The 72,089-nt window shown below is 33.9% G+C and overlaps 4 protein-coding genes and 1 non-coding gene across 7 annotated transcripts; 2 read left to right on the forward strand and 3 right to left on the reverse strand.

The window, feature by feature from the left end:
* Window positions 1–21,451: 21,451 nt before the first annotated feature.
* LOC141686994 (small ribosomal subunit protein eS24z-like) lies at window positions 21,452–26,728 on the forward strand. The gene is made up of 5 exons (XM_074492123.1): window positions 21,452–21,613; window positions 22,117–22,158; window positions 22,255–22,425; window positions 26,302–26,388; window positions 26,467–26,728. The coding sequence occupies exons 1-5, from the start codon at window positions 21,542–21,544 to the stop codon at window positions 26,506–26,508; spliced, it is 414 nt and encodes a 137-aa protein (XP_074348224.1). The 5' UTR covers window positions 21,452–21,541; the 3' UTR covers window positions 26,509–26,728.
* Window positions 26,729–28,287: 1,559 nt separating this feature from the next.
* On the forward strand, window positions 28,288–30,698 carry LOC141683308 (transcription factor ILR3-like). The gene is made up of 5 exons (XM_074488005.1): window positions 28,288–28,549; window positions 29,270–29,326; window positions 29,784–29,861; window positions 29,938–30,100; window positions 30,276–30,698. The coding sequence occupies exons 1-5, from the start codon at window positions 28,422–28,424 to the stop codon at window positions 30,555–30,557; spliced, it is 708 nt and encodes a 235-aa protein (XP_074344106.1). The 5' UTR covers window positions 28,288–28,421; the 3' UTR covers window positions 30,558–30,698.
* Window positions 30,699–31,068: 370 nt separating this feature from the next.
* LOC141683307 (putative galacturonosyltransferase 12) lies at window positions 31,069–34,593 on the reverse strand. Of its 3 annotated transcripts, none has more exons than XM_074488003.1 (7): window positions 34,260–34,593; window positions 33,779–33,834; window positions 33,506–33,664; window positions 32,823–33,413; window positions 32,439–32,741; window positions 32,098–32,327; window positions 31,069–31,435 (listed from the first exon to the last, which is right to left on the reverse strand). In XM_074488003.1, the coding sequence occupies exons 1-7, from the start codon at window positions 34,468–34,470 to the stop codon at window positions 31,405–31,407; spliced, it is 1,581 nt and encodes a 526-aa protein (XP_074344104.1). In that variant the 5' UTR covers window positions 34,471–34,593; the 3' UTR covers window positions 31,069–31,404. The 3 variants fall into 3 exon arrangements, with proteins under 3 accessions (XP_074344104.1, XP_074344105.1, XP_074344103.1); XM_074488004.1 differs by having other exon boundaries at window positions 31,069–31,467; XM_074488002.1 differs by lacking the exon at window positions 31,069–31,435 and having other exon boundaries at window positions 31,800–32,327.
* A 1,963-nt stretch (window positions 34,594–36,556) lies between these two features.
* Window positions 36,557–42,572, reverse strand: LOC141682543 (autophagy-related protein 18f). The gene is made up of 8 exons (XM_074487229.1): window positions 41,794–42,572; window positions 39,539–39,997; window positions 39,038–39,466; window positions 38,686–38,922; window positions 37,778–38,602; window positions 37,510–37,676; window positions 36,921–37,254; window positions 36,557–36,779 (listed from the first exon to the last, which is right to left on the reverse strand). The coding sequence occupies exons 1-8, from the start codon at window positions 41,974–41,976 to the stop codon at window positions 36,774–36,776; spliced, it is 2,640 nt and encodes an 879-aa protein (XP_074343330.1). The 5' UTR covers window positions 41,977–42,572; the 3' UTR covers window positions 36,557–36,773.
* A 6,116-nt stretch (window positions 42,573–48,688) lies between these two features.
* Window positions 48,689–48,795, reverse strand: LOC141687838 (small nucleolar RNA R71). Its single transcript, XR_012561318.1, has one exon. It is a non-coding gene; the product is annotated as a small nucleolar RNA R71 (small nucleolar RNA).
* Between the last annotated feature and the right edge of the window lie 23,294 nt (window positions 48,796–72,089).

Consider the following 72,089-nt stretch of genomic DNA (forward strand, 5'->3'; position numbering starts at 1 on the left):
CCAGACGTTGGGGACTGCTTTCAGAGCCACAGGAGTTGACATTCAGTGGCCAGTTATCGGTGAGGATGTTGTGTACCCGCCTCCTGATACTCCACCCACGGAGGGTGATGATTCTGATTCCGAGTAGGCATGCCCTTATTCCTTACTATTACCTTCACTGAGGACAGTGAAAATTTTAAGTTTGGGGGTGGTAGTTATGGAATATATTTGTGTATGTGTTCATATAGTTTGCATATTCATGCTAGTTTAGTTCATATAGTTGCATATTTGTCATGTAGTTTTTCTATTGTATTTTTATTTTATTTTGCATGTTAGTATGTTGCATATAGTTACATGTGTATTATATCATAATCCGTTAATTTTGCTTTTTCGATTGATTTGTGATATTGATGTGAGTGTAGTGATGTCGTATCGATTGATGTTAAGTCCTATTGATTTGATTTGCATGCTAGAAACAATAAATTTCACCAAGTCTTATAGGTTTCTTGTGTGCTAGATCATGGTCATGGTTTGTTTGTTTGTCGAGGGTTAATCACTTGTTTATGTCTAGAATGTATGATATTCTCTTAATGGTAAAATAACATGGATATTTAAAATTGGAGAAAAACAATGGATTTCATTGCTAGTTTTTGTGGCTAGGTGTCAAATGGCTATTAGTCGGCTCATGTTATATGAGTAGTCTAGGGTTGAGCGAGATGGAGCGAAACGCACTCGTTCAGAAATCATGTGAAAAAAGAGAAAAAAGAAAAAAAATATGTTAATGCATAATTGATCACGAGTGGGCTCTTTAATACTGTTATTAAGTTCTTAGGAGACTTTGTGCCTAGTGGCCTAAGGCTTTTATAGTCTGGGATCCACTAACCTAACGCTCGCTACATGGGTATTATTGTATAAGTCTTTTGTGGACCTCGCTCATTGCACGATGAAATAAGCATATTTGTGTTGTTATGTGTTATCAATAAAAGCATGAATCCGTGTATAACTTCGATAATAAAATTGAAGTATTGTCAGTCATTTTAAGTTTATCGTCTATTTTATCTATAACCTTGTGATTGTCTTGATGAGTAGTGAGTCATGGTTATTGATCTAGTCACGGGAGTATATCTGTTAAGCAATTGTGCACACACACGTTTCTGGTTTATGAGTTGAGTTGTGGGGTTTAATTGATCTTTGTGCGAATAATTGCATTTGTTGAGATGTTACTCGTTGGTTGGTTTAGTTATTCTGAGGGGATCATTGCATTCATGTAGTTTGCATTCATGCATTTTTATTTCTTGTTCTTTGAGTATGTTTATGCATGATGACAAACATCGATTCAAGTTTGGGGGTGTGTTAAGTGGCATTTATATCCACTTAGAACGCTTTATAAAGGCTCGAATTGATAAATGAGTCTTTTCACGATGAGCAGTTGTTTGGGATGTAAGAGGAAGAACCGTGGTTCGCAGACATTGTGAACTACCTTGTGAGTAATATTATGCCTTCATACTTGTCTTCTGCTCAAAGGAAGAAGTTTCTTCATGAAGTGAAGTGGTACATGTGGGATGAGCCATTTTTTTAGGCAAGGAGCTGACCAAATCATCAGGAGATGTATTCCGTACAGCGAGGCGGAGGGTATCTTGCGAGACTGTCATTCGACTGTTTATGGAGGCCACTATGGTGGAGAGAAGACAACAACTCGTATCCTTCAAGCGGGATTCTTTTGGCATACATTGTTTAAGGATGCGCATCAGTTTGTTTTGAAGTGTGATCATTGCCAGCGTGTTGGTAATATGTTTAAGAGGGATGAGATGCCTCTTAATGTGCTACTCGAGGTCGAGGTCTTTGTTATTTGGGGAATTGACTTCATGGGGCCATTTGTCTCATCTTGTAATAATCAATATATCCTGTTGACAGTTGATTATATCTCGAAATGGGTTGAAGTTAAAGTTTTGTCGATGAATGATGCGAATGTAGTGCTTAATTTTCTTCATAAGCAGATATTCATGAGATTTGGGACTCCAAGAGTCATAATCAGTGACGAGGGGTTGCATTTCTGTAATCGCAAGTTCACTGTTATGATGTAGCAATATAATGTGAATCATCGCATTGCTACAACCTACCATCCTCATACTAATGGTCAAGATAAGGTGTCTAACAAAGAAATCAAGCATATTCTAGAGAAAGTTGTTTGTCCATCAAGGAAGGATTGGTCTTTGAAGCTGGATGAAGCTGTTTGGGCATATCGAATGGCATACAAGACTCCGTTAGGCATGTCTCCATTTTAATTAGTTTATGGGAAAGGATGTCATTTTCCTGTGGAGTTAGAGCATAAAATGTATTGGGCTTCGAAGAAATTGAACCTTGATTTGGATGCAGCCGGTAAGAAAATGATGTTTCAATTGAATGAACTCGATGAGTTTCGACTTCAAGCATATGAGAACAACAAAATGTATAAGAAGAAAGTCAAGAGGTGGCACGATAGGGGTCTCGTGCTCAAATCAATTGTGTCGGGGGCAACAAGTTCTCTTGTTCAACTCTCGTCTCCGTCTTTTTCCTGGAAAGTTGAAGTCGAGGTGGTCAAGGCTGTTTATTATCAAAACTGTGTTTCCATATGGAGCGGTGAAATTTTTTGAGAATGATCCAGGCCAAGCGTTCAAGGTGAATGGACAACGGTTGAAGCATTACTATGGGAATACGGCAAACTGTGAGGTGGTTAGTGCAATTTTATTGTCCACATGATCTCGGGATTCTACGTCAAGCTAGTGACGTAAACCAAGCACTTCTTGGGAGGCAACTCAAGCTTGTTGTACATTAGTAGGAGTTAGAAGGAAGAAAAAGCAAGAAGAAAACACAAAAAAGTAGAAAAGCAGGAAAAAACAGGGAGTTTTGGCAGAAGCATGACGCGCCTGCGCTTAGATGCGGGGAGGCCGCGCTGAAACTACAGTAGCTGCGGGCGCCCGCGCTGGGAAGCGGGGCGGCCACGCTGGAATTCCAGAAACACGGCGCGCCGCCTGGCGGGGCGGCCGCGCTGTACCCCTGTAGAAAAAAAAACAGAAAAATCAAAATCAAAATAAAATACAAACTCTAGTCGAATTTCCCTCCCTCACTTCCCTTAATTCCTTCTCCAAATCAATTCCAATCACCCCATTGTTGGATTTTAAATGCAGCGCGGCAAGGCAAAACACTTTTACACATATAAAATCCAAATAAAAGCATATAAATCGTGGTAAAAACGTAGGGGATCGAATCTAACCTTTAAAATAATTCGGAGACAACGATCAGAGATCCTTAGCAGTTGCTCCTCAAGTGTGAAGCACTCCACCGGTATCCACCAAGAAAACGATGTTAAGGAGGAGGAAAGAGGTGGAGAGAATTGGGTTTTCCAAACTTTTTTGGGTTTTTGGGGTTCTCGGGTTCGAATAAAAATAGGGTTTATAAAAGTGTATTTATAGGCAAAATTTTCAGCTGAAATTTTCCCATAAATAATATTATTATTATCCCATTTATTATTCTCGTTAATAATTAAAACACCTTTTAATTATTAATCCTTTTTCTAAATACTTTAGAAATAATTCTCTCTCTTGATTTAATTTCCAAAAATTAAATCCTTAATTAATAATATTAAGAACTTTTCTTAATTAATTTATAATCAATTAAATCTCATTTAATCAATTATTAAATTTGCCAATTAATTATTTATTTCACAAATAAATAATTATTAGCCATTATTAATTAATTCCTCCGCCATTAAATCATTCTCTTTTTATGGTGTGACCCTGTAGGTTCAATATTAAGTCGGTAGTAGAAATAAAGAATAATAAAACTATTTTATCATTATTTATATAAATTCTCTAATTTATTAAATATGATTAATTAATTAATCACATTTATTCTACATCGTGAGGGATACTTCTCAGCATATCGCGACTATCCTGATAATATGAATTCACTCCTTCTACCCTACAATGTCCCGATTAAATACAAGGCATGGATCTCGTGTCAAGCCTATCTAATTCAATCACTTGCTTACCATTTACTATGCGTAGTTCTATGCAAATTAGAAACTCCTTTCTAATTTCATTTACTCTGGCCAGAGATTCCTACACTAGCATAAGTGGATCAGCCTTGAACATTCGCTTCCTTCACTGGAAGGGGTAGATCCTTTATTGAACATATACTATCTTCGTGTACAAATTTCTATACCCAGTAGAGCCCTAATAATTGTCCCTGGAGACTAAGAACTAAACCAAAGCATAGTTCAGTGTACACAAGATGACTATGATGACCTCAAGTCTAAGGATACTTGTACAACTATCACTATGTGAACAACTGCTGACACGTGAGTGAACTCCATCAGTTGTTCAACTGGGCGAGTCATGTTCAATGAACTTATTCCATAATAAGCACCTACATACTAGCTATAGTGTCACCACACAAATGTCTTTCAAGCAAGCATAGTATGTACCAATCTTTGCGGATTATTAATTACCAGTTAGTAATCCTATGACCAGGAACTATTTAAGTTTAGAGTTATCATCTTTTTAGGTCTCACTATTATGATCTCATCATAATCCATAAAAAGCTTTACTCTAAACTATGGTATATCTTATTTAAATACTTAAATAGATAGAGCCCGTAATAAAAACAAAACAAGTCTTTTATTAATATCAATGAAATCAAAACAGATTACATAAAAAGTTATTCTTAAATCCTAATACATGATTAGACTTAGGACATATTCCTTTCAATCTCCCACTTGTACTAAAGCCAATCACTCTGGTATCTAATACCCATCTAGTCTTTATGACGATCAAAGTGACTTTCAGAAAGTAGCTTTGTGAGTGGGTCTGCTATGTTGTTATGTGTGTCAACTCTATTTCAATACAATACAAGAAATGTTACCGCGCTCCCACAAACCATTTTGTAGACGCATGGTTCATCTACGTTATTGATAAAATCAAACTCTTTGATTGTTTCATCAAAACGGATATTCCATCTACGAGAAGCTTGCTTTAAACCATATATGGTTCGCAGTAGCTTACACACTAGGTTTTTATTTCCCTCGGAAAGAAAACCATCTGGCTATATGCCAGATCTCATAGTCGTAGTAAGCAGCAATCGCAAGCAAAATCCGAACTGATTTTAACAGGGCTACAGGTAAAAGGTTTCATCAAAGTCAATCCATTGCCTTTGTTTGAATCCTTTTTCCACAAGCCTGGCCTTATAGGTCTCCACCTGGCCATCTGATATAATCTATCGTTTGTATACCGTATACATAGATTCCATTCTGGATTTCATGGCACTATGCCATTTCTCTGAGTCAACACTACTCATAGCCTCATTATAGGTCACAGGGTCGTCATCATCAATGATCGATAACTCATTGTCATTCTCAATGACAAGGCCATAATACCTCTCAGGTTGGCGAGACACTATCCCTGATCTATGAATGGGTTGTTCCATAAAAGGTTGTTCAGTCAGAACAGGTGTTTCCACTTGAACCGTAGTAGTTTGTGCTTCTTGAACTTCATCAAGTTCAATTTTGCTCCCACTGTTTCCTTCAAGGATAAACTCCTTTTCCAAGAAGGTAGCATGTCTGGAGACAAACACCCGATGATCGGTGTAAAAGTAATACCCTGAAGTCTCTTTAGGATATCCCACAAAACTACATTTTATGGATCGAGATTCCAGCTTATCTGGGTCAACTTTCTTGACATAAGCTGGACATCCCCAAATCTTAACGTGTTTAAGACTCGGTTTCCTTTCTTTCCATATCTCATACGGAGTTTGAGGAACAGATTTGGGAAGGCACCTTATTCAGTAAATATGCTGAGGTTTCCAATGCATAACCCCATAGAAATACTGGAAGATTTGCATAGCTCATCATGGACCGAACTATGTCTAACAAAGTTCGATTTCTCCTTTCAGATACCAATCTGGAGGAGTCCACTGAGAGACTATACCATTTACTTTGAGATAATCTAGAAACACTCCATTAAAGTATTCACCACCTCGATCTGATCGAAGAGTTATAATACTATGTTTGGTTGTTTCTCCACTTCATACTTATACTCTTTGAACTTTTTAAAGGCTTCAGACTTGTGTTTCATCAAACATATATCCGAATCTAGATCTATCATCTATGAAAGTAATGAAGTTTGAAAATCCACCCATGGCTTGCTTAGACATTGGTCCACATACATCTGTGTGTACCATTCCTAGCAAATTTGCAGTCCTCTCTCCATGTCTACTAAATGGAGACCGCAGTGCCACTATGAAGTGAGATTTTCATCATCCCTTTTCTTTTATTAGTTTGTTCAATCTGAAGTAAATTATGTCACATATATACAAACCATTATTTAAAGCACCACGTCCATAAAGAATATTATCTCTAAGAATAGAACATTCATTATTCTCAATAATAAATGAAAATCCAGCCAAGTCTAACATGGGAATAATATTCCTCACAATCGAGGGAACAAAATAACAATTATTTAAAACAATAGTCTTGCCCGTAAGCATATGTAAATGAAATGATTCTACATCTTCAGCAGCAACTCTTGCTCCATTTCACATCAGTAGAATCACCTCCTCTTCCTCAAGAGTCCTACTTCTCCTTGGTCCCTGCAACGAATTGCAGATGTCAGAACCATAGGCGGTATCTAATACCCAAGTAGAAATTTGATTTAATGACATATTCACTTCTATCATGAACATACCTGAATCAGAAGCGGTAGTCTCACTACCCTTCTTCTTCTTCTTCAATTCTGCAAGGTAAACCTTGTAGTTCCTCTTCCAGTGCCCCACCTTGTTACAGTGAAAGCAAATAACTTTGCTCTCGGGGTCTTCAGCTTTTGGTGGAACCGGCGTTTTCTCACCTACTTTCTTCTTCTTGGAAGAGTACCTCTTCCTTTTCTTAGGATTGGAACATTCACCAATTAGAAGAACAGAACTCTTCTTAGGGGAAAATTCGATTCCGCAGTCTTCAACATGTTGTGGAGTTCAGGCAGGCTGACATCCAACTTATTCATGTGAAAGTTCACAACAAACTGCGAGAACGAACTCGGAAGCGATTGCAAGACCAAGTCTTGGCTCAGCTCCCCATCCATGGCAAAACCAAGTTGTCCAAGACGTTCAATCAAATTGATCATCTTAAGTACATGGTCATTCACAGATGATCCCTAAGACATCCTACAACCGAACAACTCCTTCGATATCTCATATCGAGCTGTCCTCCCTGCCACATTATACAACTCTTGTAGATGCATTAGGATAGTGTGGGCATCCATATGCTCATGTTACTTCTGTAGCTCAATGTTCATGGAAGCTAGCATGATTCATTGAGCAACATTTGCATCATCTATCCACCTACGATACACAACATGTTCATCATTATGTGCATCACTAGCAGGTTCAGTAGGCTTAGGTGAGTCAATCACGTATTCCAGCTTCTCAATCCTGAGAACAATTCTTAAGTTTCGAAGCCAGTCAGCATAATTAGGACCAGTCAATTTGTGAGCATCTAGTATGCTCCTGAGTGATAGTGCAGAAGACATAATGTATATTATAAATTTGTAAATGATAAACACATAACAACACTTAGCAAATATTCGATTTCATTTTAAAACACTATATGAATCGGGTCTTTATTCATAAGTGGCTCCCACTAGTTTACCTAATTTATTCAACCCCCTACGTGAAAAATTAAGCATTCATAATGCTAGTGGGAATAGGGATCCTACATTCCATTACACAACCCCTGCTGTGGCACGAAACGCCATGTAATGTTCAATAGGCAGACAACTCTTGTCAATTACATCTAATGTTATTCCCTAATCAAACTTTAGTCTCTTGAATAATTGAGTCACGGCTGTGGCACGACAAAATCAATATTCTAAGTCAAGTCTAACCCAACATTCCGTACAATTGAATCAGTCCCCAAAGGCCCACGGCTGTGGCACGTAACGACCTTTAGATTCTTATTCAGTGTACACATCTCTATGTAATAGACAAGTATTTCTTATTTTGAAATCAAAGCCCTCGGCTATGGCACGAAACGACAATGATTTAAAAATAAGAACTACTTTCTATCATGTTGGAAGGCTATGACCGACACAAGCCCGTTGTATCATTGGCCAATTACTACTTGATATTATTTAATTTTAGAGGGATTATATTACGTTACAATCATAATCATATTATAAAAAAATTCTTCCTTTTAAATTAAATATTTCAAATCAATAATCAATAATCAGATGATTCCCAGATCGGGTGGAGCATTGTCAAGAGGCGTCACTTAATAACCCTTTCTTACAAATAGAAATCTGTTGTTGACAGAATCATCCTTTCTCTCATATCGAAAATTCATATTCAATTACGTGTTTCATAAATACAAGAATCTCATGATTGTATTCGTAATATTATTATAAAGGTTATGAAACAATTTCACTATACTAGGTTGTCTAACAAACGCCTTATGTTCATTTAAGTTCACCTAAATCTATCATCGCATGATAAACTAAGCATATATCACATATATAAACATGAATAAACATCAAGGTAGGCATGTTATATCGTCTAGCACATTAGTCTAAGCATTATACATCTCTATGTATCACATGAAGCATTTAAAAGCAACTAAAACAGTCAAAAACAGCTTTAAAACACTTCATGGAAATATAAACAGTTCAAAACTTTTATATAAACTAAAATTGATCACTCCATTAGATCCGTCTCAGAAAAACGAATCCAACGGTATATTGCACGCCCAAAACGGAGTTACGAAACTCACGGAAAATCAATTTTAATATGGACAGTCGGGCTGTAACGCATTACAGGAACGCGTTACAAGCCCTGTAACGCATTCCGGTGATGCGTTACAACCCTTTTAAGCCATTAAAAGGTGTAACGCATTCCGTGAATGTGCCACAGGTGTGTAACGCATTCCCGGAATGCGTGACACCCCTATTTTTTTATTTATTTTTTAATTTTGCAGCAGCCTCCGCTTTTCCTCAGAAAACGAGCCGCCTGACATTCTCTTTTGCCGTACCTGTTCCCTCTGTCCTTTCCCCGTGCAACACAGAAAACATACAACAGACAATACAAATATATATATATACATATATTTATACTTATTTAATTACGAATTTTAATTACAAGAACTTCAAAAATTCATAATAAAAAATCTATACATCCTAAAATTATGAAAAAAATACCCAGACGATCTACAACACTTGTAGAACCCAGTTCAACATTTAAAATTATTCTGAGAAACGATTTCTCATCAGACAAAATTAATCCATGATATAACTTGAAAAAATCATAATTAATTCATACAAGCATATAAAATTCTGAAATTTTTACCACAGATCTATATGCATACAACCTATGCTCTGATACCATTGTTGGATTTTAAACGCAGCGGGGCAAGGCAAAACACTTTTACACATATAAAATCCAAATAAAAGCATATAAATCGTGGTAAAAACGTAGGGGATCGAATCTAACCTTTAAAATAATTCGGAGACAACGATCAGAGATCCTTAGCAGTTGCTCCTCAAGTATGAAGCACTCCACCGGTATCCACCAAGGAAACGATGTTAAGGAGGAGGAAAGAGGTGGAGAGAATTGGGTTTTCCAATTTTTTTGGGTTTTGGGGGTTCTTGGGTTCGAATAAAAATAGGGTTTATAATATTGTATTTATAGGCAAAATTTTCAGCTGAAATTTTCCCATAAATAATAATATTATTATTCCATTTATTATTCTCATTAATAATTAAAACACCTTTTAATTATTAATCCTTTTTCTAAACACTTTAGAAATAATTCTCTCTCTTGATTTAATTTCCAAAAATTAAATCCTTAATTAATAATATTAAGAACTTTTCTTAATTAATTTATAATCAATTAAATCTCATTTAATCAATTATTAAATTTGCCAATTAATTATTTATTTCACAAATAAATAATTATTAGCCATTATTAATTAATTCCTCCGCCATTAAATCATTCTCTTTTTATGGTGTGACCCTGTAGGTTCAATATTAAGCCGGTAGTAGAAATAAATAATAATAAAACTATTTTATCATTATTTATATAAATTCTCCAATTTATTATATATGATTAATTAATTAATCACATTTATTCTACATCGTGAGGGATACTTCTCAGCATATCGCGACTATCCGGATAATATGAATTCACTGCTTAGAATACCAAGAACCTATTCAGTGAATAGTTACTGTATAATAAACTCCTTCTACCCTACAATGTCCCGATTAAATACAAGGCATGGATCTCGTGTCAAGCCTATCTAATTCAATCACTTGCTTACCATTTACTATGCGTATTTCTATGCAAATTAGAAACTCCTTTCTAATTTCATTTACTCTGGCCAGAGATTCCTGAACTAGCATAAGCGGATCAGCCTTGAACATTCGCTTCCTTCACTGGAAGGGGTAGATCCTTTATTGATCATACACTATCTTCGTGTACAAATTTCTATACCCAGTAGAGCCCTAATAATTGTCCCTGGAGACTAAGAACTAAACCAAAACATAGTTCAGTGTACACAAGATGACTATGATGACCTCAAGTCTAAGGATACTTGTACAACTATCACTATGTAAACAACTGCTGACACGTGAGTGAACTCCATCAGTTGTTCAGCTGGGCGAGTCATGTTCAGTGAACTTATTCCATAATAAGCACCTACATACTAGCTATAGTGTCACCACACAAATGTCTATGAGAACAGACATCCTTCAGAATGAAGCAAGCATAGTATGTACCGATCTTTGCAGATTATTAATTACCAGTTAGTAATCCTATGACCAGGAACTATTTAAGTTTAGAGTTATCATCTTTTTAGGTCTCACTATTATGATCTCATCATAATTCATAAAAAGCTTTACTCTAAACTATGGTATATCTTATTTAAACACTTAAATAGATAGAGCCCGTAATAAAAATAAAACAAGCCTTTTATTAATATCAATGAAATCAAAACAGATTACATAAAAAGTTATTCCTAAATCCTAATACATGATTGGACTTAGGACATATTCCTTTCACCCATTACTCCCACTAATTCCATAATCTATCCCACTTATATTCTAAACCTAATTTTTAATCCTTATATATACATACATTTATACACAATCCTCTCCACCACACTTTTCAATTATCAAACACATAAATCTCTCTTAAACACTTCTATTTTCTCTTTTATTCAAATTCAATGGCACCCAAAAGATAACGAACTCAAGTTAGCAACAACACCACTGATTCTTTAAATGTTGGAGGTGTGAGGCCTAGGTTTAATACTCCGGAGGCTGAAGCGGAGTATACGAGGTTGCTATCGAAGCCCATAACGAAGGAGAGGGGTTTTCTACCATCGGGGAGAGATGGTAAGCTTTTGGGGATGATTCTCGAGATGGGTTGGGTTATTTTTTTAGGCACCCGTTGTTATGCCCATGAATGTAGTTCACGAGTTTTACGCGAATGTGAAGGCGAACAAGAATGGGTACTCGGTGGTTCGGGGACTGACGGTGGATTATACTGTGGAGGCTATTTGGAGAGTGATTAACCAGCCCGAGAAACAGCCAGGTCAGGATGATTGGGTGACGAAGACCGGGGAGGATTTTGACTTGGATATGATTGTTGCGACGCTGTGTGTCCCTAATACTCACTGGAAGTTCAAGAATGGCTCGAACGGGTATGCCACTTTTCCTGCCTCCTGCATGAACATGTTCGCTCGTGCATGGAACTCTTTTATTTGTGCGAATATTATGCCTTCTTCATATGTGCATGATGTTTTTGTGGATCATGCCAAGTTATTGTGGGGGATACTGCAGGGTGACTATGTGGATCTTGGCTCCGTTATATATCAAGGTATATTGAGGTTTCTGCGTGGGAGCACTACAATTTCTATTTCGTATGCGTCGATTGCGATGAAGCTTTGTGTGACAGTTGGAGTTCATTGGCCCACACACGAGCAACTGCAGTTGCCTAGTGCCCCGATTGATAGTTCGATGATAGCAGTGATGTAGGAGTGGTACGGGGGGAAGGCTGATGAGAAGGGGCTCGGTTACTCCTATGATCATTTGCCGGGAGGACGACCAGCTGATCAGACATATGCTGGTGGTTCTGCTCAGGCTAGTAGAGCAACATGGAGACATCAGATGGGGGAGGCCGGTTCTTCGCAGCAGCAACAGCAGGATGTAGAGGAGAGTGATGGTTTAGGTTCAGCACAGTATAGGCGCTTGATGAAACGGATGGATGCGATGCTTGACATCCATAGTAGGTTTGCACATGATCTCACCCAGGCGTTGGGGACTGCTTTCAGAGCCACATGAGTTGACATTCAGTGGCCAGTTATCGGTGAGGATGTTGTGTACCCTCCTCCTGATACTCCACCCACGGAGGGTGATGATTCTGATTCCGAGTAGGCATGCCCTTATTCCTTACTATTACCTTCACCGAGGACAGTGAAAATTTTAAGTTTGGGGGTGGTAGTTAAGGAATATGTTTGTGTATGTGTTCATATAGTTTGCATATTCATGCTAGTTTAGTTCATATAGTTGCATATTTGTCATGTAGTTTTTCTATTGTTATTTTTATTTTATTTTGCATGTTAGTATGTTGCATATAGTTGCAGGTGTATTATATCATAATCCGTTAATTTTGCTTTTTCGATTGATTTGTGATATTGATGTGGGTGTAGTGATGTCGTATCGAGTGATGTTAAGTCCTATTGATTTGATTTGCATGCTAGAAATAATAAATTTCACCAAGTCTTATAGGTTTCTTGTGTGCTAGATCATGGTCATGGTTTGTTTGTTTGTCGAGGGTTAATCACTTGTTTATGTCTAGAATGTATGATATTCTCTTAATGGTAAAATAACATGGATATTTAAAATTGGAGAAAAACAATGGATTTCATTGCTAGTTTTTGTGGCTAGGTGTCAAATGGCTATTAGTCGGCTCATGTTATATGAGTAGTCTAGGGTTGAGCGAGATGGAGCGAAACGCACTCGTTCAGAAATCATGTGAAAAAAGAGAAAAAAGAAAAAAAATATGTTGATGCATAATTGATCACGAGTGGGCTCTTTAATACTGTTATTAAGTTTTTAGGAGACTTTGTGCCTAGTGACCTAAGGCTTTTATAGTCTGGGATCCACTAACCTAACGCTCGCTACATGGGTATTATTGTATAAGTCTTTTGTGGACCTCGCTCATTGTACGATCAAATAAGCATATTTGTGTTGTTATGTGTTATCAATAAAAGCATGAATCCGTGTATAACTTCGATAATAAAATTGAAGTATTGTCAGTCATTTTGAGTTTATCGTCTATTTTATCTATAACCTTGTGATTGTCTTGATGAGTAGTGAGTCATGGTTATTGATCTAGTCGCGGGAGTATATCTGTTAAGCAATTGCGCACACATACGTTTCTAGTTTATGAGTTGAGTTGTGGGGTTTAATTGAACTTTATGCGAATAATTGCATTTGTTGAGATGTTACTCGTTGGTTGGTTTAGTTATTCTGAGGGGATCGTTGCATTCATGTAGTTTGCATTCATGCATTTTTATTTCTTGTTCTTTGAGTCTGTTTATGCTTGATGACAAACATCGATTCAAGTTTGGGGGTGTGTTAAGTGGCATTTATATCCACTTAGAACGCTTTATAAAGGCTCGAATTGGTGTTTTGTACTCAATTTATTTGTGTATTTGATGTGTTTTTGTAGTGTTTTATATTTCAGGGCATAATTAAAGGCAGGAATGGATTTTACATGATTTTATGCTTGAAGAGTGTTAGGAATGGAGCCTTAGGTGATTACACGAAGAAACCAGCAGCTGCAAGCAAGAGAAGAAGAAAATTTAGTTTTTTTTCCAGAAGGTCAGCGCCCCCGCACAGTGTTAGCGCGCGGCCGCGCCAGAGTAGCAGAGTGACAACGCGCCTGCGCTGGGATAGCGCATGGTCACGCCAGGTCATTTTCCAGGATTCCTGATTTGAATAGAAAATCGATTTGCTGAGCTCCTGGACGATTTGGGATGCTATATAAAGACTATCTAAAGACAATTTTTATAACAAATACGAAGGAAAAGATGGCGAGAAGACCTAGGAGCACAAATACAAGGAAGGAGAAGAAAAGCTTGGTTTTAGTTTTACTTGTGATTCTTTGATTGAGTTATAATCTTGGATTCTTGTTTTCTTATTTTTTGTACCTATTACTCTTGTTTATCGTACTTTGATTATTTATTCAATATATAAAGACTTAGTTTATTATACCGTGCTTTCATCGAAACCCACGGTGATGATGAGTTTGATTATGGGCTAATCGTTATCGTGGGGTTCTAACGAATTTACTTATTGATTTTAATAGTTAACTTGTTTCGATATCTTAGTGTGTGGTGATTTTATGATTTTCTAGTATTGGTTGTGCTTATTCGTCTTATGAGCGTCGTGAACTTATAAGATAGCGTGTTAATCTCTATTGAAGCGAAAGTGAATATAGGGGGTTTAAAACTTACCATGCTAGCATAGATTCATGTATTTGTTATGCATGATTCGTAGGTAATTTTAACCATCTTACTTGCCCTATGTAATCACGATAGATAACTTGCACATTAAACCGTTATGTTGTCAAATTCTACGGACATATAGACTCTCAATATAATTGTTGTCTATTCAGCTTCTATCTCCTTTGTGGATGTCTGGTAGTAGGGTATTCGTACTAAGAAAGTTGGCGTTTACTAGTTGCGTGTTATCTGATTAGTTATCATCACCATTGCATGCTAAGGTTAATAACAAAGGCTATTGAATGAAGTAGTAATGAAGTTAGAATCCCATGTTTGTCATATATAAGTAATTCAACCCTCTTATTCTCTTAGTTAATGTTATTTAGTATAACCACTTAGTTAATCGTAGTCATAAACAATCTCAACTTGTTATCATCTTAACATTGAATAATAACCATACCATTGTTGCATAAGTGCATAAATTGAACTTAACCTAAAAGAGTCTTTGTGGAATGAACTAGAAAGAATTCTATATTACTTGCGAACGCGTATACCTGCGTGTAAAATTAGCGCGTGTTTTCGTCCTAACAATTACCGAAAATTTAGGACATCCTATAAGTGTAAGATCGTCTCCCATTTTAGTAAGTTATTTAAGTATTATTTGTAAGCGCGTGATTATGTGTAAGAGTATGATTATAATTTATCAGTTATGATTATGATTATATTATTTGTGATTATATTATGTGTAAGCTGTAAGATTATTTTGATCAACATTGTTTGTTTTTATTTGTGAGTTGAGTAGTCATTTTCTAATCTTCTCATTCATTATTCATATCGTCATTCAGTCAGATATTTAGTTTTGTTCGCAATCTCATCATTTTAATTCTTGTTCAATTATATTCTCATCATATTTTGTTTGTCATCTTGTGTATTGTTGTGTATCCATATATGAGCCTTTCGCTCAATGTCGGTCCTTTGTTTTCTTTGTTTTTATCTGGCAGGTATTCTTACTTAGGTGGGCTACTTACAGGAAGAGTGCGAGTTGTGGAACTTTGAGTAGTTCGGCCTTTTTTAGTTTTTTTTAGAGTTGACGGATTGTTGAGAAGTTGTAAAGTTTTATCAGATTTAAATTATGAAGTTTGGATTTTATTATTTTTTTTAGAGGCGCCTTAATTAGTTGGGTTATTAAAATACTTAAGCCTCAATTTCAAGACTTTCTTGAAGGAGTGTGATAGTGTATCATAACTTACTCCTTTTGGAACACCTCAATGGAATATAGATTCTGAGAGGAGAAATCATACCTTGTTGGACATAATGCAATCGATGATTAGTCAAGCGGATCTTCCATTCAGTTTATGGGGTTATACCCTAGAAACGGCTCCATATACACTTAACCAAGTTTCGACTAAAGCAGTTCAAAATACTCCGTATGAGATATAGAGTGATAAATGTCATAGCATGTCATTTATGAAAATTTGGGGACGTGAAGCGTTTGTAAAACGTTTAGCCTCTGACAAGCTTGAACCAAAATTAGATAGATGTTATTTTGTGGGATACCCAAGTGAAACTAGGGTATAGTTCTTATAATCCTTCCTAGAATAAAGTGTTTATTGCTCGGGCCACTGTTTCTTGAGGGAAAACTACTTTCTAAGAAAATCAGTGGGAGGATAATACATCTCGATGAAGATAGAGAACCACATGATAACATTGAACCAGAGTTGGAATAAGATCAAGATGTACATCAAAATGTTAAAAATAGTCATGTCCAAGAAACACAGGTTATTCGTAGATCTAGTAGGATTCACCATGAGTCTGGGAGAAATTATTGATTTCTTTTGACTCAAAATGGTGATGCGATGCTTACGGATAATGATAAAGCCTATCACCTACCAAGATGCTATGAACCTTCCAGACTCCGAGAGACGGCTGAAGGTCATGGAATTCGAGATGAAATCCATGTATCAAAATAAAGTATTGACTTTAGTTGATCCACTAGAAAGGGTAAAACCTATAGGGTGCAAGTGGGTTTTCAAGAAGAAAACTGACATGGATGGTAAATTACAGACCTATAAGGTGCGACTAGGGGCAAAAGGTTTCAAACAAATTCATGTATAGACTATGATGAGACTTTTTCACCAGTTGTTATGGTCAAGTCCATCAGGATTTTGTTAGCAATAGTTGCTTACTTTGACTATGAGATTTGGCAAATGGATGTCAAAACCACTTTCTTTTATGGGAGCCTTGAAGATGATGTATATATGATACAACCTGAGGGTTTTGTCGATCCAAAGTTTGCTAAGATGGTTTGTAAGTTGTTTCTATGTATTTATAGATTAAAGCAAGCCTCAAGGAGAATTAATATTCATTTTGGTGAAACGGTAAAAAAATTTGGCTTTATTCAAAATGAAGATGAACCATGTGTTTGCAAGAAGGTTAGTGGGAGCCATGTGACATTCCTAGTATTATATGTAGATGACATATAACAGATATGGAATGACATACCTTATCTACAAGCTGTTAAGACTTTATTGAGAAATAGTTTCTCGATGAAAGACTTAGGCGATGCTACCTATATATTAGGGATCGAGAGCTATATAGATAGATTGAAGAGATTAATCGACCTAGTATGAGTACATACATTGATAAAGTATTACATCATTTTATGATGCAGGAGACAAAGAAATGATATATTTCGATATCTCATGGGATAGTGATCTCAAAAGATAATTGCCCCATAAATTATATGATGATCAGGGCTGTATGAGAAAGTTCCAGATGCGTCAACAATTGGATTTATAATATGTACAATAATATGTATTTATCCTGATGTTTCGTATGCTTTGAGCATGACGATCAAATACCAGTCTAATCCAGGTGATGGTCACTTGATAGTTTTTAAGAATATTCTTAAGTACTTACAGAGGATTAAAGATTTATTTTTGGTGTATGGAGAAGATAGGGAACTCGTTGTAAAGGGTTACAATGATACTAGTTTCTGAACCTAATTTCTGGATATACAAGGATGATTATGTGTCTATGTCTGGTTTGTGTTTTATCTAAATATAATTGATGTTAGCTTGAATAGTTCACAACAAGAACGTTGATGATTCCATGGAAGCGGAATATATTGATGCTTTCGAAACAGCAAAAGAGACTGTTTAGGCATGTCCTTAAGTGATATCACCTTATTAATGAGATTAATGATCAAGAAGATATAAATGTAAAGTGCATAGTAATGATAGTGTTGCAGACCCATTGACTAAGGCTTTGTCGCATCAGAAGCACGATGGTCATACTAGTTCCATGAGTATTAGATACATGGGTGATTGGCTCTAATACAAGTGGGAGATTGTTAGTATTTGTGACCTACAGATAACACAATGATGTTTTAGTTTAAGTCATTTGGATTATTATTGTTTATGTTCTATCGATTATTCCCTTCATAATTTATTAATTCTTAATTTACTATGATATAAATGTTAGATTAATAAATGTTCTTGGAATATGATATGCAATTCTGAATCTCTAAGTACGTGACTTAAAAATGAGATTATGAGAATAGTATCAATATTCCTAAAGGTCCCTAGTCGAGTAGTATTATTAAGGGACAATAATAATGCATTAAGACTGGTGTGTTTGTTAACTGATGATCACATCTCATTGATCATATGTATAGTGATACTAAAGTAAAAAATATAGGCATATGTAAATGTACATGGTGCTGGACATACCCGATGTGAGATTCTACATGTCTGTTGTGTTATAAGTAATTCTTACAGTGATAATGATGTAATGGTCCTTAGACCCGAAGTCATTATATTTCTATACGAGAATTAATATACACTGATTCTATTAAAAGTTATCCTTGACCGGGTAATGATAAAAGTGGACATTGGGTATATTATAAATCGTATAAGAAATATGAATGATTTAGATGAGATTTAACCCTCCTAATTTTAGGAGTAATATTGTTGCCCTCTTGTGTGAGCTGGACTATGAAATGCGTGGTCACGCTTAAATGTTGATTTGATATGATAGTCTACTCATTGATCAAGGAAACCTTGATTAAACATTGATGAGGATGACACATTACATGCCTCTAGTTTAATCTATAATATGTGTTTAAAGGGATTATATTACATTGTACATTATTCACGAAAGGTTTAATTGATCACTGATTTAATTATTGTTACTTGGATAACAATGATGTATTAATAGATGCCGCTCATTGTTTACGATTTTAAATTAGATTTAAAATTCATTCCCAACGTAATAATAACTTATAGGGTCACACAGAAAGAATGCTTGACAGATTATTTAATTTAAATTGGATTTAAATTAAACTAAAGTAATTCGAATTATTTATAATATTAATTAAGTATAACTTAATTAATTAGATATTTATTGATATTCGAATTTACTAATATTAATTATGAAATTCAGTTGTTAAATAATTAAGTGTGACTTAATTATTATACAAATAGAAATTTCGAATTAATAATAACTTCTAATTAGTTAAGAGTTATAATTTTTTTTCTACTCTCTATATAATATCTCTTGTGTGGCTGATTTTGTGTGCAAGACTTTTACTAAAACTCTAGCCACCAAGAGAGAAGATGGAGAGAGCAAGAAGAAACGAGTTTGTGCTAGTACATATCCAATCCTTGAGTTTAAGCATTCGTGTGGATACTGATAGAGCGTAGATCGCGAGAGCGAGATGTGTGGTGATTGAACAATCTTTGAATCTCCATTATTCAACCAATTTATAAAGCTTCTTAAGGTAAACAATTTGATCTACGAATTAAATATTTGTTTTTCACATGGATCCCGCAGCAGGTTTTGAAAATTATGGTTTTTCACGTTTTTAATTACTGTTTCCGTTGCGTTTATGTGCTCGAAACCCTTCAGTTCAGTCCAAAACCGAACCGAACCGAATTATTTCGGTTCACTCCGGTCCATAATATAATTTCGATTCGGTTCGGTCCAACAAAAAATGATCATTCGGTTTTGGACCGAACCGACCGAATGCTCAACCCTATTTGCAGCGAGAAGACAACTTATTCGTCATTCCCTTTTTTCATGCGTATGTCCATAGTGTTTTGGAGGTTATATGATCGTGCTTATTTCTCATTCCCGTTTCATGCGCATTCTTACGGTGTTTTGGAGGTTTTATAGATATTTATGATAGGGCCAACGCCTATTTGGCACGCTACTTATAAGCCACTTATGGCTTATAAGCCCTTAACAGCTTATCAACGAGTGTTTGTCGACCCAACTTATAAGCTGAATTTACAACTTATAAGCTGATAAGTTGAAAGTTGGCAGTGACGTACTTTTTTCCAACTTATTTTCATTTTTTCACTTTTTTCTAAAGTTTTGATTTTAAAATATAAATTTTTAAATATTTTCTAATTTAAGATTCATGAACTAAGATAATTATATTTAATAATTATTTGTTTTAATTCATTTAAGTAAAAAAAATTCTGACTTATAAGTAAATTTATCCAAACACTTATAGAACTTATAAGTATTTATCAACTTATCACTTATTTCGCACTTAATCATTTTAAGTCATAAGTTACTTATTTTAAGATTTCCCAAACGGACAAAATAACTTGTTTTTTTAGACTTAATTGTAGGGAGATGGACCGAGTTATAAATTTTTTGCACAAATAATAGGCACCTGCATGACTCAAGTTTAATTTTTTAACCACCCGATTGAATTCCGTCACATGACTCAAACAAACATTAATTTTGAAGGGGTAAAATTGGAAAATAATGATTTTAGCTACTTATTTGATATAATTTCAGTTGTATTTATATATTTAGATATATATAACCAAACCCTCAAGACTTCAAGATAAACCATAAAAAACCAAGCTAATGAACCTGGAATATTGCAACACAGCATACCACAAAATTGTCCCAAGAAATTACATTCACCTGCATAAGAACACAAAACCCAAATAACCACAGCCCAGAAATATTTACCTAACCTTTCGAGATAAAACTCCAAGCTTATATCACCAAAAACCCAGCTTTAAATCTCCGAAAACAACCCGAAAAATAAACCAAAATCCCCCCATCAAAAACGTAAGACCTCACTCTCCTGCCCCCTGCAACTACACCACCCCAACACCTCTCAATACACTTCTTTGAAAATACAGGAAGCACCAACCAACCCCAACCACCAACATCCCCTTCCCTTCGACCATATTTAAGTATATTTAAGTATTTATATTTGACATCTTACATATTTAATTAAAGCAATTTAAATCTACCTGAATTTTTTTGCTTCACGTATGTTTTAAAAAAATGTTTTGATACAATTAGTTGAGTTGGATTAAGTAGTACGATTAGGGGTGCTAATTTGGTTCTTAAATGTTACCATTTAGTTATATATGTGATAATATATACACACAACTCTGATTGTATCACATTAGAAGGTAGAATAACTTTATTCCAATTTTGCCCCTTCAAAAGTAACGTCGGTTTGATACAACTAACAGAATGCAATCGAGTCCTTGAAAAACTAAACTTAAGTCATGCGGGCGCCTATTATTATAGGTCAATTATTTTTGTGCAAAAAAATTATATTTCAGTTCACATTCCTGCAATTAAGTCTTTTTTCTATTTCATATTAATAATTATTAAATTACCAATTTACCCTTACGACCAAAATATAAAAAATTTACCACCACAACTCCTTTACTCCAATTATATATATGATATAATAATTTCTTTTTAATTTATTCTTTTTAATTTTAATTTTATATGATACAACTTTAGGATATTTTTTTTTGATAAATACAAGTTATACAACTATAGGATTTCTCTTTATTAATTTGAATAAAAAGATAAATATGGTATGTGGGCCTTGTAAAAATTATAAGCCCAATTGAAGCCCATTGTGATATACATCTACAATAATAAATGAAAAACTTAGGGTTTAGTAGCTCGCCACCGCTACATTTGCGTTTCATTGTCTGCTGCCGCTGCTCTTGCTCTCTGCTGTAGTCGTAAAATATATTTACATACATGGCGGACAAAAATGTTACAATCCGAACCCGAAAGTTCATGACCAACAGGCTTCTTTCTAGGAAGCAATTCGTACGTCTCTCTCTCTCTCTCTCCCTCTCTCTCTCTCTCTCTCTCTCTCTCCCTCCCTCCCTCCCTCCCGCTCCCCCTCTCTCTCTCTCTCTCTCTCTCTCTCTCTCTCTCTCCCTCCCTCCCTTTCTCCCCCTCCCTCTCCCTCCCTCTCTCTCTCTCTCCCTCCTTCCCCATCTCTCTCTACGAACCATGATTTGTGTAATTTAGTTTGTAAATTTGTTTCTGAACAACCTCTGTTTTGTTGTTTTAGTCCAATTAATTATAATGGCTGATTGAAATAAAATAGTGTACTGTAAACATTGTGACCTTTTATGTTAAGCTTTAGTTTATTCATGTTCCAATTAAAAATGCGTTAGTAATTTAGTAGAGATATGCACATACACACACACATAATTCTCAAATTCCTATATGAAAAACAATCAAATTTAGCAAAGCCTTGATTTGGGATACGGTACCTGATTATTTGTAAATTGTAATGGTTTTTGAATTGTCTGTTAGTGCAGATCATCGATGTTCTTCATCCCGGAAAAGCTAATGTCTCGAAGGTAATTTCACTGGAATAACTGTGATTGATAAAATCGTGTGAGGATTTTGTTTTTGTAATGAAGTTTTGCTAATTTATTTAATTTATGCATTTGAAGGCTGAGTTGAAGCAGAAATTGGCTGAGTTGTATTCGGTCAAGGACACACAAGCAATATCTGTTTTCAAATTCCGCACCCACTTTGGTGGTGGAAAGTCAACTGGGTTTGGGTTGATTTACGACTCGGTTGAGAGTGCTAAGAAATATGAACCAAAGTACAGACTCATCAGGGTAAGTTAGTAACCACATCTTATGATATTCGTTTTTTGGTTGAATTTATTTATGTAAAGTGGGTTTCTATGTTTTCCTAGTCGACCTTTTTTTACCTAAAAGAAGTGTTTTGTAATTTTCGTGAGCTCTAGCCTAAACCTTTTCTTCGTAATAAAATTCATCTTTTGTTGATAAAAAAGATATTTGCATATGGCCTCAGTCTACAAATTCATATCGTTCACTTAGTGGCAACTGCAACAACAATAAGTTCTATCCTTGCTTGAATGCCTGGTCAATTGCTAATTACAATTCGAGTGATGTAGGTTTTTTTTTCTATTCTAGTTGACGGGGGATGAAGATAAAATGGCTCATTAGTTAACAGCTTGATTATAATTAGTATTGAGAACTTAGCGTATTTACTTATATTATATTTATGTGGGCTAGTAGTTATTATATATGTAGCTTATATCTAAAATTATGCCCAGTTGTCTGGGCCTTAGCCCATTATGTTATATTTTCTCAATCTAAGTCATGTAACCCTCCAAATGTTATGTAAACTGCATATTGAGATATTGTTTATCACATTAAGCCTTTTTTGTGTCTAGGGTTGTGATCCATAGTATTTCTCCTGAGAAATCTCTTGGTGTACTATTTTTACATGATTGAATTACCTAACTCTATCGTTTAATTCGTTTAATCTAAAATTTTGGTTTGTTGTTCTACATCTGATGGGGGCTAGGGTTAAAAGTAGGGTTTTGGGGTAAATAATTCTCACGCAAGAGAATTAAACACAACTTTTCAATATCACAAAATAATAATCTCCCTTGATTACAATAATCAATTAATATTTATAAAAATCCTAAACAATATTCCTAATTTAAATAAACCCTAAAAGATAGCTATTCCGTAAATTAATAAAACGTTACTAATATCATTAAGTGATTCTAGAATACTCTAATTAATGGGCTTCCAAAGCCTAAATATTGTTCCCAAATAGTTTCTTTGGGCTTCTTAATGGGATGTCCTGCATCAATTCTCCTCCGCCGAAAAGAACTCGACTCCGTCGAGTTAATAAGAGTAGAAGGAACACGACAAAGTATTAGACTGTCGTATGAGTGGCACATGAGAACGAGCACAAGTAAAAGTATACGTGGTGCCTCCTTTGACAACAGAATATGTGTTAGGAAGAGCAGCATGATGCACATCATTGTAGGAAAGCCAGGGACGTCCCAAAATAATGTTGCACAATTTGACCGACAAGACATCACACATAACTTTGTCTTTAAAACCTTCCAATTGAAAATGTCACCGAACACTGTTCTCGAACTCGCAACTTCCTATTATCAACCCATGCTATGTCATAAGGCTCAGGATGAGGTTCCACCCTTAAACCCAATCGTTGAACTGCATCACTAGATATCACATTTGTACAACTACCAGTGTCAATGATTACAGAGCAGATTTTACCAAAACATGTAGCTCTAGTCTGAAATATCAGTTGACGATGATGTGCTCGGACAACTTTAGTGTTGTTGCCCAAGGGTGATGACCGCAAAGCTCCAATACAGTTTTTCAACTCATCACACGCTCTTTGGTCCTCGTCAGTCATCTCGTTATAACCATCTGGAGGACATTCTTCTTCTTTTTCAACAATTGTTACTCTTTTTCCAGAATTTGGTGTTTTTGGAAAAGGACATTCAAAATATATATGACCCGCCCCATTGCAGTTAAAGCATTTAAGATCCTTATCAGGCGGCTGAACTTTGTTGATTTTGTTGTACGAATTCTGTTGCGGGGGCAAAACTCGTCCCTGATTAATACTAGACATTGAACCAGGTGACTTGTAACTTCAGACAAGATTTTCTCCAAAATTACCAAACTCTTCCTCAATTTGCTGGGCAGCTTGCATTATATCAGTTAAAGAGTAATAAAGATTGCCAGACATTCTTTTAGCAATAGCAGGTATCAAACCAGTTCTATACATGCTAACCAAGCTACTTTCATCCAGATTGAAGTCTGAACTAGTGAAAAAGTGATAAAGCTTGCTCGTATAATCAGCCATAGAAAGATTATCTTGCCTCAATTGGATGAACTTGATATGATTTTGTTGCTTGTAGTTAGCCGGCAGAAAATGACATTGCATTAAAGCTTCCATCTTGTCCCACAACAATACTTCTTCTCTACCAACACAACGATTGTTATCCTTTTCTTTATCCCACCACATGCGAGCTGTACCTCGTAGCTTAGCTTCAGCAAAATAAGTTTTTCTTGCATCATTCAGCTTGTGCCATCGAAAGAAACTTTCCAAACTATGTATCCAATCAATAAAAATATCTCCACGAGTATCTCCATTAAATTCAGGAACCTCTAATTTTACTCCTCGGACTTGATCCAAAGGCCCGTTTTCGGGAATTCTTTGTTGTTTAGGTGACTCTTTTTCTGGTTCATGGCCAAGTAATTGATTCATACTATTTTGTATGGCGGCATCATAGTAGTCATCTGCTCTTTTAACTCATTGATTGAGAGTTTAAACTCTGCATTTTTCTCCTCTTGTTCTTGAATATGCTCTTTAAGCATTGCATTAACCTCTGTAGCATTCACCATTTTTTTTCTGGACTGTCAAAATCAGGCACGGCTTTTGTTTTGTAATGAAGTGGGCTGGGACAGAAACTAGAAGGAGTCTATTTGTATGTGTGCTAAGTGTTTGATGCAAGTTCTGAGAGAAAATAACCGGGTAAAGATTTAATGGGTGATGTAGGTTGATTCAGCAGTGTGTAGTGTCAGGAATAAGGCTGTTTGGTGGCTGTTGGAGGCTGGCCGGAGGCTGCTGGTGGCTACGGGTGGTTGCCGGAGGCTGCTGGTGGCTATGGGTGGTTGCCAGAGGCTGCTGGTGACAGAAGTATGGTGTTTGGGTGGGGAACAAAGGCTCTGATACCACTTTGATGGGGGCTAGGGTTAAAAGTAGGGTTTTGGGGTAAATAATTCTCACGCAAGAGAATAAAACACAACTTTTCAATATGACAAAATAATAATCTCCCTTGATTACAATAATCAATCAATATTTATTAGAATCCTAAACAATATTCCTAATTTAAATAAACCCTAAAAGATAGCTATTCCCTAAATTAATAAAACACGACTAATATCATCAAGTGATTCTAGAATACTCTAATTAATGGGCTTCCAAAGTCTAAAATATTGTTCCCAAATAGTTTCTTTGGGCTTCTTAATGGGATGTCCTGAATCAACATCGCTTGGTAATTTGTCAACAGATGTGAATTTTTTTTAAAAAGATTTTTAGTTATCTTGCTGAAGTTTGGGATGGTTTATAAACTGATTATTACATTATTAGCCATGTTTAGGGATTTGAAGGTTATTATATCAGTAATATAATGGCCTCATGTTTGCTGAGATGAGGCAACTAATATATTAAACACATAATGGTTGCTATTAGATGGAAGCTAGGAAGGTTGGTAGTTGAACTCATTTTTTCCTTTGTTACTGATAAAAAATTGTATGTAGCCTCAGTTTTTATCCGTCTGGATAACTTTTTTTTGTAGTGTATAGATGATCTTTTCTTTGTACATGTTTCCTACTCGAATGACACTCATCACTCGTGTTGATTAATTTTGATTGAATAACAAGCATTTGTTGACCTATTTACTAAGTAGTGATGTTAGTTTTTTGGCAACTATATTAAGCTAAGTCAATAGATTTCTGCTGCTTGATAGAGCTGCCAACTTGTTAACTTTAGTCTGAGCAGAAGGTACTAAGTTTTTCTTTATCTAACCAGAATTGTTTTGTAAGCTGCTTGTCCAAATAATATTTAGCATCTAAATCAACATCTTGATGAAATTTTCTGCAATGCACAAAGTTTATGTGAGCTTTTGTTGGCAGAATGGACTTGATACCAAGGTTGAGAAGTCAAGGAAACAACTCAAGGAGAGGAAGAACCGTGCAAAGAAAATCCGTGGTGTGAAGAAGGTAGGTCACCGTCCGGCACCTACGCCCCTTCCCATCATATTTTCTTCGTATCTTCTAATTACCCTATTTTTGTTGCAGACCAAGGCAGGAGATGCTGCCAAGGGTGGAAAGAAGAAATGAGCAATAGGATTTTTCTTTACCCATCGTTATTATTGTACTAGAAGCTATTTCTCTCTCCAATGTGATATTGAGTTGAGACATAATTGAAAGTTTTTCTTTTTGTTTTTACCTGTTAGCTAAGATTGCATTGATATTACAAAGATCGTTGGTAATAGTTTAACAAAGAGAACTAGCCCTGGTGTGATTTTAAATTTTCAATCTGTTACGGAGTTCTCTCTTAGCTTTGATTTGTCATGTCTATATCTTTTTATATTGCAGATTGCATCAGTTTGGTAGGGAGTTGTGAATATGGTCAAGTACTCTGTGTTCCCAGGATGCAGACCTAGTGGCTTTGGCCATACTTGAACATACTACACGTGTATTTAAAGTCTGAGGTCTTTAATTGTAGTTGCACCGCAGTTCACTTGATCAATGAGGTACTTGAAAGTGTGGGTATTTGGAAGTTAAGTTACCTATGTGTTCAATGGTGTAAAGTGCTGGGAATTTAGTTAAATTTGAAATATTACATTAGAGACATAGTTTTATATTTAATTTTTTTTTTTATATTAAAATATAGCGATAAAAGTCCATCTATTTGAGCACAATTATCAGTTTTGTTGTAATGGTTCTTGTTTGAGAAGTATGCGTTTGTTCTGAACTTTGTACATGATATTTTAAAAAATAACAAAAAAAAAATTGAAATTGGAATGGATATTCTTTAAAACATTATTATAAGTTTGGGAAATTGAATATTTCGTGTTAAATTAAAGTATTATGAAATAGCAATATGGTTTCCAACAAATATAGAAAGGGAGTAGTCGTGTTTTCCAACACGGCTAGAACTGCGTTAAATCATCATCAATCAAACATATAAAAGAGGTGATGCCGTCCACACTTCGATCCTCATTTTTTTTTTAATTTTATAAAAGAATTAACTAATGCTGCTAATCCCTAGTGCAATTCAGAAATAACCTGTTCCCCCTTCTTCCACTATCTAATTTATTTTTTAATTAAATTATTTTTAACTTTACTTGGCTCCCTACTTGCGAAAAATGCGATATAATTTGTTTGACATCACTAGTCAAATCAGTCCCCGAAATATTATAATTCCAAACTGTAACCACAAGAGTACACATCTGGTGCATATTTAATATTCATTTTTTAAATATTTAATTAGTATATTAATACTTTTAGACACAACTATAATTACGAAAAAATAGAAAATAAAATCTACCAATTACTTTAAAGAAGAATAACAAAGGAAAGCGTTTCGAAAAGTGAATCCTGTTGAGAATTATTTCCAGGGTATTTCCTTCCAAACTAGTTAAAACGAAAATAATGTTCAAAAATCGGATCAAAATCACGTAAAATTAAAATTTTAAAATCAATTTCCTGTAAAAAAAACATAACACTTGCGAAATTGAACCAATGATGGTAACATTTGGAATTTGTCAAGCTTAAGACACCCCAAAACAAATATTGTTATTCTACTTTTATCATATGTCAACGTAACATCTAATATTTATTTTTTATAATAATTAATACTTCAAGTTCAAATTGGGTGGAGTCAGAAACAATTCAAACGATAAATAAGTATATCTTGCCGTTTCAGATATTTTGAATATCGCTAGTTCCAAAATTATCTAAAAAAATAATATTAAAAAAGATATTTCAAAACGTGAAAAAATAATAATTTCATGGAGTTAATCCGGAAATCCAAACAAATCAAAACTATACCACAGTGTTCATCATAAAATCGTTTTATTTGGTATAGTAAATCCGAATTAAAAAAATGAGATTCCTAATGCGGAAAGTAAAGTGTGGCTTTAAAAACCCAGCTGTCGCGTGTTTATGCGAAACACGTCTCCCCTCAGTGTAACACACTCCTCTCTCTCTCGGCCGGAAAATTGGTAACTTTCCGGCACTTAATTACGATGGCGTCACCGGAAAACTCTAATTGGCTTTACGGGCTGCTAGATGAAATCTCTGTTCCCGATCCCAATTTTTCAGTTGAAGCTTCTGCCTTCAATTGGCCTAATATCGATGCTTCATCTAATTTCAGGTTCCCCCCCCCCCTTTTTTTTAATTATGATATTAAAATTTTTATGTTTTTTTGTTACTTGTCATTTTTCAATGCTTAAGTTAGTAATTGTAATTTAAGATTAGTCCAAACTTATAATTTGTGCTCTGTTTTTTTTATGTTTCTATCGGAATTTTAATGTTTAGCTTTTATATTCATTTTTTATTATATATATATATATTTTAATCTTTGATTCAATTAGAATTAGTTTTGTTCTAGATTTCTCAACCTATGATAATTATAGAATTGGCATCAGTAAGAAACAAAATGGCATTATAAGGTATCCTAAAATGTTGGGGGATGTTAGAAGCCAGAAGGGTCAATGATTGCATATCAAGTATGTGCTAGTTTTGCTTAAAAATACCCCTTACTCAAAATTGTGGTACTATTTGTGTTCCAAGAGTGTAATGCTGAAGCAGCATCAGTATCCATTAGAGATCTACTTAATGTTTTTGTTTGTATACATAGTTTGAAGAGATGTTGAGGCTTTAGGATTTGTAACTCGAGAATGTACGACCACTAGGTTAAAAGAGTTATGATATTATGTTAGCATACTAATTTTAACATGGGCTGAAAATGTATATCAATTAGATTTGTTAATAGCTGTATCACTCGGCCTTTTTTATACGATTTAGATTGGTTAAATGATTATATTGTTATTGTGTTTCTTACTTTCTCACTTTAATCTTATCGGTTTTATAGTGTTGATGGTTCAAATTCAGACTTAGGTGTTATCAAAGAAGCTGGCTCCAAAAAGAGGTATATCTTTCACTTCTTCTCTCTTCAAGTGAAATTATTGTCATAACATATTGTCATACATGCCTCAATATATGTAAATTAAGAGATAGACTATAGAATTCCACCTACACAGTTCCTGAACCAGGCTGGGGTTGATCCACTCTCCCGCCCCAGCCGGACTTAGGAAATCAATAGGATTTTTTTATACCACTGAAAATCTCTAGAAAGCAGTAGAATGTTCTTTTATAGCCTCGGCCAGCCTTTAAAATTTGTTGATAATTGTTTCTAGCCATGGATTCTTAAATCGTGGTTCTGCCGCTTCTACATATTATATTGAGATTTAAAAGGCTATTTTTTATCATGCAACATATCAACTTATCTTCAAAAGATGGTAAAATTTTTATGCCAAAGGTTGGTTGGGATAGCCTTTTTTAACTGATCATTCATGCATCTACTGGCATTGGCATTTACAATACAGGGTAAGATCTGAAACATGCAGTGGCTCAAGTACCAAAGCTTGCAGGGAAAAGATGCGGCGGGATAAGCTCAATGACAAGTGTGTATATCTTCCTTTCCTCCATAAACATATCTACACTTGAGCTTGACCATAATACGTTTGGTATGTTATATAGGTTCATGGAATTGGGTGCGATCCTTGATCCTGGGAGGCCTGTCAAGACAGACAAGGCAGCTATACTAATTGATGCTACTCGAATGGTAACTCAGTTACGCTCTGAATCCCAGAATTTGAAGGACACAAATACAGATCTCCAAGAAAAGGTCAAAGAGCTGAAGGTGCACGTCTATTGCCTTTATCTTTATTGGTCTCTGTGGTCAAACACACACACATATATATATGTCCTTTGTTTGGAAATCCCGATGAATAGTGTTCACTACAATTACTTTTGGAGGTACTCAAATTTACCGTAATGCACACTTTACTAATTTATAATAAGCATTACTTTCGTAGATTGAGAAGAATGAGCTCCGGGAGGAAAAACAGAGGCTGAAGGTAGAGAAAGATAGGCTGGAGAACCAGTTAAAGACTATGAATACACAACCAAGCTTCTTTCCTTCCCCATCAGCTATCCCTGCTCCGTTTTCTCAAGTCCCATATGCTGCCCAAGCCCCAGTTGCTGGCAACAAATATGTACCTATAATTAGTTACCCAGGAGTTGCCATGTGGCAATTCATGCCACCTGCCTCTGTTGATACCTCACAGGATCACGTGCTTCGTCCTCCAGTCGCATGAGTCAGCATCTGCGCTTAACATGTTTGGATCTAGTTTGTCTTTATTATTGACGGTAATACATTGATAGTTTATCCAACTGTAACTGGTTTTTACAGCTGACTCTGCTGTCGGGAATGAAAAATTATGAATATTTTGAATAAATTTCATATGCTAAAGTGGATCATATAACTGAAACTAGAGTAGTGAAGTTGTTAAATTTAAATTGAAGATTTCCTATAATAATTCGCGTCTCTGAATTGTTTTCTCTTATAATAGAATAATTGTACTATAGTGGTTTCCTTGATTTTCCGTGGGAGCAGAGTTTCCAGGTTTAAATTTGATAATTCATTGTTGCAATTTAATAATTGAAAAGATGCATCCATCCCGAGCAATTTTTTGTACTCCACTTGTATATATACTTGTAATACTTGTCCAAGAAGTTTTTTTGCAACCTTTCCATGGAAGTGGCAACTTATTTTTCATAATTTGAATAGAAGTACCTAATAGTTGGAACGTAGAAGCAGTGGAACCAGCATTTACTTAATTTTATTATTATAATTATTATGACAATTAGATCAGGTGCCAGCCTCCCTGACATAGTTTTACATAACCTATACTAGAGACTGACCACATAGAGTCGCGAATCGAAAAGGAAGATGCCCCACCAGAAGCAAAATCTGCAGGTACAAAGATCACACACGCACAAGGGTTCCATCTCATATGAAAAGAAGCGAGGTGGTCTTTGTACCTCATGTTAGGAAGGCAGGTGCCTCCCTAACATAGACTTTACATCACCTATATTAGAATCTGTCTACTGAGAGTCAGGACTTAGTATAAATCAGTCAGCAGCACCCGAACAGGCACCACGCTAATCCAGCACCCGCCTCTGTGAACCATCACTGCAGAGCAACGCACCAAACAGCATCAAAATCTGCAGGTACAAAGACCAGACACAAGTACAAGGGGATCACCACCTTCTCCCATTAATATTATTGTAAGTGACTCGGAACTTTATGCAGTCTGACTGTACTTCAGTGCTTACTTTACTACGATCTTCTTTCTCATTCAGAAACTCAACTATCTCTTTTGTTTATAAATTTTATATATAATTCCACTTGATTCTCTGGTATAAAATATCTTCCAAGTGAACTTACTATTAATCTTTATCCTAAATACTATAATGCTGACTTGATTCTCTGTATTTTGTTTCTTACTGTTCTCTCATGCTTTTCAAGTTCTTGATATATATTTTTAAGCAGAACAAGATTCAAAGTTACCAAATTTTATTTAAGGGGTTAGAGAATTTCTTTTGAACTTTTAATATAATGAATGAACAATGAAGAATTTTTTCTTAACAACTCTACGCAAGTAGAGTCCAATAAATTTGATGCCTGGCGCTGTCTCTGTCTTCATGAAGCATGTGAACCTTGATCCCTTGAAGAACTCTCTTTTTTTCTTCTGTCCATGTACGTTAAGCTATCCAGCGTAGCTGTTACTAGATCATTTATATTATGTCCTGATATGACAATTTTTGATGAATTTATCAGATGGGTTGACATACTTTGTCCAAAGTTTCTGAAGTTCCGGGAATGCTATATCCAGCCATGGTTTTGCACGACCATTAAAATGGATGACACCAGCACTTTTAGCATCAGCAATGCTTGTATTTTCTTGATAGCCAAGTCCCAACATGTGCCAGAAGGGATCAATTATTTTTACATGGCCATGGAAAGCTATTAAACCTGGCGGTAACGTTCCAAGTTGCCACAAACTTAGGTCCGATTTCAAGTTCTGCAATGGATTATTATTAACGATATTAGTAGCTCTACATGAAAATCTTAGAAAGTTGTATAATGCAGTTGAGTACAATATATATAATATAAATGAGACTGATGTTGGTACTTGTTTCAGCCAGTAGTCATATGTTTTGCTTATCTCTGTCTTCCTCCAAGCCTCTAGATCAAAGATGTTCATCCCATAGGCCCATGCACATTCATTGGGATTAAAATTTTGTGATATCAGAGGATGAGAAAAATTCAAATAGCTGTTTAGTCGCTTCGACATAACAAACTTGTCTCCTCCCCTACATGTTTCTACTGCACCATTTACTTTGCCAGTCATGTCAATGTCCCATAGAGCAGAAAGATCGGTTTGAACCACAATATCGTCATCCAGGAATACAACTTTATTAAGACTAGGAAATAACTGCACCAAATTGAAAATGATTGATATTATGAGCACAAGAAGAGTTAAAATTTTGTATCTCTGACAGATTATGTGATTTACCTCTGGAAGATATATTCTTATGTGGTTCATTAGTGAATTGTACTTGGGACTAAGTGCTTGTAATTTTGATGCAATAACATGAGGCTTTTCAGTGTTGTTTGCTACAATGGCTGATGATCCTCCTCTAAACTGTGATCTCACTCTCTGGTCCTTCTCCATAGCTTCCAACACAGGAACTTTTCCCTTTGTCAGCCAATCAAAATGATGTAAACACTTGACCTCAATGATTGCTGGTGTCAAGGGGTGTAACGAAAACCATGCCTGCATCGGAGAGTAAGTTTTTCTATCTGTAATGATATGAAGAACAACTTTTTCAGGGTACAATGAGTTATGAACAAGTGAATTTGCCACAACAGAAGCTGCAAGGATGTTATCTGAGGCAAGGACAAAGTGAAAGAATGAATTGTCAACCAAGGCAGGAACAAGTTCTGGTGAGGGGAGCTGAAGGCGTGCATTGGCATTCATAGCATGTTCATTGGCTAGCCTTAAAGAAAGGCAGTGGAGCTGTTTAGGTATGCTGCTCGATGCTACATGTCGATACAAATATTCCTGGATTTTTGCTTTTCTTGTTCTTTCTTCAAGTAACGTAACCTGAAAAAACATCAGCCAAAAATAGAAAGTTTACCATATTTAAGTAGGCAAATATCTAATAAAATCTGAAGCATCATATAACTATATGTTACCATGGCTTTGAGTTTGACAGCAAAGGTCTTTGCATCTGATACACCTTCTCTCTTTAGTTCAGATATAAACTCTTCTAAAGACTGTGGTATCTCTACTTCGCTAATAATTTCATTTGAGCTAGGTGGTTCTTCCAGAACTTGATATATAACTTCTGGAATCTTTCGTAGGCAAAAAAATGAAGAGAGGTAACACCCCACGCGGTCTCAGTAATAATATCATAAACATGAAAATTAAGTCTGACAATCAAACTAAAATAGGGGCTGTGAAACTACCTGGGATTCAAGCCTCTGTCCCAAAATCCTTGGCCCTAATCTTTTACCCAAGCAACCTATCGTTGAAAAGGAAATAGATGATGAACCTGATAACTTAAGCAACAGAGTAAGCAGTAACTGATCCGTTGTAGGTAATCTTGGGTCATTAATATTCTCTCACACAGCTTGCTACCAGTAGTAATGATTGATCGTGCTTATCAATAGAAATGGTGATGCCATTTTTAGTTAATCAACGACTCGAGGCTCACAATACTAATCTTCTTAATTAGCTTTTGCTCCAAAATTACCTTTCAACTACTTGTCATCTTTAAATTAATCCGAATTATCTCATCTTGTTCTATGATTAACGACAAATTTTGTGCAAGGTGAACAACAGAAATACTACTGGTACAATGAAGTAAATAAAAATAAACAGAGGCAAATAGTTTGATGTATGGCTATGCATGCATGATGGTCACACATAATGTGCACAAAAACTTACCAAGGGTTGAGCATTTGGTTTGGCCATCAATGGTGTTGACTGCAGTTAAGACGAAGATGAAGCGAAGAACAAAGGTAAGGAACAAAAGAGAATAAAAGACCATGCGGTAAGAAATCCTTCTTGACCCAACCTTCACTTTAATAAATTCCCTCACTCCTTTTCCTGGCAACACCGTCACATGCCTCAAACTCGGAGATATATGAAGCTGCATTTTTAATCGTAATATACAGATAGGCCGAATTATGTATATGTTGAAGAACAGAACAGAACAGAACAGAACACTTGTTTGTAGTTTTTACTTGTTTAGGTTCCTGCGTATAAGCAGCAACATTAATGTATTTGGAAAGAAGAAGGTGTTAAATGAAGGAAGGGGGGGGGGGGGTGTTGAACATCGTATTGCGGTTCGAGGTTGTTATCAGTTACCTAACTTGTATTGCTTACATTTTAGGTTACATGTGTGTTTGCATGTATTTGAGAAGGTAATGACAGAGCTTAAAAAGAGCATGTACACATATTTGTATATAAGTTACTATGAATGATGATGGTAGGTTACAGGAAAAAGACTTGAGGACTAAACAGAACAGGATGTTGTTTTTGAATGTTGATAACTTGAAGGGGAATTTCAGTTTGGTGTTAAAATGTTTATATTTCAAGTAGATGAGATGGCGTTGTTTATTGCGGTTGATACTTGCTTGGCTTTGCCTACACCTCAAACTTTTCACCACAATTAAAACAACCCCACGAATGACCGACTCCTCAAGTTTATTGCGGAATAAAAATGGAAATTATTATTTTCAAACCAAAATAAAATTTAGTCTATTCACATCGCCCAAAATGAAAAAGGTCAATGTGAAAAAGGAGTAGGACAATGATAGAAGTGGGGCCCGAGAGAGTAGGTTGCACATATGATTGTGAAAATTCCTTTAATATACAAGTAGGAAATAACTTATTTTAGGAAATAACTTATTTCAAATATCTTTATCGGCTTTCGTCTAAAACAACCCGACCGGTTTTGGTCTAAAACAACCCGACCGGGTAACTGAATTCTTATATCCTTTGGGAAAGAAAGGGCACGAATTCGACTCCTGAAGATACGTGTATAATTAATTAGGGCACAAATTCGATTCCTCACATATGCGTGTCGTGGGTAATTAATTAACAAAACATAAAATAACCTAACCCCAGATATGTAGACTGTAGTAATAATAAACCTTGGCCATTTTTCTCAAAAATATACTTCTACTTTGCAGAATATGTTTAAACATTCATATATATATATATATATATATATACACATATATATATATATATTCCACCATGCATCCTGTCAAATTTTTATTCATTTAAATAAATAATGACATGTAATTTCAACTAATTGACTAAAAGCAACTGCAATAGAATCCTGGTTTGTTACTTAAAAATAATATAAATTAATAGGATCCTAGTTATTTTAGGACATTATGAGGTAGCCCAATTCCAACAAAAATCCTCATTTTGGTTTATTATTATTATTATTATTATATTAAATTCAAATTTTATTCATATTTTTTAAAGAAGATAAAGAAAAAGGAGTGTGAAAAAAGGAGGTAAATGAATATTTAATTAATAAAAGTAAGATAGAAAATAATTAAGCATCCTTTATTATTAAGGAACCAAAAAAAGATATAAACTTTTTAGGAAACTGCTAGGATACTGTTGGAGTTCCAATTTTGATCAAATTCTTATAGTTTTAGATAAGGATCTTTTATAAGTAAGCTGTTAAAGTTGCTCTAATCACTCAATGAGTTATTCACCCAACAGTCTAAGGCATATAGTTTTAGATAAGGATCTTTTATAAGTAAGCTATTAAAGTTGCTCTAATCACTCAATGGGTTATTCACCCAACAGTCTAAGGCAAATTCTAAATTCTTAGAAGTTCGAACTCTGCAACAAGTATCTTGCGATCTCTAAGTGCTTGCTCCCGAGTTTTTTAATGGGAAGGAAGTGTTTAGAAGGTAAAATACTTTCATCCCATTTTTGGAGTGAAAGTTTTGGAGCGAAAGATTGTTAAATTTACATCCATAAACACTTGCTTTCACTCCTTTTAAAAACTCGGGAGCATGATTATTTAAGGGAAGTGAAACTAATTTACTTAACTTTCACTTGCTTTCGTTCCCTTTTAAAACTCGGGAGCAAGGGGTAATACTGTGGCCGATTTTAGGTCCCGTAAGTTAATCTTCAGCAATAAGCCCAAATTCTGCAATAGGTTCACATTCTCAGAGTACATACCAACTCTTAAACCTAAATGTAACACCATGTTGACAGCAAACCATATCACAGGCAATACATTAGGGTTTAGCAAGTACAGCTGATTATTGGCCATAAGTTCAGAGCTCTTATTACATAATTTTCAAAAGACAACCAGAAAGAACAAAGTATCAAAGTTAAACCCACAACCCTCAAGTCCTCAACCTCTTCGTGTTCCCTCCACAACCTAAACACTTTTGATGCTGCTCCAGTGAAAATAAACCAACTTCACACCTGCCAAATACAACATAAGTGTAGTACTCAGAACAACAAACAGCAATTACCATGCCTGTATGGAAAATTTAAAATTTTTAAGGAACAATAAAAAAGAAGGCCTATTGTAAAACACAGTACCATCAAAGATCAAGACCTTACCTCAAACTCATAACCTTCATCACCAAACTGATTCCCCATTTTCTGGTCTTCTATGTGATTATCTACAAAGTTTTGTTTCCTATTCTTCACAGAGCTGTCTCTATTATTTACAAACTCAAGCTGAGCACTTACCTTCGGACTTGCCCTATTATTTACAAAGCCCTCGCTCCAAAGACCATCAGATACAATATTCTCAGTGCCATTTGGATGTTCATCACTAGTACCATCTGTAGAATCAAGAGAGCTACTGGTTTTTTTAGTAATGTCATCCTCACTATATGCAGATCCTGAGCTTTCATGAGATAGTTGCCCATTATTATCGTTTGAAGGACCCCTGCACAAAAAAATAACTATATCATCGAACAAACCCTCAAAGTTAAAAGTTCAAAAAGAGATCTTCCAACAATCTAGGGATACGAATCGTTTATGCCTAAAAGAAACATCAATCTCATGTAAACATTCATCCTCCCCTCTAGCAAATTCGAGAAACCAGTTGTCACTAGTCCTTCGTATAAAAATACGCACCCCCCCTCCCCGCATAATTAGAACCGGACTAACATACTGAAAATATTAATATGGCAGCACATACCTTGCCATTTGAAAGTGAGGCATTTTATGGTAGTCGAAAACTGGAACCAGATCTTTTAACCTAGCTTCAACCATGCGAGCCGGAAACGTTTCAATCTGAATTTCACCTCCCAAAGTGTCTTCCTCGCCTAAAACGGAATCATCTTTGATCATCGTCTGAAAATAAATCTGCCAAGCAGCCAAAAATTATAACAGAAGTAACTCAGAATACCATCAAGGCTCATAATATTTCACTAAAAAGAAAATTCCATACAGGGGATATATAATACCTCAGATCTAGCCCATAGTGGAGCCTGAGGTAGATGCATGTGCAGTTCAGCCTCAGAAATATACATGTGATATCTATCCTCGGAACTGATTCTTACTTTTGCGTCCTTCACTTCAGGAAGAACAACCTTTTCCTTGCTCATTTCTTCAGGATATATTTTACTGCCGTCTGAACACCCATTTTCTCCATAAATATCAGAATTATTCTCTCGTTCCCTTCTATTCTGCTTCTGACATATATTCCACTTCTGGATTGCTTCAACTATTAATCTAGGATCACTCTCATTAGTCTGATCATATGTGGTGCTTATTCCAGAAACACCTGCCACACCAACAAGCCCAGAGGACATTCGCAAAGCATATTGTATCACACACCCAGATGGAGAAAAAACCAGGAGGTCGTACTTTGGCTTCCAATGGCTGCTATCCATCGAAAGATCATTTTCTTTGCAGTAATGAAACACTGAAGTAATAATGCCACAGAAGGTACCCATCCTACCAGTTGCGGTCGCAGCAGCACCAGTTACAGCACTTCTCCAACCGTTATTGCTACTCCTAACCCTGCTAACCGGCGAGAGTGCAACTGGAGGGCCATAATCACAGAGCTTCTGTTGATTGAGCACCTGCAAACTAGAAGTTGCACCAGCACGACCTGATGGTTTCATCATAGCACCAGCACCAATTGTTTTAGTAGTAAAACAAGAATGAGAATAAGGAAAATTAACTTTCCCCCCTGATGGTGATATTGCAAACAAGTGTCCAGTTCCTCTTGATGAACTTATCATAATCCAGTTGCTATCATCACTAAAACTAACGTCTGCTATGACCTAGATATTAAATAGAAATTATGTCAGCCAATTTTTCAATTCAGAATTTAAAGTCAAAGGATCAATTAGTCAAAAGTTTTTACCGCGTTAGTAAGACCACGTTGTAACCTGTAAAGATGTACATAAGCTGCACTAGAATCACATCCAGATGAACTTCCTGAAGGATCTGGTGTTATCTTATAGACATTAATATTATGACCCTGAACTGAGGCCGTCACCAGAAGAGTCCCACTAGGATCAAAGCTTAACAATGAAATTGGACTTTTATGGGCTCTAAACTGAGCGATAACAGATTTACTCAATACATCTCGAACGATAACCTGCCAGCATAAAATTAAAAAAGAATGATTCCTCTCTAACTCAATATAATATAAAGGACTGATATGGTATACTTAATACAAGTTGTAGTCTCTAAAGATATACAGTACTTCATACCATTCCTATATTTTCTGCATCAGGTAGATGACCATTGTCAGTTCCCCAATGTTTACTCCCAGGATTCCCTGTTTTCTGTGCACTGTTGCTATCAGGTAAAAGCTCAGAGTAGTATCTGGATATTTTCTTATAACTCTTGTCCCCGAGAGTCACAATTCCAGCAGCAAGTTGCTTGCTTGATTCCTTAGCATAATGTGCAACCAAACTCCCACTAGACGAACTCGGGGAACTTGCCGAAGGAGTAAGGTGCTGTGGGTCAACACGACCACAATTAGATATTGCTACAGGAGGTCCGCTATAAGCCATCCACCTAGGACCCACTGCAAGAGGTCCCAAGCCTATAGCACCATTAATAAAACCATTGGTAGCTATAGGATTTGTGAGAATATTGTATTCCTTCTCTAACGTTGCAGCATCGAAACAGTGTATCTGCAAAAAAAGAAAAAATTAGTCCCATCAACATTAGTTTACAAGTTTAGCTTAATGCATATATATACATACCTGAGCTGCTTGTAATACTATGACAACCCGAGGACTGCACCTTACGGAGTATACAACCGATCTGAATTTCAGCATTTGGACATAAGACTGAGAAGTCAACGAGTAGAACCAAACAACAGTGGGCAAAAAACCACCACTGAATTGATCGTAACAGTTCTGGATATTCCCATTACAGGGACCTGCTGCCCCTTCATGAATGCCTCCACTAAAGGATCCATCTGCACACAATGCCAACAATGGTCGACTGTCTTCAAATTTGTCAACAAACTGCTTTGATGCTTCCAGTTTTGGTAATATTTGCATGAAAGACACAGGACCGTCATATCTGGAAATCAGTTCCCGCACATTATTTGCTTCTTCAACATCCCAAACCTGGAAACCAAACCGATACCCCAACAACAGAACTCTCCGGGCAGCATTCCCTTTAAATTCTAATTTGTCAAAACCAGCCCAGTTGATCTTTATTGAAGAAGAAAACGAATATTAATGAGACATTGTCAATTAAAGGCCTAATATAGTTACATAAAAATGCAAAAGCTAAAGATTATATATTTAAGCCTCGTTTTGAAAAGCTTCGAAACATAAAGTTGCAATAACAGATTTAAGATTCCATCAGAAAGCTACAAGAAATATAATGCACTCTACACCCCAACAAAAATTGTCAGGTCTGGCTTGTAACACAAACTACGTCAAGCTAAGGATTTCTACTCATCTGAACACTACAATTACTGATTAATTGAATTATTAACAAATGTTAGGAATCAGGGTTAAAGGCAAAAACATGTTAATGGAAACTGCATACAAATGAAACCTATTAGAAGACTCAACAATAATTATGTTTTATTTTCTAATTCCTTACAAGTTGCATAACATCTAATTGAAAGGATACTGAGGAAGCTGTAATTGGCTAATTTGTTTTTAGAAAAGGCTTCAGCCGGTGAACAACTGAAAGTCTGAAAAAGTCTCTTTTACCATGTTAAGAAGTGTGTAAATGAAAATAACGAAAATAAAATTTCTAAAATTTAAAGATGTTTCACCTAATGCCAAAGTGCAATGCTTTATTTTCTTAGTTGACCTATTGACACAACAAATACACATGCCCAAATAAAATTAATGTAATATGAAGGTCCATGACAATAAAAGGCAACTGCTGATGCACCGCAACCAAGTTTTAATGGAAGCGCTAGAAACGTCAAGTCCGACGTATGTGATCTTAGGCTTATTACCAAGGACACTTAACAATATACGGCATCTGCCGCAATTACAAGTAATTCGAAAAAATCCATATTTGTGGGAACAAAAAAGTACATCCCTAGTCTTCCGTAACAGCTAAAGTCTGAACCTTCACCTATATGCAAACATGACCTTACGTAACCAAATATTGTCGGATTGCTTAATTAGCCAGGTAGTACAAAATCCACACACATGCTTATAGATTTAATTAAAACATCATGACAAACAAACTTCTAGCCAACTTGCAAATCCGACAAATAAGAATCAACCAATCAAAGAAATCATACAAACATGACGTATAGTTTATGAACATAAATATCATTGGTAAAATAACAATTCTAGGACAATACAACAACAATATAAAAACTACATATATTGTTAACAAGTATGTATATTACATAAGTTATTTCCCTATACACATGATTTATGTTGTCAATTTAGGTGGATTAATCTTCCCAAAACAGAGTTGTAATCAATAAAGTTACGACCCCCACTAAACTTGCAATTATATATGGATAGATCAAATTTTACAGAGCAAAATTAGAACTTTTACCCCAAATAGATTTAACTTTGCACAGTATGCTCCTAATTTTTTAAAAAAAATCAATTCTACGTGTAAACTCATTTATTTTATCTTGTACAGTTAACTTATTTATCTGGCCATGCCCCTGGCTAGAAGCAATTCAAACTAGGTTTTTTTTATATAATTAACTTCACATAAACTAGTAACAAACTCCCAAGTGAAACTACCGAAACATGAAACTATTACTAATTAACAACTTCTACTCTAAATAGCAACAAATTCACTTGAGATGATCTAATTAGAAATAAACCATAAGTACACACAGAACAGTACATAAAAATGACAACAAACTCCTAACCGAAACTACCAAATCAACAAACATCAATTAAATAGCAAGTAATTTACTTATGATACGTAAATAAAATTGAACAAATATTACAAACAAAACAAGTACATATAAACTATACAAACAACGAAACTTTGAAACCATTCCCACAACCTGATCATTAGTAGTATCATTATCCCGGTCCGCAATTGCAGAAGAAGCAACGGAAGCAGCAGACTTCACCACCGTGGAAGCGCCATTAGAAACCGCCTTAAAGTAAGTGGAGAAAGTCCGAAAAGAGTTATGAATCACACTGTTATTCCTCCCTCCCCTCTGATTCTGATCATTATTCCTCATCCCCAAGATCTCGAAAACTCGAAAACACGAAAAATCTGTGTAAATCTCCAAAACCAAGCTTTGTTCTGATCATAACACCTCAGCAGCGTCTCTTATAATACACACTTCAAGTTCCAATCAACCACGCAACTTTGCTTAGCATCATATCTATTTTTATATACACACCGACTCAATTCGCCTTCGTCATGTTTCTATTCTTGGAACTATTTACTTTTTTCACAGCACAAAAACAAGTGAAATTTCTACAATTTTATAAATATATACAATCACGATCGATCTTATATACTCATATATATATACACGAGAACAGAACAAGATGAATTGAATTTCGTAGATTTTTTCTGTACAATTTGATAAAAATAGAAAAGGATTAATGAAGAAAATAAAATGAATTTGTTAGGGTTTAGAAGATGAATAAAATGTTAAATTAGTTTCTGTATATACACAAATATATTGGAAAAGGATGATAGGTATAAGTGTAGAGAGATGAGGATGATGATGAAGAGAGAGAGAGAGAGAGAGAGAAATATGTCTCTATGATTACGTAATTACACAGTTTGGGAGAGAGTCAGAGAGATGTGTGTGAGAGAGAGAGAGTAAAAAAGAGAGATTGAAATTGTGAAACTTCTCCGCACGTCTTCTCCGTCTCTCCCCCTCCCCGTGGTAAAATCGTAATTTTACAACTTAAATTTAAAAATGTAAGATTTTGGATCGAATTAAAATAGTTTTATTTTTCTAATTAACAATATGATAAGTTTTAAATTTATAAAAGCGTTGAAATGCTAATTAAATTATAATTTTTTAGTATAAAAAAAGAGAAAACAGGACAAAAACATCCATGAAAGTAGTATAGAATTAGGAACCTTTGATTAAACTTTAATTATTTGGTTTGCTAAGCTATGTGGACATTTATTCGTACCCTCGCGTGTACGTTAAAAGCTGCGTACTCGCTTTGGTTTCAAGCCTACCCCTAGGATAATACGGTACTCCATATAAATTTTATATGTGTAATAAAATAATTAGGAAATAAATAAAATTACGTTACCATTGCATTGCATGCATATATTGTTCTACAATGTAATATGGTGCCATGTTTATCAGTTATTGTGTTTACGGTTGCCGACAAAACAAATCTATTATCTATCTATTATTATGTATATTATATTATATATATATATATATAATAGCCCAACATAAGTGAGACATTTTATTCAATTTAAATGGTAAGTCATTTTATTTAACCTGAAAAGTCTAAATTGCCCTTATAGTTACCCTTTATAAAAAAATGCTTTGGTGGGAATCGAACCCTGATATTGCAAATACTATACAACAACATGCCACTAAGGTACCAAATAATATGAGCTGTTAATTATATAGATATTAGATATGCTTGTGTGTCTTGAAAAAGTTAATATTTAGTATTATATTTACTGTGACTAACGAATAATTTTTAATTATCTTTCTTTTTTTACATTTGTCATGCTTTTAGTGGGAATCGAACCCGGTCTTAAAAATACTCTACACAACATAATACCACCAAGTCACGCAACCATGTATATTGTTAATCATACACATATGAGATATGATTGTGTGTCTCGAAGAAGTTAATAATTGGAATTATATATATTGTGACTAACGAATATTTTCAGGGTTTAATGCTCCTAATCCTAAATGCATGAGTATTTTTATGATTACAGAATTTGATTAAAAAATTAGACTATTAAAAATACACTACGTGCTCATATAACTCTCTTAAGTACGTATTTTGGGATATTTTTCTCCAAATTTTAATCATCTGTTTCTTGTTATATTTTCTACTTTAGTCATTTAATCAAATTGACTGTAAAGTTATAAAAGTCAACAATAATAAGATAAACCGAGTACTATTATGTGTACTTACGGGTAAAACTATTTCAAATTTTTATTTGGACTAATATATTTGAGCTTATTCTGAACTCAACATCAGAATGTCACTTAATTTCTAAAAAAATACTCAAAATTTGACCGTTTTTCACAAATGATGTCAGAGCTTTATCAAGCTAAAATGTATTTTTTTTTACTTTCGAATTTAGTCAACGGCCTACAAAATGATTGAGAATAAGTTGTTTCCACTGATATTTTTCGTACACTTTATTTTAAATTATTAGGGGCTATATACTTTAAATCTATCAAAATCGGCACAAACTAAATTTTTTTAAATTATACGCTATGTATTCTAAAACATTATTACATAATGACCCGTGATAGCCCAACATGGGGCTATTTGTTCAAAAGACATTTTATTCCACGTAAATATTAAGATAATTTATTCAGTTTAAAATGTCTAAATTTTCATTAGACTTACAATTTTTTTTAAAAAGTTATTTAAATGGATTCGAACTTGTATCGATACACTAGATTGCACATCTCCTACCACTATACCAAACACTCACATGTGTTTTTAATCATGCAAATTATATGTGTGTATGAGTGTCGCATTAATTAAAATATAATGACAAACTTATCTTTGTGCTTACTTTTAAACAATTTAAATGGTAAGTCATTTTATTTAACCTGAAAAGTCTAAATTGCCCTTATAGTTACCCTTTATAAAAAAATGCTTTGGTGGGAATCGAACCCTGATATTGCAAATACTATACAACAACATGCCACTAAGGTACCAAATAATATGAGCTGTTAATTATATAGATATTAGATATGCTTGTGTGTCTTGAAAAAGTTAATATTTAGTATTATATTTACTGTGACTAACGAATAATTTTTAATTATCTTTCTTTTTTTACATTTGTCATGCTTTTAGTGGGAATCGAACCCGGTCTTAAAAATACTCTACACAACATAATACCACCAAGTCACGCAACCATGTATATTGTTAATCATACACATATGAGATATGATTGTGTGTCTCGAAGAAGTTAATAATTGGAATTATATATATTGTGACTAACGAATATTTTCAGGGTTTAATGCTCCTAATCCTAAATGCATGAGTATTTTTATGATTACAGAATTTGATTAAAAAATTAGACTATTAAAAATACACTACGTGCTCATATAACTCTCTTAAGTACGTATTTTGGGATATTTTTCTCCAAATTTTAATCATCTGTTTCTTGTTATATTTTCTACTTTAGTCATTTAATCAAATTGACTGTAAAGTTATAAAAGTCAACAATAATAAGATAAACCGAGTACTATTATGTGTACTTACGGGTAAAACTATTTCAAATTTTTATTTGGACTAATATATTTGAGCTTATTCTGAACTCAACATCAGAATGTCACTTAATTTCTAAAAAAATACTCAAAATTTGACCGTTTTTCACAAATGATGTCAGAGCTTTATCAAGCTAAAATGTATTTTTTTTTACTTTCGAATTTAGTCAACGGCCTACAAAATGATTGAGAATAAGTTGTTTCCACTGATATTTTTCGTACACTTTATTTTAAATTATTAGGGGCTATATACTTTAAATCTATCAAAATCGGCACAAACTAAATTTTTTTAAATTATACGCTATGTATTCTAAAACATTATTACATAATGACCCGTGATAGCCCAACATGGGGCTATTTGTTCAAAAGACATTTTATTCCACGTAAATATTAAGATAATTTATTCAGTTTAAAATGTCTAAATTTTCATTAGACTTACAATTTTTTTTTAAAAAGTTATTTAAATGGATTCGAACTTGTATCGATACACTAGATTGCACATCTCCTACCACTATACCAAACACTCACATGTGTTTTTTAATCATGCAAATTATATGTGTGTATGAGTGTCGCATTAATTAAAATATAATGACAAACTTATCTTTGTGCTTACTTTTAAAAATATAATTAATATTTAGGGCTTTCAAAATTGAGTATATACACTAATTTAGACATTTTCTTACCAACTGAAAATCACTCATTTGTGTTTTATATCACAAATTATAAGAGTGTGCATACCGCATGAATGAAGAAATTTTTGATAGTTTAATTATTGTGTTTCTATTAACATATTTTAATATTGATCAAATTTGTATACTTATTGATTCAGATTGTAATATATTATGTATTATATAAGGTCTCTTTATACAATTCTAAATTATTTAATTTAGTGTAAAAATAAAATAATAATGTAAATTTACTATACATAAATAATTGCACTGAAAATTACATTACTTGTGTTTTCAATCATACACATGGTATGTATGTGTGTGTGCCGCGTGAATAAAATAATATTTGGTATTATTGTTATGATTTATTAACAATTTTTTATCATAATTTTAGTTTTACATATCTTAATTCAGATTATAATATATTATTTCACATTATAGTATGAATAAATTATATATAATATATAGATGGACTATATTTCAAAGTAGTGTTAAATAATAATAATAAACTACTACATATGAAAATCAGATCACGCGCCCACCTAATCTTATATTTCCACTCATACACGTGATACGTGTGTGCGCGTGTCGCGTATTATAGAAATATTTGGTATTTTAATTATTATAACTTATCAAAAATATTTAAACACAGTATCTTTTTGTATTTATTTATTCAAATTATATTATATTACTTTATGATTTAAAATAAAACAAGCAAGTTAGATTAGATGATAAGTGGCATTATATACCACTTAGAGCGTCTTAAAATTGCTTAAATTGGTGTCTTGAAATCAAGTATTTTGTGTATTTGATGCGTTTTTCTAGTGTTTATGCATTTCAGGGTTTTAGTTGCATTTCGGGGGAGGAATCATCAAGAATAAGCCTTGGCATGTGTTCACCATTGCGAGAGGAAAGAAACGGGCAGATTACGGCGAAGAAACGGAGCGAAATCAGAAATTTTCCAGAAGAGGTCTGAGCGCCCGCTCAGCATTGCTGAGCGGCCGCGCAGCAAGCTGAGCGGCCGCGCAGGGTCGGGAAAAAAGACAAATTATTTTAGGACTTCTACTTCTGTTTGGTTTCCACTTCTATGTAATCTGAGTTTTATGAGACTATTATATAAGTAGATTTGAGACGTTTTCACATGTGTGGATTGAAGAAGATTGTGTTTTTACGCAAGGAGCGAATGAGATAAGGAAGAAGACCGATTTAGCACACTGCAACGAAGAGGAAGCATATATTCTTGTGATTCTTGTTTCGTTGTAACGTTAGATGCTAGTTTTCTTGCTTTGAACTTATTTACTCTTGTGACGTACTCTGTTTTAATATAATTAGTTTAGTTATTATTTTCTTGTGTTTGTTTATCATGATTTCAATTGAACCCATGATGTCGATAAGTGATATTATGGGCTAATCGTGATCATGGGGTTGCAACGAATTTATTATGGAATTCTTTAGTTAATTGTTTAATACTTTAGTGTGTGATGATTGCATGATATCTAGTATTGGTTGTGCGTATTCGTCTTATGTGCGTCGCGAACATATAAGATAGGGTGTTAATCTCTTGTGAAGCGACGGTGGATCTTGAGATTTAGAACTTGCCATGCTAGCATAGGTTCATGTACGTTGTGCATGATTAGTGGGTAACTCTAACAGTTTTATTTGCCCTATGTAATCAAAAAGAATAACTTGTGCTTAAATCGTTGTGTTGTCAATTTCTGTAGACATATGGGAACTCAACATAATTGATGACTATTTAACTTCTATCTTAATTGTGGATGCTTGGTAGAATGATATTAGTACAATGAAAATTGGCTTTTATCAGTTTCGTGTTATTCGATTAATATCATCACTGTCACATGCTAAAGGTAATAACAATTGCTATAGAAGGAAGTAATAATGAAGTTGTGATCTCATGAGTGTTTTATTATTGATAAATTGAAGTGTTAGTTAAGTGATTAATTAAGTAGTTAATTATAGTTAATATTTAATCAACAATTTTAAGTGTTATTATCTTAACATTGAGAAGTAATCATACATTGGTGAGTGAGTTTAATTAGACAATAATTTAGTCTGAGTCTCTGAGGGAACGAACTAGAAAGTATTCTATATTACTTGCGAACGCGTATACTTGCGTGAATATTAGTGCGTGTTTTCGCCCTAACAAGTTTTTGGCGCCGCTGCCGGGGACTCGGCGTATTTGTTTAGTTTATGTACTTACCATCATTGGTCATTAGGACTCAGTGATTAGGACGTAGTAGTTACTTATTTTTCCGGTTGTGTTTCAGGTACTTTAGCAAGCGTTTATGCAAACTCGTTCTCGTGCTCGCAAGAGGACTTTAGATACAGCTGAGGAGACAGACGAAGTTCTAGATATTCCGGAGAAGTTAGATTTTGAGGATTCAGATTCAGGAACTGAGCAGAAAGAACCAGTAAACATGGGAGATCGTATTGTTCAAGCTGATCCAGCTCTTATGGATTTTTCTCGGCCGAAAATTGATGACATTACGTCAAGCATCCTTCACCCGGCTATTCAAGCTAACACCTTTGAAATCAAGCCGGGCACTATTCAGATGGTGCAGAATTCTGTTTCTTTTGGAGGAGCGGCAACTGAAGACCCCAACATGCACATAAGGAATTTTGTCGAGATCTGCAGCACTTTTAAGTATAATGGCGTGACTGATGAGGCTATCAAGTTGAGGCTTTTCCCATTCTCACTAAGGGACAAGGCTAAAGACTGGTTACATTCTGAACCAGCTGGGTCCATCACTACGTGGCAAGATCTTGCGCAAAAGTTTCTGGTGAAGTTTTATCCGATGGCAAAGACTGCTGCTATGAGGAGTGCTCTTACTCAGTTTGCGCAGCAACCTACAGAATCTATGTGCGAGGCTTGGGAACGCTACAAGGAAATGTTGAGAAAATGTCCACATCATGGAATGCCAGATTGGATGGTGATCACTGGTTTCTATAATGGTTTGGGGGCCCAATCTCGGCCCATGCTCGATGCAGCAGCTGGAGGCGCTTTATGGGCTAAAAGCTATACTGAGGCGTATAATCTTATAGAGACGATGGCTGCAAATGAGCATCAAAACCCAACTCAGAGGATGACGTCAGGCAAGGTAGCAGGTATTCTGGAAGTTGATGCAGCCACCGCTATTGCAGCCCAGCTCCAAGTGCTATCAATGAAGGTTGATTCTCTGGCTACGTATGGAGTTAATCAAATAGCTATGGTTTGTGAGCTTTGTGCAGGTTCTCATGCTACGGATCAGTGTTCTCTTGTAAAAAAATCTGTTCAGTATGTGAATAATTATCAGCAACAACAGTAGCCTGTGCCAGCGACCTATCATCCTAACAACAGAAATCATCCAAATTTCAGTTAGGGGAATAATCAGAATGCTATTCAGCCACCATATCAGCAAGGAGTGAGTAAACAGTTTAACCCACCTGGATTCCAGCAACCACAGCAGTATGCTACAAGGCAATCATATCCTCAACAGGGAAGTACAGCTGCACCTACTAGTGCTGATTTTGAGGAACTTAAGCTGTTGTGCAAGAGTCAGGCGGTTTCTATCAAGACCTTGGAAAATCAAATCGGTCAATTAGCCAATACAGTACTCAATCGTCAACCTGGCACTCTTCCCAGTGACACGGAAGTACCAGGCAGGAAGGAAGCTAAAGAGCAAGTCAAGGCTATTACCTTAAGGTCTGGAAAAGTAGCTGATGCTGAAAAGGCAAAAGAAGTAGAAGCTGAAATTAGAGGTGAAGAATCTAAGCAAAAGGAGAAAGCGGCGGAACCAAAGAAGACTACTGTTGAACACACTCTGCCTGAGGCTAATACAGGGGAGAAACAGCTCTATCCTCCACCACCTTTTCCTAAGAGATTGCAACAACAAAAGCTGGATAGACAGTTCGGGAAGTTTCTGGAGGTGTTCAAGAAACTTCACATCAATATACCTTTCGCTGAGGCTCTGGAACAAATGCCCAGTTATGCGAAGTTTATGAAGACTATTCTTTCAATGAAGGTGAAACTGGATGACCTTGAAGTTGCTCTCACGGAAGAATGCAGCGCTGTTCTGCAGCAAAAGTTACCACCAAAACTGAAAGATCCAGGAAGCTTCACCATTCCTTGCACCATTGGCAATCTAACTTTTGACAAGTGCCTTTGTGATTTGGGAGCAAGCATTAATCTGATGTCGTTGTCAATCTTTAAAAAGTTGGATCTGCCTGATCCAAAACCCACATACATGTCGCTACAATTGGCTGACCGTTCCATTACTTACCCAAGGGGCATAGTTGAGGATGTGCTCGTCAAGGTGGATAAGCTCTTCTTTCCAGCAGATTTCGTTATTCTGGATTTTGAGGAAGATAAGAAGATTCCCATAATCTTGGGAAGGCCTTTCTTGGCTACTGGCCGTACCTTGATAGATGTGCAAAAAGGTGAACTTACTATGCGGGTCCAAGATCAGGATGTGACCTTCAACGTATTCAAGGCAATAAAATTCCCTACAGAAGATGAGGAGTGCTTAAAATTGGATGTGATTGATTCTGCGGTTACTTCGGAACTCGATCACATGCTAATGTCTGAAGCATTGAAAAAGGCCTTAGTGGGGGATTTTGACAACGATGATGAAGATAGCAACGAGCAATTACAATATCTGAACGCTTCTCCCTGGAAGCGAAAGCTGGACATACCATTTGAATCTCTTGGTACTTCTGACCTCAAGAACGCTGAAGGGAAGCTCAAACCATCAACAGAGGAAGCACTTACCTTGGAGCTCAAGCCATTACCTGAGCACTTGAGGTATGCTTTTTTAGGTGATTCATCTACGTTACCTGTTATTATTTCATCTGACCTTTCAGGTAGTGAGGAAGACAAGCTCTTAAGGATTTTAAGAGAATTCAAATCGGCTATAGGATGGACCATAGCAGACATCAAGGGGATAAGTCCTTCATATTGTATGCATAAAATTCTGCTAGAGGAAGGTAGTAAGCCAATTGTGGAACAGCAGCGAAGACTGAATCCCATCATGAAGGAGGTGGTGAAGAAAGAAATTCTGAAATGGCTAGATGCAGGCATCATTTATCCTATTTCTGATAGCTCATGGGTGAGCCCCGTACAATGTGTACCTAAGAAGGGAGGTATCACTGTGGTCGCAAATGAAAAGAATGAGCTCATCCTTACTCGAACAGTTACAGGATGGAGAATATGCATGGATTATAGAAAATTGAACAAAGCCACAAGGAAGGATCACTTCCCTCTTCCATTTATTGATCAGATGCTTGACAGATTGGCGGGACATGAATATTTTTGTCTTCTGGATGGTTATTCCGGGTATAATCAGATTTGTATTGCACCAGAGGATCAGGAAAAGACTACCTTCACTTGTCCATTTGGCACGTTTGCTTTTCGCAGAGTTTCGTTTGGGTTATGTGGCGCACCGGCCACCTTTCAGAGATGTATGATGGCTATATTCTCTGACATGATTGGAAATAACGTCGAAGTGTTCATGGATGACTTCTCCGTCTTTGGACACTCATATGATGAATGTTTGAATAATCTGCGCGCCGTACTCAAAAGATACGTGGAAACTAATTTGGTGCTCAATTGGGAGAAATGTCATTTTATGGTGCGTGAAGGCATTATCCTTGGGCATAAGGTCTCTAGAAAGGGTCTGGAGGTGGACAAGGCCAAGGTGGGAGTCATTAAAAATCTTCCCCCACCTAATTCTGTGAAAGGAATCCGTAGTTTTCTTGGTCATGCGGGTTTTTATCGGCGATTCATCAAGGACTTTTCAAAGATATCTAAGCCGTTGTGCAATTTGCTTGAGAAAGATGTGCCTTTCAAATTTGATGATGAATGTTTGGCAGCATTCGAGACTCTCAAGAAGAGTTTGATCACTGCACCGGTTATTACAGCACCGGATCGGACAGAACCGTTTGAGATGATGTGTGATGCAAGTGATTATGCGGTAGGTGCAGTTCTGGGACAGCGCAAGAAAAATCTCTTCCATGTGGTCTACTATGCGAGTAAGTCTTTAAATGGTGCCCAATTGAACTACACCACTACTGAGAAGGAGCTTTTGGCTATAGTCTTTGGTTTTGAGAAATTTCGATCTTATCTGCTTGGTACGAAAGTAACAGTATTCACTGATCATGCAGCTATTCGCTATCTGGTCTCCAAGAAGGATTCGAAGCCGAGACTCATTCGTTGGGTGCTTTTACTTCAGGAATTTGAGTTAGCGATCAAAGATAGAAAAGGTACTGAGAATCAAGTAGCTGACCATCTCTCTAGGTTGGAGAATCACGATTCTACTTCACAAGATAGGACGTTAATCAATGAATCTTTTTTGGATGAGCAGTTGTTTGCAATTCAGGAGGAAGAACCATGGTTTGCAGATATTGTAAACTATCTCGTCAGCAATATAATACCTCCTAATTTAACATCCGCTCAAAAGAAGAAGTTTTTGCATGAGGTGAAGTGGTATATGTGGGATGAACCATATTTGTTTAGACAGGGAGCTGACCAGATCATCAGGAGATGTATCCCGTTCTGTGAGACGGAGGGGATATTACGAGACTGCCATTCCACGGTTTATGGTGGACACTATGGCGGTGAGAAGACGACAGCTCGTATTCTGCAAGCAGGTTTTTTCTGGCCTACTTTGTTCAAGGATGCTCATCAGTTTATTTTAAGGTGTGATCGTTGCCAAAGAGTGGGAAATTTGTCAAGGAAGGATGAAATGCCATTAAATGTGATGCTTGAAGTCGAGGTCTTTGATGTATGGGGAATCGATTTCATGGGGCCTTTTATCTCGTCTTGCAATAATCAGTGCATCTTGCTGGCAGTCGATTATGTCTCAAAATGGGTCGAAGTTAGCTTTACCGACAAATGATGCAAAGGCAGTGCTAAATTTTCTTCATAAGCAAATTTTCACAAGGTTTGGAACACCTCGGGTAATCATAAGTGATGAAGGATCGCATTTTTGCAACCGTAAGTTCACTTCTATGATGCAGCATTATAATGTGAATCATCGAGTAGCTACTGCCTATCATCCGCAAACAAATGGTCAAGCGGAAGTGTCTAACAGAGAGATAAAGCACATTCTAGAGAAGGTTGTTTGTCCGTCAAGGAAGGATTGGTCTTTAAAGCTCGATGAAGCTGTTTGGGCTTATAGAACAGCATACAAAACTCCACTTGGGATGTCACCGTTTCAGTTGGTGTACGGTAAGGGATGTCATCTACCTGCGGAGCTTGAGCATAAGGCCTACTGGGCATTGAAGAAGTTGAACCTGGATTTAGATGCAGCTGGTAAGAAAAGAATGCTTCAGCTTAATGAACTGGATGAATTTCGACTTCAAGCGTATGAAAATAACAAAATGTATAAGGAAAAGGTGAAGAGGTGGCACGATAGGAAGCTACATCCAAAGTTATTTGTGCCAGGGCAACAAGTTCTCTTATTCAACTCTCGGCTCCGACTTTTTCCTGGGAAGTTGAAATCAAGGTGGTCTGGACCTTTTATTGTCAAAACTGTGTTTCCACATGGAGCGGTGGAAATTTTTGAGAATGATCCGGACCAAGCATTCAAGGTAAACGGTCAGCGGTTGAAGCACTACTATGGGGACATGGCAAACCGAGAAGTGGTTAGTGCCATTTTGTTGACTACTTGAGCAGGGTACGAAACGTCAAGCTAATGACGAAAAAGAAGCGCTGCGTGGGAGGCAACCCATGAATTATTGTTACAGGAACCCTTAGAAGTTAATAACCTATCCAAAAACACAAAAAAATCAGAAAACAGGGGCTGAAAATTTTTTTTTCCAGTGACCCCCTGAGCGCCTGCTCAGCTTTGCTGAGCGACCGCGCAGCAAGCTGAGCGCCCGCTCAGTTTTACTGAGCGACCGCTCAAGGGTCGAGTACCAGAAATTTTTTTACAGTTCAGAGAAAAAAAAAACACAAAAACATTTTTAGCCCATAAACCCATGATTTGTTCCCACTACCCCATCATTTTACTCCTTAATTCCCAAACCCTACTCTAATCCACACCCTATATATACATACACCTATCCTACATATCTCCCACAAAACTTCCTAGACTTAAACCCTCTCACAAACATCAAAAAATCAGTTCTTACACACTTTTATTCACGAATCAATGGCACCCAAGAGAGCACGCACTATTGACAGCAGCAGCACAGTTCCTACTGCTGATTCATCGAGGGGTACTGCTGCAAGGCCTCGGTTAACTGACAGAGCTGCGGAGGAGGAGTACACTAGGCTGTTGGGGAAGCCGATTCTGAAGGAGAGGGGGTTTTTACCATCGGGGAGGGATGGTGAGTTGCTGCCCATGATTGCAGAGAAGGGGTGGATAGCTTTTTGTGAGTCACCCGAAGCAGTGCCGATGAGTGTTGTTCGTGAGTTCTACGCGAACGCGAAGGCCGAAAAGAATGGGTTTTCTGTGGTCCGAGGGCTGACGATTGATTATCATTCTGCGGCGATTCGCCGTGTGATTGGACAGCGAGAGAGGAAGCCCGAGGAGGAGAACTGGAATGAAAAGACTGCTGAGGATTTTGACTTGGATTTGATTTGTGCGACTCTCTGTCGACCGGGCACAATTTGGGCCTGCAGGACCGGCACTAATGAGTATCGTCACTTTCCGGCGATCGCCATGAACAGGTATGCCCGTGCATGGAATGCATTTATTTGTGCTAATATTTTGCCTTCTTCGCATGCACACGAGGTCACAGTTGAGAGAGCACAGTTGTTGTGGGGAATTCTGAATGAGGAATACTATGTGGACCTTGGTGAGTTTATCTACCAAGGAATTCTGAAGTTTTTGAGGGGAGCGAAGCATATGAACATCCCTTATGCGTCTACGGTTACGAAGCTATGCCGAGCAGTGGGAGTGAACTGGCCGGCTCATGAGCAGTTGCAGTTGCCAGCAGCTCCGATTGATTCTGGCACTCTGAATGGGATGCAGAGTGGACCGGTGGTGAGCCTGAGGAGCATGGGCTGGGTTATCGTCTTCCAGGAGGGCGTCCAGCACGAGGTGCTACTATGGCTAGGCCAGGGCGTGATGAGGCTGGTTCTTCGAGAGCTCAGGAAGGTGCTGGGATGGTTGATGCCCAGTATAGGAGGCTTTCACGGCGGATGGATGCCATGTATGAGACGCAGAGCAGGTTTGCTCAGGAGCTCACCCTTGCATTAGGGACTGCTTTTCGAGGCCTTGGAGCTGATATCCAGTGGCCAGTTTTTGGTGAGGACTCTGCATACCCGCCGCCTGATACTCCACCCACTGAGGGTGATGATGATGATGACTCCGAGTAGGTATACCCTGTGTTCCTTTCTACTACTTTCACTGAGGACAGTGAAGATTTTTAGTTTGGGGGTGGTAGTTAAGGAATATTGTGTGTGTGTCATTTAGTTGCATATTCATGGTAGTTTAGTTCATATAGTTGCATAATTTATGCCATTTAGTTTTTTTTTATGAATTTCATGTAGTTCATGCATTTACCATGATCCCTTTTGCAATGATTTATCGACTGAATTGTGATATTGATGCGAGTGTAGTGATAGCATTAAAGTGATATTAAGTTGTGTAGGTTGATATGCATGCTAGAAACAATTGTAAGTCCACTAAGTCTTAGAGAATGCGTAAGGGCTAGATTGTTGTTATGATTTGGTTGTTTTCAAGGTCAATCTACTTATTATGCTTAGAATTCGATTATAGGTTCTTAGTGATAAAGACATGAAAAAGAAAAATTTTGGAGAAAAAATATGGAAGTTGTTGCTAGTTATGGCTAGGCGTCAAATGGCTAGTAGCCGGCTCGCATATGGTGTAAGTAGTCTAGGGTTGAGCAAGATGGAGCGAAACGCACTTGCTCAGAAGTTATAAAAAAAAAAATTTGCATAATTGATCAAGAGTGGGCTCTTTGGTATTCGAGTTATTAAGTTCTTAGGGGACTTTGTGCCTAGCGACCTAAGGCTTTTAGAGTCTGGGATCCGCTAACCTAACGCTCGTTACATGGATATCATTGTATAAGTCTTTAGTGGACCTCACTCATTGCACGGTCAAATAAGCATTTGAGTTGTAAATAAAAAGCACGATTCCGTAGTAAGCTCCAGAGTTCTTGTAGTGTTGTATATCACTTTGTGCCTAGAATTTTTTATTCTTTGTATAATCGTAGGATTGCCTTGAGGATAGTCTAGTCATAGTAATTGGTCTAGTTCCGAAGCATATCTGTTAAGCATTTGCACACACCACGTTTCTGGCTGTATGTCCGTTTGCATGAGTTTATTGATCTTTAGTTGTCTAACTGCATTCGTTAAGATGTGACAATTTGGTTGGTTAAATTGTAGTAAGGGGGATCGCTGCATTTTCATATAGATTGCATTCATGCATATTTCTATTTGTTTTTTAGTCTGTGACGCTTGAGGACAAGCATCGATTTAAGTTTGGGGGTGTGATAAGTGGCATTATATACCACTTAGAGTGTCTTAAAATGGCTTAAATTGGTGTCTTGAAATCAAGTATTTTGTGTATTTGATGCGTTTTTCTAGTGTTTATGCATTTCAGGGTTTTAGTTGCATTTCGGGGGAGGAATCATCAAGAATAAGCCTTGGCATGTGTTCACCATTGCGAGAGGAAAGAAACGGGCAGATTACGGCGAAGAAACGGAGCAAAATCAGAAATTTTCCAGAAGAGGTCTGAGCGCCCGCTCAGCATTGCTGAGCGGCCGCGCAGCAAGCTGAGCGCCCGCTCAGCTATGCTGAGCGGCCGCGCAGGGTCGGGAAAAAAGACAAATTAGTTTAGGACTTCTACTTCTGTTTGGTTTCCACTTCTATGTAATCTGAGTTTTATGGGACTATTATATAAGTAGATTTGAGACATTTTCACATGTGTGGATTGAAGAAGATTGTGTTTTTACGCAAGGAGCGAAGGAGATAAGGAAGAAGACCGATTTAGCACACTGCAACGAAGAGGAAGCATATATTCTTGTGATTCTTGTTTCGTTGTAACGTTGGATGCTAGTTTTCTTGCTTTGAACTTATTTACTCTTGTGACGTACTCTGTTTTAATATAATTAGTTTAGTTATTATTTTCTTGTGTTTGTTTATCATGATTTCAATTGAACCCATGATGTCGATAAGTGCTATTATGGGCTAATCGTGATCATGGGGTTGTAACGGATTTATTATGGAATTCTTTAGTTAATTGTTTAATACTTTAGTGTGTGATGATTGCATGATATCTAGTATTGGTTGTGCGTATTCGTCTTATGTGCGTCGCGAACATATAAGATAGGGTGTTAATCTCTTGTGAAGCGACGGTGGATCTTGAGATTTAGAACTTGCCATGCTAGCATAGGTTCATGTACGTTGTGCATGATTAGTGGGTAACTCTAACAGTTTTATTTGCCCTATGTAATCAAAAAGAATAACTTGTGCTTAAATCGTTGTGTTGTCAATTTCTGTAGACATATGGGAACTCAACATAATTGATGACTATTTAACTTCTATCTTAATTGTGGATGCTTGGTAGAATGATATTAGTACAATGAAAGTTGGCTTTTATCAGTTTCGTGTTATTCGATTAATATCATCACTGTCACATGCTAAAGGTAATAACAATGGCTATAGAAGGAAGTAATAATGAAGTTGTGATCTCATGAGTGTTTTATTATTGATAAATTGAAGTGTTAGTTAAGTGATTAATTAAGTAGTTAATTATAGTTAATATTTAATCAACAATTTTAAGTGTTATTATCTTAACATTGAGAAGTAATCATACATTGGTGAGTGAGTTTAATTAGACAATAATTTAGTCTGAGTCTCTGAGGGAACGAACTAGAAAGTATTCTATATTACTTGCGAACGCGTATACTTGCGTGAATATTAGTGCGTGTTTTCTCCCTATCATTAGACTATAAAGTAGCGCATACCTTTAGGAACACATCAACCCAATTATAGAGAGAAAAAAATTTGACAGATAGACCATCATGTACCGATATACATTTCAAACCAAAATCACATCATGTACCAATAAATATCTATGGGTGTGTTTGGTATTGCTGTTGCAGACAGCAGCAGCAGCTTTTCGCTGAAAAGCAATTAAAAAACTGTTTGGTAAAATTTAAAAGCTGCTTTTCTGAAAAGTGATTTTGGCTTAAAAGCTGCTGTTAGAGAAAGTAAGTCCCCTATGCTTTTAGAAAAAACTGATTTTCAGCTGTTGCGGGAAGCAGATGCTGATTTCACCATCAAACCTTACCAAAAGCATCATTATTTTTAATTTTTGCATCAAAACATATACGAATCAAAAAAATTACCAAACAGTCATCTGATTTTTACAACAACACTTTTTCCAGCAGCACTTTTTCTAACAGCACAGCAATTTTTAACAGCAATCCCAAACAGAGCCTATATATTCTTAATGACTACTACTTAATTTACCCATTTTCCAAATGGGTACCCATAACCCATATTAAGTACAAAATCACTAGATCCATGGATATATCCACAAAATTTACCCAATGGGTAAATAAATTTACCCATGGCCCATATTAAGTATAAAATCTATATATCCATGGATATATCCATATAAGTTTACCCATTTTTTTACCCATCAAAACACTAAACATGGAAAATTTTTGAATTTTAAAATTTAAACATCTTATCTAAGGAAAGATCTGCATGATTCTCTCACATCTGTTACAACACTAATTCAATGATAATTATTGGTTTCCCTTATTCTCTCTCATTCTTTATTTACACATTCAATTATTTTTTTTTAAAAATTCAAATTTCCTTAATTATCTCATATCCAATCAAATTACCCAGTTAATATTATATGTGTGCTACTCAAGATCCACAATTTTAGCCACGAATGCGATAAAACTATCTATTCAAATATATCTACCTTCAAAAACCACTATTTCAAATTATATCAGACATTTATCTCTCTCATTCTTCTATTTTCAATTTTTTTTCTTTTTATTCGACTTTTTACTCTTTTTTTGTAATTTTAGTATAATTTTTTGTATTGATTTGATATGTCGTCTCTTTTACTCTTTCTTTTTTTATAATTTTAGTATTATTTTTTTGTATTGATTTGGTATGTTTGCATAAATATTCTTAATCTACATTTATAATTTGAAATTCAAAAAACAAGCTATCTATGGAAAAAAAATTTAGACTAATCAATCATGCATGATTTACTCCTTTATTTGTTATATTTTTAAATTTTAAATTTCATACTTATCTATAGAAACTATCACTCCTTGATTTATAAATTGAGTTAAATTATTGATATATATACGTCTGTTATTCTTCTTCTCTCAAATTTCAAATCCCAGAATCTCATTTTCTCTCTTTCTTTTTGCAGGTTACATGTAGATTTTAATTGAGTTTCATTTACTAATGAACAAACAGGTTAGTACATCATAGTTCTTCTTTTTTATGTTTTTCTTTTAATTCGTCTCTGCAATCCTTTCTTTATATAATTTTAGTGTTGTTTTTTGTATTGATAATATGTTTGTACTATTTCCAAGCATTGTTGGGTTAAGAATCCTTGGAGGTTTGTTAGTTATGTCATGAAGGAATTTGTTGTTATTTTGGTATTGCTGATGATGGCATTGCACTATGAGTATTACGTAATTTTGTAAAATATTACAAAGGTGAGTTCCTGCAGGAGAATCAGCCACAAAACTCACCATCAGAACCATGGAAATATTGAGAAGGATGAATCTTGGGTTCCTGTAAAGTTTCTTCACTCTCATACTCATAACTCAAGAATTGTTTTTCACAGTTCCTTATAATAAAATGTGCATCAATATTTTTTATTTTGGTTTCAGCTACCAGAAAAGATATACAAAAGTCTGTCAGTCCACATTAAACTTCTGAGATTCAAGATTCCTTTTCCCATATTTGCATATCTTCATACCTGGTGAGAAATCATCTCTATTTTGATAGAAGCTAACATATGTCTCTAAGTTTTTTAGAACATAAAAGCTCATAATTTCTACGTATAATCTGCATAAATAACATATCAACAAAAGTCCAGGGAAGAAAGGTTCACAGTTCAACCCATATAGTGATATATTTCACCTGAGTGAGAATAATTTGGTGGTAACGTCGACATTGTGTTGGACTACAATGCTAGCTTTCCTTGGCTACATGGCTAATACATTTGGCTAGGACTGCTGCAGTTAATACTATTAATTTGCAGTAATATTGCACCTTATATCATGTATCATGCAAAGAAGTGCTGATGCAATTGGCAATGATGGAGGAAGCTAATGCTAGAGGAAATAATTGAAGTTTAACTGTAATGCCATATTTCAGTGTTAGTGTAGGTGATTTTTGCTAATTTGTAGCTTGTTGCTTAGTGAGCTTCAATTTTCTAAATTATGACCAAGTAATGTAAGATTGTAATAGTAAAGTAAATAGTGAGTGGGTTCTTCTTTAGTATATTTGGTCCAAGAGTATGTGAGACGGCATGCTATGTTTAATAATTGTATTAGTATCTTCTTCGCGAGGTTTGAACTATTAGGGTTTGTTGTGTTCTATTTTAATATATCAATTGACTTTATAAAAAAAGGACATTTTTATAGTTACAGAAATTGCAAAGTATATATAAATAATAAATTTAGTACAAGTCGATTCATTTTTATATTTTATTGAAAAAATCAGAATAAAAAGTATCATAGTATATAAATAATAAATTTAGTTTATATGCATACTTTTTATTATATTTAACTAATAAAATTATTAAGTTCATTCAATTATGTACAAAAAATATTATGAAGATAAAAGTGCAATATTAAACTATGAAAAATTTGGATAAATTGTGTAATCTTATGTAATATTGATTTTGAGGTCAATTATCTTCTGATATTAAAATCTCAAATATTGAATGAATTAATGAAAATCTCAAAAAAATTAAAAAAGAGATAGTGTGATATTTATGTGATATTTTTTTATGCATTTCAAAATAAATGCATACACAATTAATATTTTCAAAAAAATTATATTTATCTGCATTTCAAAATTATTGTTATATTTTATGTAATTTTAATTTTTTTTACAGCAAATTATGTCGAGAAAAGAAATATTTTAATTTTATAATATTTTTTCTAAGAATTAATTTTATAATGCTTAAAATAGGAGGTGTCAATGTTAGGTGAATATAAGTAATATTAAATTGAATTTTTAATAAAAAAATTCCGTTAGAAAAATAATTTTAATGCACTAATGTTTACTTTTTGTAAATTGTATACATCAAATATAACATAGTGTTGTCAATTAACATATTTTAAAATAACTTATGTAGAGTATATATATATATAGGCAAAAGTTCAGTTGAGTCCGTTTTTTTTTTTTTTTTTTGACAAACAAGAAAATTTTATTAAATTGATAAATCACTTCTCAGTACATTTTTAACCCCAATAGGAATAGAAATCCTATCGAAAACTCGATCTGGGAAAAAATATGACAAGCGAGCTAGCTCATGTGCCGCCATATTAGCAGACCGTTTAACGAAAAACAGAGATACTGTGTTTAAATCCTCCAACATCTTAAGACAGTCTTGAATGACCTGACCAAACGGTGAGAGCAGTTTTTTATTTGGAGACACGGAGTCCCCTTTATAGGCCAAGGTCTCAGATTACATTATATGTGTATAAAATAAAATATAAAATTAAGGGCACTTAGTACTTTACATACATCAAGTAGTTTTTTCTTCCTTATTCCACATAAATTTAGGCTAAATTATGTATTGGAATTTTATTTTTGAATATAATTTTCATATATTATTTGTTTATTTTAGATTATACATTTTATTTATATTTTAAAGTACTACACTTTATTATGTTATGCACTCTATTTTTTAAATATATTTTTCACACACTATTTTATTTTACAAGTTGCATTATATTTATTTATTTAGGTTTAAAAGTAATACATTTTATAATTTTAAATACACTCTATTTATAAAGTTCTACGATATGTTTTGCACTCTATTTTTTTAATATGTTTTTTTTCACATAATATTTTATTCAGCAAGTTGTATTATATTTTTTATTTATATTTAAAAGTACTACATTTTTATTTATGCACAAATACTTTTTTTCCATTTAATCCACATCAAGCATATTACACTATAATTTATATTAGACTAAGTTTTGCTCTACAAATCTATTTTTGAATATATTTTTCACATAATATGTGTTTTGCATTTAAATCATATTTTTTATTTAGATTTTAACTTACTACACTTTATTTATTAAAAAAATCTACAATATGTTCTTCACTCTATTTTTTCTAATATATTTTTCAGATAATATTTGATTTGAAAGTTGCATTATGTTTTTTATTTAGGTTTGAAAGTACTACACTTTATAATTTTAAGTACTTCACTCTATTTATAAAATTCTACAATATGTTCTCACTTTCATTTTTTTAATTTATTTTTTCACATAATATTTTATTCTGCAAGTTAAATTACAATATTTATTTAGGTTTAAAAGTATTACATTTTATAATTTTAAGTACTACATTTATATTTATCAAGTTTTACAATATGTTCTGCACTTTTTTAAATATGTTTTTTTACGTAATATTTTATTCTGCATGTTGCATTATATTTTTTTTGTTTAGATTTAAAAGTACTAATTATATAATTTGAAGTACCCACTCTATGCATAAATAAATATTTAGTATTTCTAAACCTAAATATAATATATAATGTAACTTGCAGAATAAAATATTATGTGAAAAAAATATATTAAAATAATAGAGTGCATAACTTTATAAATAGAGTGTAGTACTTCAAATATAAAATGTAATATTTTTAAACCTAAAAAAAATATAATGCAACATGCAGCATAAAATATTGTATAAAAAAATATAATAAAAAATGCACAACATATTGTAGAATTTTATGAATAGAATGCAGTATTTAAAATTTTAAAATATAATACTTTTAAACCTAAATAAAAAGATATAATACAACTTGCAAATCAAATATTGATATATTTTTTCACATAATATATTATTCTACATGTTGCATTATATTTTTTATTTATATTTAAAAGTAATAAATTTTATAATTTGAAGAAACTATATTTATAAAGTTGTACCATATGTTCTGCACACTATTTTGACTTAGGTTTATAAGTATTAATATGATTTGTATTCATCTCTAACTGCACAATTACAAAATCTAACGTCATGTTTCTAGGGTCTCCAAATAATATGGGTCTCCACTGAACTCATATATATATATATATATATATATTTACAAAATTTAAAGTGTGAGGTGTTGCCATGCGAGTAATATTGAACTAAATTGTATATCAAAATTCAGCTAATTTGATATAATTTTTATTTGTTTATAGTATATATTTACTTTTGACAATTAATGTAATTTATATAATTTTAATTTTTTTTAAATCAAACTATGTTGAGAAAATAAATATTTTGATTTTATTATTTTTTTTGAATAATTAATTTTATAATGTTTAAAATTGGAGGTGTGAGTTTAAGTGGCTATCACTAATATTAAAATGATTTTTTAACAAAAAGTTTTTGTTGCAAAATAATTTTAATGCACTAATATATATTTTTGCAAATTGTATACATCAATTATAATATAATAGTTGTCAAATAACATATTTTAAAATAACTTATGTAAAGTATATATATTTATTTTTTCAAAGTTTAAAGTGTGAGGTCGGGTGATATTGAACTAAATTAAATGTTATTTTGAATATAACTATATAATTTTTATTTGTATATATTTACCTTTTGACAATTAATGTAATTTTTGTGATTTTAAAATATTTTAGTTTTATTATCTTTTTTTTTGAAGAATTAATTTTATAATGTTTAAAATTGGAAGTGTGAGTTTAAGGTGGATATCAGTAATATTAAAATAATTTTTTAATAAAAAAATTTCGTTGTAAAATAATTTTAATGCACTAATATTTTACTTTTGCAAATTGTATACAAATTGTATACATCAAATATAACATAGTGATTTTCAATTAACATATTTTAAAATAACTTATTTCAAAGTTTAAAGTGTCAGGTGTGGGACACGGAGTAATGTTGAACTAATTGATATGTTTAATAATTGTATTAGTGTTTTCTTCGTGAGATTTGAACTATTAGGCTTGTTGTGTTCTATTTTAATATATTAATTGATTTTGTAAAAAAAGAACTTACAAAAATTGCATAGTATATAAATAATAAATTTAGTACTAATTTATACATTTTTACATTTTATTGAAAAAATCAGATTAAATAGTATCATAGTATATAAATAATAAATTTAGTTTATATGAATACTTCTTATTGTATTTAACTAATAAAATTATTAAGTTCATTCAAATTATGTATAAAACAATATTGGATAGATAAAAGTGCAATATTAAACTATAAAAAGTTTGGATAAATTATGTAACCTTATGTAATATTGATTTTGAGGTCAATTATCTTTTGATATTAAAATATCAAATATTGAATGAATTAATGAAAATTTCTACAAATTTAAAAAAGAGATAGTGTGATATTTATATGATATTTTATGCATTTCAAAATATATGCATACACAGTTTACATTTTCGAAAAATTATATTTATCTGCATTTCAAAATCATTGTTATATATTATATAATTTTAAATTTTTTACAGCAAACTATGTCTAGAAAAAAGAAATATTTTAATTTTATAATATATTTTTCAATAATTAATTTTATAATGCTTAAAATAGGAGGTGTTAAGGTGGATATCAGTAATATTAAAATGAATTTTTTTATAGAAAAATTCCGTTAGAAAATAATTTTAATGTACTAATGTTTGCTTTTGTAAATTGTATACATCAAGTATAAGTTGTCAATTAACATATTTTAAAATAACTTATATAGAGTATTTATATTTTTTTCAAAGTTTAAAGTGTGAGGTGTCGCCTAACGTGATGACGGGTAATATTGAACTAAATTTTATATCAAAATTTAGCTATTATTTTGAATATTTTAATTTTATTATCTTTTTTTTGAATAATTAATTTTATAATGTTTAAAATTGGAAGTGTCACTTTAAGGTGACTATCAGTAATATTAAAATGTTGAAGAATCAAAATTTGTGTCGACGAGTATTTCAACCATCCTTATATTACTTCTATGTCATCTGTGTCATTTTCAAACCTGATTAGCATTTGATAACGTCATATTTTTTGTTAGAGCTCTCATCTCCCTTTATAATTTAACTAAAGTAGTTATAAGGTTAATAGCTAAAATAAGTGCATTACTGCATCTGTTTATGTAGATATTTGGTTATTGTTACAATTTCGTCAATATTATTTTGTGTATGATGTTCCATGCATGGGTAATCCTAGATTTATGTGAAAAGTTTAAACATGATATCGATATTAAGCATGTTGAAGAGGATTTTGACTCACAACAAGAAAATGGTTATCAAAACAACTTGATAATCATCACACGCTGCTCAAACATAGGGGAGTAAAAAAATATGGTATCACTGATACACATACTACATTATTTTTTTATTACTTATTCTTCTATTTCTTTTTATTTTGACATTATTAGTGGCAAGTTTAAATACAACATATCTTATAAATATTCCAGAATTTAATATTTTTAAGGGGAACTAATGAATATGTTTTCTATCCGGGTGATTATGCTATCGATGTGCTCATTTTTATACCTATATCACTTTCTTCACCCTCAGATGCAAGTTACGCGTGATCGGTTATATTGTTACATTTCTTACCGTGTTAGACACAATATTCATGAAACATGTTTTCTAAACTCTCAAACATATTCCTTGGATTACAATTGACAGAGAATATTGTGGATACACAAACTGTCAGTCAATTAATCAATGAAAATAGTGCATATCTGTTTAAAAGTTGAAAATATTATGCAACTCTACCATAATCAACTTCATTTAACTGTACTATATATTCACATGCTTGGGCTCTCAACCTATACTCAAACATCAGAAGAACATAATAGAGATACACATTCTTGATTTTCTCAAATATAAATTGAAGTTTTATATTAATTTATTAAGTTTCCCCTCTTCTTGGATTCAGATATGAACGACCATCAGCATTTTTCCGCTTTGGATGCTACTCAAGTAGCTTGGAAATTGAAGGTTCGAGTGACAAGAATGTGGATATCAAGGAATAACCATGGGGAGGCAATCAGGCATAATCTTATTTTGTTGGAATGTGAGGTGTGATTTAATTATATTAGTTGCATTCGAACCATTGTTCATATCTCTTGGCGCATATTTTGCATATTAACATCCTAATTTTAATCCCGATGATGAGAAATCCTGTTTTTTTCTGCAACAAGATATGATCAAGATCATGATATGTTCCTGGATTTCTCCTTCATCATGATATGAATCAATATCAGGATATGAATTAGGGTTTGTTAGCATCAAGATTAGAATCATCATGTGATTACAATCTTAACTTTCAATTAGATTCTCCATAATTACAATTCACAAAGAATATTATGGCTACACAAATTCTCAGTCAATTAATCAATGAAAATAGTGCATATCTGTTTAAAAGTTAAAAAAATTATGCAACTCTACCATAATCAATTTCGTTTAACCGTACTATATATTCACATGTTTGGGCTCTCAACCTATACTCAGACATCAAAAGAAGGTAATAGAGGTACACATTTTTTATTTTGTCAAATATACATTGAAGTTCCATAGTAATTTATTAAGCTTCTCCTCTTCTTGCATTCAGATATGGACGACCATCAGCTTTTGTCCGTTCTGGATGTTACTAAAGTAGCTTGGACATTGAAGGTTCGAGCGAACAATCCCATTTCTCACATCTATTGGAGCATACTCTACATATTAACATCCTGATTCTAATCTTGATGTTGAGAAATCCTAATTTCTTATGCAACAAGATATGAATCAGGGTTTGTCAGTATCAGGATTAGAATGAGGATGTGATTACAATCTTAACTCTCAATTATATTCTCCATGATTACAATTCACATAGAATATTATGGCAAATTCAACATTAGGATTAGAATCAGGATGTGAATACGAATAGTATATTATTTCATATCTATGTTTTTAGTTAACTTTTTTAATAACATTTGCAGAACACACATATGCTTGCAATCTTGCCATTAGCTATTTGGAATCAATTTGTGATTTCCATGACATCAACTGTTCAAGAGACTTCCAACAAATCTTTTAGAAAACTGGAGAATCATTTTGCAAATTATAGAGCATTGATATGGATCTGTGCTGATAAAAAAATATTTTAATTGTATAATGTTTAAACGACGAGGCGTCGCAATATTATTAAAATAATTTTGAATAAAAATTTTCCTTTAGTAGAATAATGACTTTTGTTTTAATGCACTAATTTATATGTTTTGTATATGTATTCAGGTAAAACATTTTGGTTTTCAATTCAACAGTTTTAAAATAACTTATATTAGTATTCATATCTTTTAATTTTCAAAATTTTAAACTGCGAAGCGTCGCTTACGGCGACGCCGAGTAATATTGCACTATTTTTTATATTTAAGTTATATATATAGTAATACAGTTAGAGAGTAATTGTCATGTGTAAGCAATATATGTAGAAATGTAACATTGTAGTTTTGAATTCAACTGTTTTAAAATAACTTATATTGAGTACTTTCATTTTTTAATTTTCCAAATTTTAAACTACGAGGTGTCGTCGTAAGGCGATGCCGAGTAATATAGAACTAATTTTTTTAAATTTAAGTTATATATATAGAAATACAGTTAGAGAGTAATTGACACAAATTGATTTCAAATTCATATGTTTAAGCAATATATATAGAAATGTAACTTTGCAGTTTTCAATTCAACGGTTTTAAAATAACTTATATTAAGTATTTACATTTTTTTAATTTTCAAAATTTTAAACTGCGAGGGGTCGCCGTAAGGCGACGCCGAGTAATATTGAACTAATTTTTTATATTTGAAATTTATATACAGAAATACAGTTAGAGGAGTAATTGACAAAAATTGATTTCGAGTTCACATGTTTAAGCAACATATGTAGAAAAATATATATGTGAAAATTAACTTTAATATATTTTTTAATCTAAATATACAAATATAATCCACTGTCAACTTTCATTATTGAAGTAGACATCATTGTATAATGCTATACAAAATTGAAATAACTGATTAGTAATGTTTAGAAAGTAATAAAAATCAACCAAGTTTTTCTATATGTCAAATCTATTCACATACTGTGTACCAATCTAATGCAAAGTTTAAGCAGGAACAAGATTGATAAAAATATTCCCATACTTTAAAGAATCCTCATGGTGTACAATTTATGGTATGTAATATTTACTGGATTTTTTTAAAAAGTATTTAATTAAAAAAAATATTTACTCAGTTTTGTTGTACAAATTATTAAAATATTGACTACTAAAAACGTAAAAGAGAAATGTTAAAATATGAGTTAAAAGACTTTTAATTGGTTAAAATGTGAGAGAAAGAAAACTAAATTAAAATACTGAGATTTAACGTTAAACTATAATATCAATTTTATATTTCAAAATAAACGGAACCTAAATAACCGCAATAAATAAATTAAATAAAATTAGAAAATAACCGTTTATGTATGGATGAAACTATGTAAGCTGCAAAAAAACTCTACTTTCATGAATTGGGTACATAAAGAAATTTTTTGTCAACAATTTTGTTATCTACGTGACTCTTTGCAAACATGGACCAAAAACACAAGAAAGTCGTTTATAAACATTGTGCACAATCTTGTAAACTATTAAATATCTAAACTACTAATTTCGCAAAATAAAATATTTTAATTATGGATAGTTTTCATTTATAACTTGGTAATTATATAGCTAAAGTACAACATATTGATCACCAAATAATGAATATCGCAAACACCACAAAATCTCGAAAATTTAAAATTTATACTAGAACATAACCCATGTCTCGCACGGGTTTTCATGCTAGTTAAATTAATATAATCGAAACAATAATTTTAAATAGTTTCAACTTTCAACTTCATAACTGAAATGAGATCTTAGATCAATCTTGATATTTTGGTGTGTGCGAATTTTTTTTCCTAATTAATTATACATGCACACATTAAAATTATAGAAATTGAATTCTTAATCTCAAGAATAAGGGTTTCATTAGAGTAAGTCCAACAACTCTCTTATATGAGTTTTTAAGATTAATTATAAGGATTTTGACAAAAAATGGCATTCGAACAGTGTCCTAATATTTCCTTAAATTACTACTAAGATATGCACATCATTCTTTATCTTTAAAAAACTTCTAATGCTCCATTATAACATTTTTAGCAATAAAAATTTATTTCTCTTACTTCTTTTTTCTTTTCTCTCTCTCTGTTCCATTTTTTGTCTATATCTTTTTAAATTTATTAATATAATAATAATAATAAGGAAAGAAGATAAAAATCATTATTGGCAAATCATGTCTTAAATTACCAAGAGTCATAATTATTATATGACCGGGGCTAATTATTAATGATACATTTATATTATACTTAGTGGACTATAATTGTTGATCAGCTTGTTAACATGACTTGGACTTTGCTGACAACTATAGTGTGAACAATCTAATCTGAACTTTTTTTACCACCAGAAAATAATTTAAGAATCAACTGTGAAAGTTTAGTTCATTGAATCCATGTTGTGACGAGAAGTATTCATAATTTAGATAAGAAAATAGAAACTTTTTATAATTTTATTTTTAATTATATAACTTAAGGAATTTTCAATTTTTTTGGATTATAACCGCAAGCATATAAATTTATTATTACCTAAAAAAATATTGTAATTATGTAATTGGCACTACCTTAATGCTATGGCAAAATAAATCTAACCATTAAGTAAATCAGATAAATAATTACTAATATATTATTATTTTTAAGGGAAAATTTTATTCACAGAACTATTTTTTTATTTTCAAAGCAATATTAGTGTGAAAAGACAAAACTGCTCTACCCGCATTTACAATCAAAGTCCTGAAAAATATGAATATAATGGTAATTTGGTCTTTTTACATTTTTTTGCTCTGGAAATAAAAAAAAAGCTCTGAAAATAATATTTTCCTTTTTTATTACACCTTGTAAAATTTTAGTTTCAAAATTTTTTGAAAATAAGATAATAAAAATTTAAATAAAGAAAAGATTTTTGATATGCAAATAAAGAGCAATACACTAATACACTAGGGCTGAAACATGTATTTTAACAAGGATAAATAGTAAGTTTAGGAAAACAAATTATTTCTGCCGGGGCCGCAACCCCCGTCCCTATGGCGGTCCGCCCCTGTTTATAAGAAACTAACTTAAACACTGGTGGACTTGCTCTTACTCATTACTTCTTCCATCCCTAAAAATATTTTCTATTTGTATTGGACACGTTTTTTAGTACACACTTTTATTTATTTATTAATATTTTTAATTTATTATTAGTATTAAATATAAAACTTCATTATATTAAAATACTCATAAATACGAAACCAATAAAGATCATTCATGATTATATTTGATCTTATAAATTAGACTTAAATTAGTAGTCAATCACTTACCATTAATAGTGTAAAAAATTAAAACAGAAAATGTAATATGGGATGGAGGGAATAACATTTTATTGATAAATTTTTCCATTTATGTAGGTAAAGATTTGTTGTTATATAATATTTTTCTTAAACTTACATGTATTCCGAATGCAAACAAAAACTGCAAGGTATCTATAAAATACGATATTTCACGGATTCCAAAAATTATTAAATGTTTCTTGTACTTGCATAAAGATTGTAAACATAACGATTAAATATTTTATCATAGGAAATAAATAAATAAAAAACTATATTATTATTATTATAGAATGTATACACTATGGCAACTATTCCCGTGGGATTCGAACCTGTGACCAAAAGGATGATTTTTCTCTCTTTAACCGAGTCAACCCTGCGGGCATGTTGGAGGGTTGGTTGTAGACGTATTGTTGAGTTTTGATGGCATACACAGAACACACAAGTATATGTGGTTGTGCCGGTTGGCAGGGGTAGTTTAGTTGTAACCTCATGTACCCAACTTTTACTAGAACTACACAATTAAGGCTTGGTCCCTTAATTTGTCACTTTCAATATCTCAATCATTTCTTTTCTCACACCACATAATATGGATCCCCGCATACCCTATATATAAATATTATTGTAAACATAAGGGCATCTTCCACGATCTGTACCCGTTAAATATAATATTTATGTATCATTTTATTAAATATGTAACATATAAAAAATGAAATACTCTCAGGTAAGATCCGTTACATATAATTTTAGATAAAGGAAAGAAACACACACCATATTTTTTAATTCTTATACCATCATTTATATATAATTCTCTACATCATCTTTTACCTATATTAATCATAATCTAACCTAAGGGCTGAGTTCTATGGAGTCCACCTTTTTATCGGAGTCCTCGGAGTCCATCTACGTTCTGCAAATAAAATATATTGTAAAACGTGTTATTTTGCAAAACATGTTACACAAATAGCATAACTTCAACAAAATCATGCAAATCTCATATATTTACGGTACAATATGTATGTTCTGCAATATGTTCTGCAACATAAACATTGATGTTCTGCAAACTAAACATGTTTTGTAGAATATATATTTTTGCAATGTTCTGCTTGTAAAATGTATGCAATCTACAAGATTTTTGATAGAATAGTGATGTTTGTCGAAAAATAATATGTTTTGCAATATTTTAAGCTATATTTTACTTGCAGAACATATATGGACTCCGAGGACTTCAATTAAAGGTGGACTCCATAGAACTTTACTCTCTAACCTAAATCTTATTCTAAATTTTATTATTTATTATTTATATTTTCTATAGCATATTTAAGGTTTAAATATATAATATTATCATATAAAAATGATATATATATTTTCATAATTATTATATGTATAGATGTATAGATGTATTAATTGTATTTTTATTTATAAAAGAATAATGTTACGTAATATTAAATGTAATAAAGTTATTTTATTGTTAACTAAATTTATAAAAATTCTAATATATTAAGATATATTTTAGTCATATATTTTATTTTATATGTTAATAATAATTACTCATTTTCATTTTATAATATTACTTTAAAATATTGATATAAATAT

The sequence above is a fragment of the Apium graveolens genome, chromosome 9 (genome assembly GCF_009905375.1).
Source record: "Apium graveolens cultivar Ventura chromosome 9, ASM990537v1, whole genome shotgun sequence".
NCBI lineage: Eukaryota > Viridiplantae > Streptophyta > Magnoliopsida > Apiales > Apiaceae > Apium > Apium graveolens.

What these genes read in the sequence shown, in the direction of transcription:
- LOC141686994 (XM_074492123.1), top strand. Translation starts at nt 21,542, where the DNA reads ATGGCGGACAAAAATGTTACAATCCGAACCCGAAAGTTCATGACCAAC. An exon ending in TTCTTTCTAGGAAGCAATTC is followed by an intron (nt 21,614 to 22,116) that starts GTACGTCTCTCT and finishes CTGTTAGTGCAG; the next exon opens with ATCATCGATGTTCTTCATCC. An exon ending in GAAAAGCTAATGTCTCGAAG is followed by an intron (nt 22,159 to 22,254) that starts GTAATTTCACTG and finishes ATGCATTTGAAG; the next exon opens with GCTGAGTTGAAGCAGAAATT.
- LOC141683308 (XM_074488005.1), top strand. Translation starts at nt 28,422, where the DNA reads ATGGCGTCACCGGAAAACTCTAATTGGCTTTACGGGCTGCTAGATGAA. An exon ending in GAAGCTGGCTCCAAAAAGAG is followed by an intron (nt 29,327 to 29,783) that starts GTATATCTTTCA and finishes TTTACAATACAG; the next exon opens with GGTAAGATCTGAAACATGCA. An exon ending in AAAAGGTCAAAGAGCTGAAG is followed by an intron (nt 30,101 to 30,275) that starts GTGCACGTCTAT and finishes TTACTTTCGTAG; the next exon opens with ATTGAGAAGAATGAGCTCCG.
- LOC141683307 (XM_074488002.1), bottom strand. Translation starts at nt 34,470, where the DNA reads ATGCAGCTTCATATATCTCCGAGTTTGAGGCATGTGACGGTGTTGCCA. An exon ending in TAAGAATATATCTTCCAGAG is followed by an intron (nt 32,742 to 32,822) that starts GTAAATCACATA and finishes AATTTGGTGCAG; the next exon opens with TTATTTCCTAGTCTTAATAA. An exon ending in ATGACTACTGGCTGAAACAA is followed by an intron (nt 32,328 to 32,438) that starts GTACCAACATCA and finishes AATCCATTGCAG; the next exon opens with AACTTGAAATCGGACCTAAG.
- LOC141682543 (XM_074487229.1), bottom strand. Translation starts at nt 41,976, where the DNA reads ATGAGGAATAATGATCAGAATCAGAGGGGAGGGAGGAATAACAGTGTG. An exon ending in TAGTATTACAAGCAGCTCAG is followed by an intron (nt 39,467 to 39,538) that starts GTATGTATATAT and finishes CTTTTTTTGCAG; the next exon opens with ATACACTGTTTCGATGCTGC. An exon ending in AACGTGGTCTTACTAACGCG is followed by an intron (nt 38,603 to 38,685) that starts GTAAAAACTTTT and finishes TTTAATATCTAG; the next exon opens with GTCATAGCAGACGTTAGTTT.